At 43.1% G+C, this 64,360-nt stretch overlaps 2 pseudogenes; both read left to right on the plus strand.

Moving 5' to 3' along the window:
• Positions 1 to 10,109: 10,109 nt before the first annotated feature.
• LOC123481240 lies at positions 10,110 to 19,496 on the plus strand (annotated as a pseudogene).
• Positions 19,497 to 24,979: 5,483 nt separating this feature from the next.
• On the plus strand, positions 24,980 to 34,543 carry LOC123489144 (annotated as a pseudogene).
• The last annotated feature ends 29,817 nt before the right edge of the window (positions 34,544 to 64,360 follow it).

The following is a 64,360-nucleotide window of genomic DNA, read 5'->3' on the forward strand; positions in this document are numbered from 1 at the left end:
TTACTGTCACGGTTCAGACAGACGACAAGAGGACCACAATTGCGTCACACCAGAAAGTTTATTTAAACTTAAGGGGAAAGGGATGTAGGGGAGTGAGTGAAGGCTCCAGGGGTTATCCCGTCCGATGTGGGGTCTGTGCCTCCCCCAGTGGCAGCGATGCGTCCGATGACCGGTGGTTGGTGGTCCAGAAGTCCTGGGGGGGGGGAGGAAACACAGACACAACGGGGCGGAATGAAACCAGGCAGCAGTACAGTTCAAGGGAAATCCAAAATACGTAGTAGCAAGGCAGAAGGCTGGTCAGAGTTACCGGGATTGAAGAGTAGTCAGGAGTCGTAATGGCAGAAGCAGGTCTGGATCTCCTGAGGCAGAAGAGTATCCCAAAAACAGGCAGGTCCGGGGTCACAAAACCAGGGTGAGCCAGAAGCGCGAGCAAACAGGTTCCCGGGTGTGAGCTTTGCAGACGATCTGACACCGGAGAGCTGAAAGACAGGGCCTTAAATACTGGGAGAGGTTAGTGGGTAATGCAGCGCAGCTGGCAGAGTAATTAGAGCCGAGCAGAGCAGGGACAGGTGGAGCTAGTTAGGCTGAGTAGAGAGAGGGAGGTGAGCAGAGTGGAAGATAGTGGAAACAAATTAAGGTGGTAACCCGGTGGAGTGAGAGGGCTCATGACAGAACCCCCCAAGGGACGGCCCCAGAAGTCCCAAGAGCAACACCACGCCGGGCGGGAGGAGGGGAGCCGGAGGAGGGCTAGGAACTCCTCCGAACGGTCCGAGTGAACGTCCTCATCCTCGGAGGAAGCCGGAGGGCTGTGGTCGGGAGATGGGACAGGTCCCGAGACAGGATCAGGCACAGGACAGGAAGCCGAGCGGGCGGGAGGTTAGGGACCCCTCTGGGGGCGGCCCCCTACGGATTGCAGGTTGATCAGGATGCCGTGTAGGAAAGCGGTGATGAGAGTCCTATCCACAATCCGACTAGCTGGCACCCAGGTCCTTTCCTCAGGTCCGTAGCCCTCCCAGTCAATGAGGTACTGGAGACCCCTACCCTCCGTCTGGACCCGAAGCAGGCGGCGGACGGTGTAAACCAGACCACCATCGACGAGCCGTGGAGGAGGAGGACCAGGCGCAGCAGGGACCAGCGGACTCCTGGGCACAGGCAGGGGCTGCAGCAATCCGGCTGGGGGCTGGCAGGACGACTTGTGTTGGTTGCAGATGGGGCAGGCTTGGACGAATTCCCGTACATCCTTCCTCGAGAGGGCCACCAGAACCCTGGGCGAGCAGGTTGTAAGTGCGGGTGGAGCCAGGGTGACAAGCTAGGCGGGAGTCATGTCCCCACTGAACGACCTGGGACCTCAGGTCTTCGGGGACAAAAAAGGCGGCCAGCTGGGCAAGTGCTGGGACCTGGCTGGTTACGGAGAGCCTCCCAGCACCTGTTCCTCAACAGCCCAGGTCAGGAGCTGCAACGATGCAGGGACTTGGCAGAATCGACACAGGGTCCTTGGAGGGGTCAGGAGCGGAGTTAGTAGGTACTGGCCGAGGGGGTAGATGCGGCAGCAAGCAGGCAGGTTCGGTGGCAGTCCTCTCCCCACTCCCTGATCACCCCCGGTCACCCAGTCGAGCTGAGGGTTGTGCGGGGGAGCCATGGGTAACCCAGGATGAGGGGTTGGCCTGGAGAGGGGGAGCAGGTGAAACTGGATAGTTTCTTGGTGGTTTCTCGGACAGACCCATCGAGACCGGGGCCGTGACATGAGTGACCGATCCGAGTAAGTGTCCGTCCAGTGCCCGGGCAGGAATAGGAGGTGTCAAACGGAGGTTCTCCAGTCCCAGTTGGCGTGCCAGCTTGATGTCCATTATGTTGGCTTCGAGCGCCAGAATCCACCAGAGCAGCCAGGGTGTGAGTTGAGTCAGAGAGGCGGAGGTGAACTTGCAGCAGGGGTTTGGCGGTCGGAGGACTGGATGGTCATTGAACTCAACCGGACTCCCCTATGCCCGGTGAGCTTCGCCCTTTAAAGGGCAGGTTACCAACGATGTCCATCACCTCCACAATAGAGGCAGAGGTTTGAGGTGAAGCGTCGCTGGCGCTCTGCAGGAGTGAGAGAGGCTCGCCCAATCTCCAAGGCTCAGACTGATCAAGCTGACCTGGGTGAGTGGCAGTAGATGACAGGAGCCCAGTCGGATCTCTCCGAATGCCGGTAGTAGGTGGACCTTGCGCGCCCTCTCACGACGACGGGTCTGTATCCCTCTGTCGATCCTGACAGTCAGTGCGATGGCTTCATCAAGAGTGGAAGGCAGTTCATGGGAGACCAACTCGTCCTTGATATAGTCAGCCAAACTATGGAAGAACGCGCCACCAACGATGGTGTGTTCCAAGAACTTCGCACTAGCCAGGGTTCGGAAGTCGATGGAATGGTCTGCGACTGGTACGTCTGCCTTGTCGAATACTGAACAGTTCACGAGAGCCTCTGCGGTTGGTGAATCCAGGTCAAACACCCTCAGCATCTCCTCAGCAAACAGGTCGAAGGTTGCACATGCGGGGTTTGACGTTCGAACTCTGCTGTTCCCCAGAGTCCGAGCTCGGCCCGTCAGGTGAGTGATGGCATACCCAACTCTAGCCCCTCCGTGGCGAAGGTCCTTGGCTGCAAGGAGAACTGAAGTCGGCAGCTAGTCAGGAATGGCTGGACCCTGGGTTGGAATCGCCGTTGAACCGTCGGGGTTTCCAATCTTGGGTTCGGAGAGCGGCTGCAATGACGGGCAGGTAACTCGGGGCAGGGCTGGTGGGCAGACTGGCTGGGGTCAGGTTGGTGAGGAGTTGAATGATCATGGCGGAGTTGTTGTTGCTGCTGCTGGGACTGCTGCTGGTGCTGCTGGAACTGCTGATGCTGTTGGTGGCCGACCTGAAGCAGAGAGGAGATGACGCCGCTCATGCGGCCTAGCTCTCTCTCAGTGTGTTCCAGGCGTAGCATGGCGGTGGGTTGCTCAGGCTCTCGGTTTCCATGTCGGGGAAGTGTGCGCTGAGTCCATGATGGTCAGATCGTACTGTCACGGTTCAGACAGACGACAAGAGGACCACAATTGCGTCACACCAGAAAGTTTATTTAAACTTAAGGGGAAAGGGATGTAGGGAGGAGTGAAGGCTCCAGGGGTTATCCCGTCCGATGTGCTGGGTCTGTGCCTCCCCCAGTGGCAGCGATCGTCCGATGACGCCGGTGGTTGGTGGTCCAGAAGTCCTGGGGGAGGAAACACAGACACAACGGGGGCGGAATGAAACCAGGCAGCAGTACAGTTCAAGGGAAATCCAAAATACGTAGTAGCAAGGCAGAAGGCTGGTCAGAGTTACGGGATTGAAGAGTAGTCAGGAGTCGAAATGGCAGAAGCAGGTCTGGATCTCTGAGGCAGAAGAGTATCCCAAAAACAGGCAGGTCCGGGGTCACAAAACCAGGGTGAGCCAGAAGCGCGAGCAAACAGGTTCCGGGTGTGAGCTTTGCAGACGATCTGACACCGGAGAGCTGAAAGACAGGGCCTTAAATACTGGGAGAGGTTAGTGGGTAATGCAGCGCAGCTGGCAGAGTAATTAGAGCCGAGCAGAGCAGGGACAGGTGGAGCTAGTTAGGCTGAGTAGAGAGAGGGAGGTGAGCAGAGTGGAAGATAGTGGAAACAAATTAAGGTGGTAACCCGGTGGAGTGAGAGGGCTCATGACATTTACATGGACCAACAACACCACCACTCTTGTCAAGAGGGCATCTCTACTTCCTAAGGCAGCTGAAGAAATTTGGCATGCCACCCCGGGTCCTCTCCAAATATTATTGCTGCACCATCGAGAGCGTCCTGACCGGTTGCATTACGGCTTGGTACTGTCAGGAATTTCTCCGTCCACGACTGCAAGGCCCTTCAGATGGTGATGAAGACAGTCCAGCACATCAATGGAACCATGCTCTCACCCTTCCAGGACATCTACTCACAATGGTGCCTGAGGAAGGCCTGCAGCATCATCAAGGACCCCACACACCCCAGCCATGAGCTCCTCACCTCATTACCATTGGCCAGACGGTATTGGAGCATGAGGTCTGATACCAACAGGCTCAGTCAGTTTCTATCTAAAAGCCATCAGACTTCTGAACACTTGAACTGGACTGACCACCTGCACTGACTCTCCTCACCTTAGCACACATGCACTCACTCACTCACACACGCACACACACACACACACACACACACACACACACACACACACACACACACACAGATATACACTCATCCACACACGCGCGCACACACACACACATAAATTCATACTACACACACATCACAATTGCTGCTGATAAATTGTGCCTTCCTGTATTATACTTATGCTAAACATTTTATTATATTCTACTGAGCCATTTACTTTATGTTCATATTCTTATCTTTTATTATTTCTCATTGTTGTTGCATTGTCTAGAAGGAACCTGCAAGTAAGCATTTTGTTGGACGTTGTATTGTGGTCCTCTGTAGCTCAATTGGTAGAGCATGGCGCTTGTAACGCCAGGGTAGTGGGTTCGATCCCCGGGACGTAAAAATGTATGCACGCAAGACTGTAAGTCGCTTTGGATAAAAGCGTCTGCTAAATGGCATATTATTATTATTCCATGTGTATCCTGTACATACGACTAATACAACTTGAAACATTAATTACAGGGGAAGCCCAGTAGCTGAAACAGAAGAGGAGGAGGTTCATCAGAGGAAAGTAGCTACAGCTTACCATTTAAATCACTAACCAGATTGGCTTGGTCTGATGAAATACATCATTTACCAGGCTCTCTAAAGGTTTATCTGGCCGAAACAATAGACAATCAGGAGGGTACTGTGACTGTCACTGGAGAGTAGACAGGTGCTACCGGTGTGTAGCAGGTCCTCACCAGCATCCAGGTGACAGCTTCTTTATGGCACAAGTAAAACATGGAATAATGTATTCCTGTCCTCACACTGCCACTTTCTGTGATTGAACCAAACAGGGAACATATCAAACATATTTAACAGCTGGCCTGTTTCTTTGAGGCTAGCGTGTCTGTGTCAGTGGTGGGTGCAAAAACAGATAGTTTTTCTGCTACTCTAGATATTCTAATTCTAGAAGAATTTGTGTATCTGTGATATTATAAATCCATCTATCAATGTCGAGCAGCACTTTGATAAGCAGACTAACCCCTTTGTCCTGTCTGTCTCTCCTCTGAAGAAGATGGCCCTGCTGTGCTGACAGCATTCAGGATGATCCTATTAACAGGTACGGGCAGATGAAAGGCTTAATGTGACGCCTGTCTGTCTGTCCATCCTTTCATCCTCTCCTCTCCAAACCTCCCCTCCTAGTCAGTGGCTGTGTCTGTGGCTGTGTCTGTGGCTGTGTGTACTGTTGTTGGTTACTCTGGGGCGTGTGCTGTTTGCTCTCTGCTCAGCCTCCCTCCCTTCATGCCAGCGGCTGTAGAGCCAGGCTCCTCATAGCGCCAAACCCAGCCCTATGCTACTCTGCATCCCCTGGTCATGTGTGAGTAAGTGCCAAGGCCCTGGGTTTACCAGTGGATCGAGGAAATGACCTTTCAAATCCAATACGCTACATTTATTGAATTTACCTATACCATATTTAACATTTAAAATATATTTTTTCATGTGATGTTGTTGGGATAATTTCATCTGTGCATCTCACTGTGGATTATTTGATATTTCAGAAAGGTAAACATGAGCAGAAAGCTGCCACATCTCTCCCTTTATAAAGATCTAGGGCCAAGGCTTAAGGCCAACACTCCTAGCAGATGCTGAAAGAACACCTGCACTGAGTGCATAAATCTTTGTGCTTTTATCCAGCATCTAAGAAATAAAATAAACTAGGTGGTTCGAGCCCTGAATGCTGATTGGCTGAAAGCCGTGGTATATCAGACCGTATACCACAGGTATGAGTGACAAAACATTTATTTTTACTGCTCTAATTACGTTGGTAACTAGTTTATAATAGCAATAAGACACCTCGGGGGTTTGTGGTATATGGTCAATGTACCACAGCTAAGGGTTGTATCCAGGCACTCTGCTTTGCGTCATGCATAAGAACAGCCCTTAGCTGTGGTATGTTGGCCATATACCACACCCCCTCGGGCCTTATTGCTTAAATGGATGTGCATGACAATGTGAGATATTCATCCCTCCAGACTGCCCACTGAAGGTACTGGTAGGTCAGCTACAGTAGGACGAGATGTTTTCTAGGACTTCACCAATGGGGTTATCGATGTCAGTTTAATTTAGACTGTGCTGGAGACTACAGATGTGTTTACAGTAAGTGGGTGTTCTGCAGACAGTAGGCCTAAGTGGGTGTTATTTAGATGTACAGCTTCACAAGTGGATCTCCTACTATCTGAATGTGTATCTAGTTCCAGGAGGTGGTACACTACATGACCAAAAGTATGTGGACACCTGCTCGTCGAACATCTCATTCCAAAATCATGAGCATTAATATGGAGTTGGTCCCCCCCTTTGGTGCTATAACAGCCTCCACTCTTCTGGGAAGGCTTTCCACTAGATGTTGGAACATTGCTGCAGGGACTTTCTTCCATTCAGCCACAAGAGCATTAGTGAGGTCGGGCACTGATGTTGGGCGATTAGGCCTGGCTCGCAGTTGGCGTTCCAATTCATCCCAAAGGTGTTCGATGGGGTTGAGGTCAGGGCTCTGCAGGCCAGTAAAGTTCTTCCACACCGATCTCGACAAACCATTTCTGTATGGACCTCGCTTTGTGCACAGGGGCATTGTCATGCTGAAACAGGAAAGGGCCTTTCCCAAACTGCTGCCAAAAAGTTGGAAGCACAGAATCGTCTAGAATGTCATTGTATGCTGTAGCGTTAAGATTTCCCTTCACTGGAACTAAGAGGCCTAGCCCGAACCATGAAAAACAGCCCCACACCATTATTCCTCCTCCACCAAACTTTACAGTTGGCACTATGCTATGAGGCAGGCTGCGTTCTCCTGGCATCCGCCAAACCCAGATTAGTCCGTCGGACTGCCAGATGGTGAAGCGTGATTCATCCCTCCAGAGAACTCGTTTCCACTGCTCCAGAGTCCAATGGCGGCGAGCTTTACACCACTCCAGTCGACGCTTGGCATTGCACATGGTGATCTTAGGCTTGTGTGCGGCTGCTCGGCCATTTCATTAAGCTCCCAACAAACAGTTACGTTGCTTCCAGAGGCAGTTTGGAACTCAGTAGTGAGTGTTGCAACTGAGGACAGACGATAATGCGCGCTTCAGCACTCGGCGGTCCCGTTCTGTGAGCTTGTGTGGCCTACCACTTCGCGGCTGAGCCGTTGTTGCTCCTAGACGTTTCCACTTCACAATAACAGCACTTACAGTTGACCAGGGTTGAGGTGGCGTCCTATGACGGTGCCACGTTGAAAGTCACTGAGCTCTTCAGTAAGGCCATTCTACTGCCAATGTTTGTCTATGGAGATTGTATGGCTGTGTGCTCCATTTTATACACTTTATACAACGGGTGTGGCTGAAATAGCCGAATCCACTAATTTGAAGGGGTGTCCACATACTTTTGTATGTATGAATATGTATATATATATATATATATATATATATATATATATATATATATATATATATATATATATATATATATATAGTGTATTTTTTGTGTTAAACCATACTGTGGTAGTTTTATTTGACAATATGTGTTTCCCATTGTATTCATTTTTGAAAACATAGAAAAATGTGTGTTGCTTGGGTGCTGAGGTGTATGTGAACGTATGTATACTATGCGTATACTATACTGTTAATGTGTGTGTGTTTGTGTGTGCATGCATACCTGCGTGTGTGTGTTTCTGCATATGTGTGTATGTGCTGCTATCTGTAAACGTCTCATAAAAGTGGCCTTGTCCGTCTTTGGTAACACACTCCCTCTCTCTCTGTGTTTGCTCAGCTCTGGACTGATAATGACTGTGCTTCACTAGACAAAAGACAGTTAGCAGTACAATCCTCACAGCTTGGCACAGCTTCTGTGGAAAACCACTCTGCTAGTTTGACCTTCATAGGGGTTAGGGATGCTTGTGCTCAGACTCATCTGGCTGGCTGTCAGTCTCAACATCATTCCTAGCTCATGAGTTGTCTCTATAATTTACCTCTCAGCTGTACAGGGCGGCTCCCTCAAGCCTCTCATTGGCTTGCAAAGCACTCAGTCAAACCTCTTGTTCGTAAAAAAATATCCCCCTCATCCAATGAAAGAAAGGCTCAGGGCAGAAGGAGTCCTTCCTTAGTAAGCTAGATTGTGGCATGTCTGAGGGAACCACATGGCCTCTGACTGAGCTGCAGCCCCTCCCCCATCCCTCCTTGCACGTGGAGGCCTAACCTCCCCCACGGGAAGTGCTTGTTTCCCAGCATTCAGAAATAACCAGGCAGCAGGTAGCACTGCAACATGAGCACATTCCCTCTAGCAGTGTCTACCGGGCTGGGGGAGTATTCTGCTCTGCTGCTGGAATGCTGTGTGTTTCTGTCTGTGTGTGTCTAGATGGAAAGTGTGCTTTTGTGCTAGTGTTCATGGGTCTTTATAGGTATATGTGTTGAGTTCTTTCCCCTGGTTTTATCTCTGAGAGCTCTTGAGAGAGTGAGTGTCTTCATGCATATATCACCATGCTGTTGCCCTGAGGGCAGTCCATGTCAACACAGTGTTGTGTGGGGGTGTTCTGACATCTGACCACAACACAGTTCCACTGACTGACTAATGCTGTTTTCTTCACATCAGCAATCCCTGTCCTCAATATAGAACTATTACGTAATAGGAGGGAGAATGACTCGATCATCTGCAAAATCATTGGCAAATCTGTAGAAAAGGAATGTGGGTGGAAACAGAGTGATCGGTCATGGGATTTCAGGGGCTTCAAGTAGTGTATCTGATGACATTACAAAGTAATTTTAGTTAAATAACATAGCTTTATTTTTCTAGGATTAATTTAGCCAATTGTAGTGAAGCTATCATATATGACCACAGTGAACAGGTTTGACATTTTCATATCAATTGTATGTTGTGTCTCATTAAGACCTATTATGCTAATTGATGTGATGAGGCTGGAATAATTATGCTTCTGGACTAGTGAGGTAAAATATTTCAAAGACAAATAACCCATTGCTTTCTCTCTCTCAATTAAATGAGTGGATACACATTTCTGTACACATATTACTATGTCATTTGTACATTGTAAATAGTTTGCTGTTAAAGGTGTCACGGTTAACTAAGCCAGAACCCAGAAGCAGACCAGGACAAGGTACGTAGATACAAAGGTGAGTGTTTATTACTAGATTCCGAGTGAGGCTGAATAATCCAGGGAACAGAGCGGGTGGCGTGGATGGGTTGTTGAGGGTGCAGTGGTTGGTCCGGTACTGGCTCGGCAGCCGCCGACCATCAGGCAGAGGTTGGGTGAAGGTTCCGGGTGAGAGACTGCAGACAGAACAAAACGGAGGTCAGTACACAGCAAGTCAAAAAGGTGCAAAACAACAAAACTAACACTACTGGCTCAGAGACTGATACGCTAACAAACATACTGTTCATGGCTAACGATCCGGCAGGAACTGGATGTTGGGCCAGAGCCTAAGAAGGGTGATGATCAGGACCAGGTGTGCAGATTGCTGATGGGATGCAGGTGCGGAAAACCAGAGCGCTCCCCGGAGCGTTCCCGAACCCTCGGGAAACTGGAGATTACGAGCAGGAACACTAGTCACCAGACAGGACCCGACTCAGACCGCCGGGATCGTCACAAAAGGGGCAATCCTTAGACCTATCCCTCTGGGCACAGACCTCAGTTCAATGTACATTTTTTATTTACATTTGGTTGAGTTGTCAACGAACGTGAATTCACCATGACATTGGATTTAGGTAAAAATTTGGGTGAAAAAAAGACGGAATTCCCTTACGTTGATGACTTTTTACAAATCCAATCAGTTTTCCACGATGATTCAATGTCATCACATTTTTATATTTTATTGAAATGATGTGGAAACAACATTGATTCAACCAGTTTTTGCCCAGTGGGATAGATGCAAGGACTGACCTTCCAAGATATCAAAATTATAGTTTTAAGCATGTTTTGAGGCTAAACAGTGTTTGTTTACATTTACAATGTTTACAAACATTGGATTAAAACGAGTTTATATTTTGGGTTCTGATGGGGTTTGACAGTTAAACTAACCTCATCATGCATTTATAAGTTATGTTCTTCAAGAATCAATGGGCTCATATATATCATTATACTGTACTGTATATCCTAAGTCCAAAAATGGATGTAGCAACTGCAGATTGCCCCTTTAAACGAATCTCTGCTCCTGTTTATTTTCTCCGCACAGAGGAATATAATGGCCACAGTCATAATAACTCTATAGAGGACGGAGGGACACAGCTACCTGGACACATAGAGGTGAGTCCCATGACCCCATGTTGACCTGCCTGGACCCTGTCCTTTCCCTCAACATGAACATATCCCTGCCCTAGTTGACTTCCCAAGCTCTCTGTGCTGTAATGCAGCAGTGTTCTGCAATGCAACGGGCAAATTCATTGAAAGCAACAACAACAACAACACATCAGATTATTTACATGATAAAGGTTAACGCAATTCTGAAGGTATACTGGATTAGTAGATTCATTTTTGCACTTATAAGTGCGTATATGTGGCTGTACGAAATGTATGATTATGTGCTTGTTTTTAGTCTTCCCTCCACATGCTTGATCAAACCTCATCCATGATCAATATTGTTGACCAATAGTGAGTGTGTATTGAAAAGAGGTTGTTTTGCATGCCTTTGTCTACCTTGCCTACATTGGAAACAACTGACCTCTTTATACTACTGTTCTCATTGTTCAGTCACAAGACCTCAGTGTCTCTCAGAGAGCTCCTCTCTTTATCAGATTAGTGCTCCCCAGGCAATAAGCACAAACTAAAATGCTACCTACAGAGAGAATATTAGTGTGTCTGTGTCGGTGTTCTCTATCCAGCAGGAATCTGTTGTTCAAGGACGAGGGAACTTGAACACTTTCTCCCTCACTCATATTCAAGCATGCTTTGACACATAAAGGTGGAAGGCCATACATTTCAAATTGTTCTAATATGCTTTCTCCAACTTAATTCTGTTGATGATCATGTGAATTGTATGCTGTATCCACACCCTGTTTCCTTCCTCCCTGTTTGTGGGTGTGGGGGCTGATAAACGAAAAGGGGAGGGGCTCTGTTTCTATTCCTGATCACAGTGTGTCCTCCAGAACCAGGATACTGCTTTATATAGGGGATCCACCTATGCTTTTCACACAAAGCTAATTGGACTGAAGTGCTTTTCCTCCTAGTCACACGGTGAAACAGACCCCACACAGGCAATCCTTCTTCACAAATTAAGTTCAAAAGATGATGTAAGACCTGGAATCGGTGAACATAATCTTAGCCGATTGGATCCAGGTCCAAGGCTGTGTCGATAAGGTTTTTCCCCCTGTGTCGTCCTGACTGCAGGGCATAGCACTGTACATACTTAGCTATACCCCTCAGGTGGAATAACACCAGGAGTAAACAAACCTAGTTGAGAAACAGCCTTTAACCCACTGTATATACAATCTCCTGAATTTCACAAGCATTTAACTTTTTGACAATGGTGCAGTTTCTCTATACTGAGACTTTCTCCTGCACATGCTTAATATGCTTATAAATCAACTGGAGAGTGGAGTGTTGAACTGAGGGTAGCTGCAACCCTGGCAAACTGGAGAGTGGAGCGTTGTGATTGAAGAGTATTGTCAGTGCCAGGTTTGGGGCTTGAATCAAGAAGTGGCTGTATACTGGTCTGGGATGATCTGAGAATATCAAGGATAGGTGGTAACGTTATTATAAAAACCAGAAAGTTCATTTCCAGGCCCTAGTGCAGTATGTACCTCTTTGCTTGCCATAGTTGAGGCTAAGTTTAGTATAATGATAGACATGACTTTTTGCAAGTCACTGGAAGATGTCCAGGATCCACTGCCTCTTAACTCCTATTCAAGTTACATAAGACAAACCACACAAAGAGAGAAGGTCCACACTCATTACAAAAATAAATCTGTTTATTTCATTTTGGGCGTGTCCTAAACTATATACTAAACTACTACCATGTACTTTTAACGTGCTTTTAACGTACATTGTCACATTCAGTAAACAGATGTTCTCTGTTCATAGGAGGAGGAGAGAAATAGTCTGTGTTTTCGACACTCTTCTCTGTCTGCCCTCCAGACTGACAGACTACAGCAGAACAAAGACACTGTGTTCTTCAGGGACGGGGTTCGCAGGATTGACTTCATACTGTCCTACCTAGATGACAAGGATGGAGAGAAGAAGCAGGTGGGCAGCATAGTGCACCATAATCAACACAGAGACAGAGAGCATTGTGTGGTTACAGAGAGACACATGACAGTTTATAAACACGGACATGACAGCACAGTGCATTAACCTTGGATTGGTCAGGCTTGCTTTGACCACATGACCAGCCTGAATCAGTGTATTAAGAGGAGAAGGTGGCTAATAGGAAGTGGTTGACAAGTTGCCAGTGGTTGAAACTTTGTTGTTGGGGAAATTGACAGAGAGGCAAAGATGTCATGCCACAGACAGACCATGGACAAACCAAGTTTCACTATTGCAAGGCTATGATGCCTGTGCCCTCTAGCTTCTGATTTTTGGACTTTGAGAATGCTGTGACTGGTGCCAGGCATTCTTTCAACAGAGCCTCTACAAGAACAGAATGGATCCTCCCCAGGATAAATGATGAGAGTGAATGGGGAAGTTAGAATACAAGGACGGATGGAAGGATAAAGTGATAGCAGCAATGATAGAAGGGGAGGGAGATACAAGGATAAATGCTTTTCAGCCCTGGTCCTTGCTATTGCGTAAAGTGCATGTGTGTCTGTCTCTGTGTATTTGTACAGGAGAGGAGGAGGGAGTTTGAGGCCAACCTTAAGAAGGCTGGATTGGAGCTTGAGAATGAGGACAAATCGGTGAGTTACCCATCCGTAGCACGCTGGTGTCCTCTAGTGGTCATCATGCAGCAGCACATCACATTACTGCAAAGTGGGGAATATCTCAGCAGAGCTTTCTTAAAGGGGAATTCCACTCCACAGTCTTCTTTCCTCAGTGGTAGAAGGGTGTCTAACATACACAAAACATTAGGAACACCTGCTCTTTCCATGACATAGACTAACCAGGTGAAATCCAGGTGAAAGCTACAATATAAGGAAGGTGTTCCTAATGTTTGGTATACTCAGTGTATGTTTCTATATGTTTTCTTTGCAACCTTTTAGGTGAAAATGAGTACTATATTCAAATGGAAAATTTAGAAAATTAGTACATTTACTCAATCTTTTAAACGATTCCTCTATTTTGTGCTTAAATATATGGTCAGTCAAATTGCCTCGCTCTGTCCTCTCTCTCAACTCATTCCTCTTAGGACTCAGATGATCTGAAAACGCCCTGAAGATCCACGCCCGTGGGAGGTGTTGGCCACCTACGCCGACGTGCTGAAGATCAAAGGGTTCCCTTTAAGGCCAGTGACATCCCCCACGGACAGGACGTTCCCACTGGAGTGGCTCTCCGACCGTTCCGCCTGCCAGAGAGCGTGATGCGCCCACAGCCTGACTACTTCACCTCTCCATTTGATAAGGACAAGATAGACTTCTTCCTCATCAACAACCGAGACACCTTCTTTCCCCCCTCCACACGCAACAGAATAGTGAGTACAGTATCTTAACACAGAATCCACAGAGACACACACACACACTGATCTGATGTCCCTTCCTGTCAGGTGTACTACATCCTGTCTCGCTGTCCGTACTATAAAGAGGACCGCAAGGAGAGAGACAAGAAAGGTATCAAGCGGTTGCTGAACAACGGGACCTACACCTCAGCCTTCCCACTTCATGATGTAAGAAACACGTGACGCCCTACCACATCTGCACGTTTACATAAGGACAGTAGATTTAATGTGATGATGTCAGATTTGTTCTAAAACTAGAACTGATTATGCTCCTGTCTCCTATGCTGTCAGTGTCGATACTGGGAGAGGGACACAAATGACCAGTGTGAGAGCGAAGCGCTACCACCTCTATAAGAATTGGGCTAGGTTCCTCTGTTTCTACAAGGAGCAGCCCTCAACCTCATCAGGTCAGACAACATCGGCTGGACATCGGTTACATTTCCCCCATGCATAGACGCAATGATCTACAGGGGGGGGGGCTTTAAACTTACTCTTGAAAGTTGTAATAGTAGAATGCACAAGGTGCAATTTCGAAATTGGATAGTGCATCATCAGTTCCTCTTGTCATGTTAGTCATTGCATACCTTAGAGAGCTATTTATAACTTGTCATAAATGTCCAGATCAACTAACCCATGTCAGCTAATGTTTTTTTATTTAGGTTTTTTAGCCCATAGATATTGTTGTAATAATTGTTGTTACTCAAATATCACATGAATACACATTACACATCGCAAAATGTATAGAATTGCAAGAAAATTAGCTTTAAAACTGCAAAATGTTCTTTGCACCCCATGACAAAATGTGTAGAATTGCAGGAAATAACCTGCAACATTCTCTCCACCAACAAGAGGGGTGTGAACAGTTTATGTCATGAACAGTGCTTGTGCCCATAGAAATAGACATGGCACATGTGCACACGCAGGGGGGACGCAGGATGTTCCCCAATGCTGGAAGGGGGGCCCCGAGTGAAACATGTTGGGAACCCCTGGTCTATAAGACCATGCAAATAATAAGTGTCCCTACTCCCTAATGTCAAATAAGTTGAATTAGCTCTGTATTATTAACAGGAAGTATTATGGGGAGAAGATTGGGATCTACTTTGCCTGGCTGGGCTTCTACACAGAGATGTTGTTCATTGCTGCGGTCATGGGCGTCATATGTTTTACCTACGGTGTGCTAAGCTACGATGACAATTTAACAAGGTTAGTACCACCAGGGGGCAGAAAGGTGCCTTATTTGAAAAATAGGAAAACACTTCATTTGCTGCGTTTAAACAGGCAGCCCAATTCTAATATTTTTCCCGATTATTGGCAGAAGATCTGATCTCATTGGTCAAAATACAAATTATTGGGCTGCCTGTTTAAACACAGCCTTTGAATCATGCCCAAGTGGGCTCTCATAGACAAATACATACACACACACACACACACACACCTGATGGTGTGTATTCAATATAATAATAATTATTATGTAAAAAAATATATACATCTTTGTTGTTGCACATCCAACAGTACACTAAATCACACAACTGTGTCAGTCTGTACAGGACATGTTTAATCACGTCATATCAAATGTATTAATGTTCTTTCTCACTTTCTATTCTTCCTCTTTATCTCTCCCACAGTAAGGAGATCTGTGACCCCAGCATTGGAGGGAGTATTGTGATGTGTCCGCTGTGTGATAAGAAGTGTAGTTACTGGAAGCTCAACTCCACGTGCCTCTCATCCTGGGTAAGGGAACATACACAGTTTATTCTGTCATAACGTCAATCTTTCTCAAATGGCTAATCATAACTCTTGATGATTAGCCATTACATCTAATTCTTGATGGCTCTCACACTTAAAAAATAATGTCTTGTGTAAATATTATGCATGACTAGCTTATTCTTATATTGTTTAAACCAGCCTGTAATCAAAGCCAGTGAGATCTCCCATGCTGAGGTGCAGTATGTCATCTTGCTGTGGCCAAAGCACAGCATGTCATTTTGTCTGGGTGGTTAGGAGCTCATCCTGTGCTGTGTTCCCTCTTCAGTAATCCCATCTGTTTGATAACGAGGGGACCGTTCTTTGCTATGTTTATGGGGATCTGGGGTAAGTGTCTGTCCACTCTGTTGTTGCTCTATTTAACCTGTTGGAGAATTACAGTACATCCCCTGTGAGGGAGACAGACTGTTACTGTTAGAGTTTAATGACCCGCCAATTCCCTGTCGGTTCTGCAGTGACTCTGTTCCTGGAGTTCTGGAAGCGGCGGCAGGCCCAGTTGGAATATGAGTGGGACCTGGTGGATTTCGAGGAGGAGCAGCAGCAGCTCCAGATCCGCCCGGAGTTTGAGACCAGGTGCACTGACCAGAGACTCAACTGGATCACCCAGGTACGGGCTGACAACTTGTTAATACACACTACTTGTAATACTGTGAAAATTCTAAAGTATTCAATGTAAACTACTGACTGGGCTTTCTGTTCTTTGTTACTGTGCAGGAAATGGAGCCATACCTACCCCTCCCCAAAAAGTGTGGTCGCTTTTGCCTCTCCGGGGTTACTGTTCTGTTCTGGGTAAGCCAACATACTACACTAATTCTGTGTGTCTGCAAGCATTTGTTCGCCATTGTGCAGTATACTGTATGTGCATGTGGATTTTGTATTCTCCACAGATACTTCTGATTGTGGCCTGTATCACTGGGGTGATAGTCTACAGGCTGGCTGTGTATGCAGCCTTCGCCAGCATCATGAAGGACAGCCCCACTAAAAAGATCCATCTGGTGGGCTCTCATCACTCCCGCAGCTTGCTACCTCTGTCACCGCCTCCTTTATCAACTTTGTCATCATTATGATCCTCAACTTCTTCTATGAGCGAGTGGCCATCTGGATCACTGATATGGGTGAGGAGGAGAAGATCGTTATCATGATGATTATCTCAGGAGGAGCAGGAAATGCAGGGAAATGGAACACAGTTGGCACATCAAGTTAAAGTGATGTTTACCCCAAGTCACATTTCCTACTCATTATTTTAAAAACATTTTCTCTCCTATAAATATTCACTGATACCTCAGAAATACGTTGCACCCATTAGTGTATGCCTCTGACCTCCTACTACTTGATCCAACAGAAATTCCCAAGACACATCTGGAGTATGAAAACAAGTTGACAATGAAGATGTTCCTCTTCCAGTTTGTCAACTACTATTCCTCATGTTTCTACGTGGCCTTCTTCAAGGGCAAATTTGTGGGTTACCCTGGCAACTACACTTACATGTTTGGCAAATACAGCAGGCTGAGGAACGAGGAGGTGAGCTTTTTCACACAGCATCTACAGCATATCAACACATCATTCTACTATATGAAACTCACTTTTGAAGAATGAACTACAGTATTTATGTTTTGATGTCAAACCTAACTGTTAAACACCCACTGCAACTTGTCCCAGTGTGACCCAGGAGGCTGTCTGATTGAGCTGACCACCCAGCTGGTGATCATCATGACAGGGAAGCAGCTGTGTGGGAACATCCAGGAGGCCTTACTGCCGTGAGTTACACTGACCTCTCACCAACTTCTGATAGACTGCGAAATGTACCTCGATCACCTTTCAGTTGCATATGTAATCCACCATGGGGTGTGAACCAGCTTGAACTTGTTAAAGATGTACGACATTCAGTATGTAAATTGTACACATGTGCCCTCCTCAGAGTTCAATTTTCTCTCGATCTATGTTGTATCCTGTCAGGCTGCTGAGGAACTGGTGGTGCAGCAGGAAGGCCCGGAAAAACCAGTACAGCCGCTGGGAGCAGGACCACGACCTGCAGAACTTCAGCCAGCTGGGCCTTTTCTATGAGTACCTGGAGATGGGTAAGAAGGTCCCTAACCCACTTCACTCTCTTCCCACATAGACAGGAGACTGTGTAGGGCTGTTCATCAACATGCTCTCTTTCTCTCTTTCCCTCCTACTCAATGCAGTAATCCAGTTTGGCTTCATCACTCTGTTTGTGGCCTCTTTCCCCCTGGCCCCCCTGCTGGCCCTCTGTAACAACATCCTGGAGGTCAGAGTGGACGCCTGGAAGTTCACCACCCAGTTCCGCCGGCCTGTGGCGGCCAAGGCCCACAACATCGGAGCCTGGCAGGAGATCCTCAATGTGGTGGCCATCTTGTCCGTTGTCACCAATGTGAGTAGGAGTAAAGCTGGTTGCATCATTGTTGTTATCAAGTGTTCAAATCTATGTCTTTATTGTTGAACAGGCCCATTTTATCATTCATATATACTGTATAATCAGAATACATAAATAAATAGTTAAATGTGTCTCTGATCCCATCTCATGCTCTCTCATCTCCCCAGGCATTCATCATGGCCTTTACTTCAGACATGATCCCCCGCCTGGTCTACCTGTATGCCTACCACCCTGGCTCTGAAGCCACTATGAGTGGCTACATCAACAGCAGCCTGTCAGTGTATGACATCTCCCAGATCCCTCTCCTCAGTACGCCCGAGGATGGGGCAATTCCTGCCTGGTTCAACAGCTCCTTCATCACCACCTGCAGGTGGGTAGAGACCGCAATGCCAGGCCACTCACATGCACATTTTATACACCCTTGAAGTCTTGACTATGGAGCTCTGATTGTATTCATCCAGATGTTTACCGAGGACTGCACAGGTCAATGCTTGGGGTTTAGCAGTATTGAATGTAGTTGCTGTGTCCTGACATTGGCCCTATATGTTGTCTCAGGTATCGTGACTACCGCTACCCTCCAGGCCACCAGAGGCAGTACTCCCAAACTATGCAGTTCTGGCACATCCTGGCAGCCAAACTGGCCTTCATCATTATCATGGAGGTAAGCCATCCAAAATATGTCTATCAAACACAGCACATCTCTCCCTTCTAAACCAGCAGGTGCTCTCTACATTACATCCAGTATGCACCAGAGCCCAGTCTTTGCTATCACTGTCTTTCAACATGTTATCATCTGTACTTCATAAGGTGATGTGTGATAATGGTATGCTCTGTAAAAACCCTCTTCCTTTCCCATCAGCACGTGGTGTTTGTGGTGAAGTTCTTTGTGGCCTGGCTGATCCCGGATGTGCCGTCCGAGGTGAAGGCTCGGATCAAACGGGAACGTTACCTCATCCAGGAATACCTGCACAGCTACGAGGTTGAGAAGCTCAAGATCCAGCTGAGTCAGAGTTTTATCATTGAACCCAAACCTGAGGTCTGCACTGCCACCGACAAACATGACGTGTTATCTGAGTGCCTGTAGGCCCCCAGTCAGTAACTCTCCTCCACTGATGGTAAACAGAAATACAGTAAAGGGCTTCTGTCAGTGGGGCAATCCTATCAACTGTTTCTCTTCGTTTTGTTTTGTTGTTTGTTAATTTTCTAATGAGCAGCTAGCAGATTTCAACCTTTTCGCCTATATTAGGACTTGCATTGGAGGCAGGGACGGAATAATTTGATCGATGACCACATCTCGTCACCTTTTCTCAGCCTCCAATGCTGTTGCAATGCAATCTCCTATTGTTCAGCTTGATTCATGTGCTCTGTGGAATGATGTTTCTTGTAAGTGAATCAATCATTCACTGCCAGTGTTGATTGTGATAGGATATTATGGAATCCTACAAAAGTATGTGCCAACTTGTTAAGTGTTCAGTTAAATGCTATTGAGTATTGTATTTATTTAGAAAACCCTCTTAGGCCTCACTCCCCCCTATCTGAGATACCTACTGCAGCCCTCATCCTCCACATACAACACCCGTTCTGCCAGTCACATTCTGTTAAAGGTCCCCAAAGCACACACATCCCTGGGTCGCTTCTTCTTTTCAGTTCGCTGCAGCTAGCGACTGGAACAAGCTGCAAAACACACTCAAAGTGGACAGTTTTATCTCCATCTCTTCATTCCAAGACTCCATCATGGACACTCTTACTGACAGTTGGTGGCTGCTTCGCGTGATGTATTGTTGTCTCTACCTGCTTACCCTTTGTGTTGTTGTCTGTGTCCAATAATGTTTGTACCATGTTTTGTGCTGTTACCATGTTTTGTTGCTGCCATGTTGTGTTGCTAGCATGTTGTTGTCATGTGTTGATGCCAGGTTGTTGTCTTAGGTCTCTCTTTATGTAGTGTTGTGGTGTCTCTCTTGTCGTGATGTGCGTTTTTGTATTTTATTTTTTATTTTTATCCCAGCCCCCATCTCCACAGGAGGCCTTTTGCCCTTTTGGTAGGCCGTCATTGTAAATAAGAATTTGTTCTTAACTGACTTGCCTAGTTAAATAAAGGTTAAATAAATATATATAAATAATAATAATTGTACCAGACAATATACAGCTTCTTGAAAAATTTTAATCTAATGTTCACCTTATCCACAATATCATAATATGTTACTAACATATGTCCAGCAAAGACTGCCAAAGATATCCCATGGCTTTTACCAGCAGCTATGTAATTAATTACCTTCAAAGAAATATGCATGTTTGATAGAAGGTAACATATAAAATCTAATTGATTTGCCTTCAAATGTTGGCATGTTATCTGCTTCAATTTGGCTGTAGCTGGGCTACATTAAATGTGATGTGTTTTCATTTAATTACTGTCATGTATTTGAGATATTTTCATTCGAGTCGATGTAAAAACTGTAAATGAAAGGCCCAATGCAGCCGTTTGTATATTAATATCAAATCATTTCTGGGTAACAATTAAGTACCTTACCGCAATTTATTTCCATAAAAATGTGCTAAAATTGCTTTTTTGCAAAACAATATTTTCTCAAGCAAGAATTTTTCTAGGACTGTCTAGGAGTGGTCTGAGTGGGGAGTGGGAAACGGAAAACTAGCTGTTATTGGCAGAGAGGTTTGGAACTCTCTTTATTATTGGTCTATCAACTAATTTACAACATGGTGATGTCACCATGGAAAAGCTGAAACTTCCGTCCATGCAAACCTGATGATTAAAAAGTCCTGTGTAGATTGTATGTTCAACCAGCAACTATTAGGAAATAACACTGATCACATTTTTTCACACTTTTCGAATGTTAGTTTCATCAGCTGTTGTACAATTGCGATATAAACACAGGACAAACAGCATTTTGACAGTCTTTAAAAACAGTTTCTCCCAGCTGGGTAATGATAGATAGAGATACTGTAATGGTAAGAGGGTAATGCACCCATACATCTACTGTATATATGTTGTGTCTGTTAGAGCTTTTTCCAATGGATATAATCTACACTCAGTTTGAAATGTTTTGAGTGGCATATTAAGTCATACCAGACAAAATATTAGCCCTGTTTTTGGGGTCGATTCCTCTTTCTTGTTTAGATTTATGGCGTAGATATGCAACTGTATGTGTGATTTCTTCTGGGGTGGGACCAAAATGTGTTTTTGCCTGTGTTACTCGTGACATGTATCTATCTGCTCTTTATGTTGACACTTATCAAACTCCTTGTAAGCAGGAAAATCAGATTCCTCAGCCCTGTTAGTCATTACTCACTTAGGTTAAGTTGCTCATTCCTATCAGCTTTTTCTGTCACACTCTGTGTCTGTATTCAGTAGCACAATGGGGAGGCCTTCTCTTTTAATTTTGTTTTAGCACAGAGCACTTATATGGGACTGATTTTTATTTAGCAAATGAGTCTTTCAGACAGAAAACTCCACTACATTATCAGTGTTTTATGTCAATCATTCCAACATGTCTGGATGGTATCATATTAAAAGGAAAGTTGACTTTAGATTACATGTTTCAAAGCAATTGTTATTCAACTTCAAAAGGGACTGCAGCTTATTGAATCGATTTCAAGTTACTGTAATGTGACTTGTGCAAACAGAGGTGTTAGCTATACAGTATATAGACTCAGAGTATGCATCAGAATCTTGTGTCCCATAGACATTCAAGGTAAGGAAACATGCATAATTTAAGAACTTGGGTGAACTGTCCCCTTTACAGCAATCAATTCTCACTATTTTATCACAGCCTGTATACACATGAAGAATGTTGGGATATGTACAGTAGTTTTCACATTAATTTCAGTAAAACAAACTTCACTTATTATTTAGATTGCTGTACAGATTACATTTGTAAAATATAGTTTACTCAATGTAAGATTAGGTCTTATAATGCAGTTAATTCTGTAATTTATTGATCAGATTTTATTTGTAGGCTTTTTTCTAGGTTAATCTGTTTTGAGCTAATCTGTTTTGTAAAATGTTAATAGCCTCTCATGCTGATGGTGGAAACTATACCCTTGGACAATTTTACTTGGTATACCTTCAACTTCAAAGTCATATGCTAGATCTCTATCTCAGGCTTGTCAATATTCCAGTGCTTGACTAACACCACTCTCAGCCATACAGACAAAATCCCTTGGGAGACTCCTTGACTCCTCATGTCCTTTTTTTGCATGCAGAGTGCAAGCCATTTAGTACATGACCAGTAGACCAATGCCTTAAATGTCTATGTTTACTTTTTGGGATGTTCTTCCAAAAACAATAACTTTCTATTGTTCTATTCCAAAATGATGTTTGCAACTCATATTCTTTAATATCATAGTCTGTGTTGTCTAAATATGTTGTGTCTTGCTTGTTTTGCATGAAAGGCCATTGACCTTTTAAACAACATTTTGATAATGTAATAAAATAAAATATTTTAGGATTTTAAATGTGTGCACTCTACAATTACTGTATAACTAAGCAATCTCAAATTCACATTTATTTACAGTTCTTCAAAAACATTTGTCAAACAAACATGTATAGAATAGAATAATTCAGGCAAGACAAAAGCAGCCTATTCATATGAGAAATACTCAAATCTTTGACAAAGAACAGTCAATACATGTTTTTTTTTTAATAAAGTTTATCATCACCAGTGGTGTAAAGTACTTAAGTAAAAATACTTAAAAGTACTAATAAGTAGTTTTTTGGGGTATCTGTACTTTACTTTACTATATATATTTTTTGACTACTTTTACTTTTATCGCTACATTCCTAAAGAAAATATTATACTTTTACTCCATACATTTTCCCTGAACACCCAAAAGTACTCGTTACATTTTGAATGCGTAGCAGGACAGGAAAATGGTCAATTCATGGACCTATCAAGAGAACACGTGTTCATCCCTGCTGCCTCTGGATTCTGGCGGACTCATCAAACACAAATGCATCTTTTGTAAATGATGTCTGAGTGTTGGAGTGTACCTGGTTATCCGTAAATTTTTTCAACAAGAAAATGTTGCTGTCTGCTTTGCTTAATATAAGGGATTTGAAATGTTTCATACTTTTACTTTTACTTTTACTTTGATACTTAAGTATATTTAGAACCGAATACTTTTAGACTTCTACTCAAGTAGTATTTTACTGGGTGACTTTCACCTTTACTTTCTATTAAGGTATCTATACTTTTACTCAAGTATGACTTTTGGGTACTTTTTTCCACCACTGTTCGTTTGTAAATTATGTCTGAATGTTGGAGTGTACCCTTTAGCTATCCATAAATAAAAATAAAATTGTGCCGTCTGGTTTGCTTAATATAAGGAATTTTAAATTATCCATACTTTTAATTTTACTTTTGATACTTAAGTATATTTTAGCAATTACATTTATTTTTGATACTTAAGGATATTTAAAACCAAATACTTTTAGACTCTTTTACTCAAGTAGTATTTTACTGGGTGACTCACTTTTACTTGAATCATTTTATATTAAGGTATCTTTACTTTTACTCAAGTATGACAATTGGGTACTTTTTCCTCCACTGATCATCACGATCTCATCGCAGCCAGTACTGCATGTAAAATGGACCGTACTTCGAGGATGTCTCACTGGCCTAATGCAAAAACCTGACAGAATTACGCTAAATGCCCGCCAGATGGCGTCAGTGCCTCAATCCATTTTATACTGTATTAGCATAAAGTAGTTGCCATCTTTTTCAGAATCTCCATGTGTCTCTCAAAGGTGTCTGGCTCTCACATTTTATTATTTCTCAATGACCCAACTTCAGAATGAATTGTGGTGGAACAGCAAGTCTCAAGAAATAGTCAGAAAACGTGGATTAATAGTTTTTTGACTTATTTGCAACATTGCTCCAATGAATACGCATGGAGTAGCTCCATATTATACCCTTCTACCCTGCGATGCTATAGTTACAGTAATGTGTGTGTGTGTGTGTGTGTTGTGTGTGTGTGTGTGTGTGTGTGTGTGTGTGTATATGTGTGTATATGTGTGTGTATATGTGTGTGTGTGTGTGTGTGTGTGTGTGTGTGTGTGTGTGTGTGTGTGTGTGTGTGTGTGTGTGTGTGTGTGTGTGTGTGTGTGTGTGTGTGTAAGCAAGCAGAGGAGTGGGTGAAAGTGTATGTGGGGGGATGCCTAAATTATTGATGGATTACTGTTTTCACGAGAGCTCATTCGATGGGAATCCACCCTCATCTGGTTTCCATAGCACCGCCCTCCGGAGGCTAAGACAGTCTTTTATGTAGGCAACATGTAGGCTTCATGCCTGATATAAAAACAAATATTGGGAAAAGTTGTAAAACTGAAACTGACTTGCGTGTGTATGTCACCATGCATAGCCCCCACACTTTGTAGGGTTATGATTTCCAAATGCAATCAAACCATCTAACCGTCCTTTCTTATTCCAGCCTGAACCACTCCCTAAAACAGTCGACTACAGTGTAACAACAATAGCTTTCAGGACAGTAGGCTATATTGAACATTGCTCTGGTGATCTGACATGGAGATGCTGCGTGCACCACGCGCAGATAGTGTGCAAGAGGCTGTCGCTGACCTTGATGCTGAACAGCCAGAGGTTCTCGCGACGTCAGAAAAGCTGGCGCTCCACATGAGACGCGTGCCCAGCTCTGTGGTTTACAGAAGCAACTCCACACACCGCTAGTTCCCGCTTCTACTGGTTGTTTTTTGTTTTAAATGATATGGTTATCACCGTAGACGCTTCTAACGTTTTTCTCTTTCGTTCGCTTTAGGAATGATCTGCTGATTTTCATCGCGATGGCATTGCATGCACTTGTACCCGAGGCGAACGATGAGTTTATAATGCTGAATGGGGAATCAGAGCTCATCTGATTTCTCTCTCATATGTAGGCGTTTTTACAGCGATCGACCTGTGATAGGCTACAGATCTTGTCTGCTTTCTTTTCAAATAATCAGATACATCGCTGCTCAATGGGTTTGTTCGGTCACATTGCACCGTAACATGAAGCTTAAACAGTATACATATTTGAGAAAAACATCACATTTGGATATGGAGTCCGTCAAGATGAGAGCCAAAGAGGGAATGAAGGAATTTGGGGGCGAAGACCCTGGGGCAGATGTACAAGTAGGTGTTAAAATGTAGTTTTATATGCAGGTTAATTCATGTTTAAACATGGGGCTGGTTATTATTTCTGTATTTTCAAGTGATAGGCCTACAATATGGTGGTGTAATATGGTGGTGTAATGGTAGTAGACTATTACTGTACTGTACGTTCCTATCCCATGCCGAGAAGTGTGTTACTTTTATCTCAAACAGCCTTTGGCAGTCATGGTCACGCCTCTAATAGACGTAGTGAGAAAATTCTGCAATTCTGCATAACCTCGTGAAAGCGCAGGAAGGACCTTGATGCATGTGGAAAAAGTCAATAATACATTTATGCATTAAACAGATAGCTGTGAAATGCATTTGCTACGTGAACTAGCCTAGGATGTATGCTATTAGATAAAATCCACGGAGTGTTATCTTCGTTTGGAATTGGCTTGTGACCGGGTCCCTGTAATATCCCAAATATTTTACTGAAAAACCTCCTGTAGTTGTGTGAGGGTATCTCTTTCGTTATTTACGGGATGGGTATCGATTTATTACTAGTAGCCTAAACGTCTAACTGATTTTTCTTGCTAAGCTGGCAAGGGCTTCATTCAGACATCTATTCTGATGCTTGTAGTTGTAGCCTACTGTCAATCAATGTATTGTTGAAGCTCTAAATTAATATATTTCGTTTTGGTTTGGATATTATTTTTCCGATTCATTGTTGCTTCCTTCGATAGGGGCGGATGAAATAACAGTTACATGTTATTGCGTAAAAAATATGTATTTTTCGTTGGGCATAACGAAATGATCACCTTAATGTAATTCATATAATGACACATTATGGGCAGTAGTTTTGATATTCCAAATGTATATTCTAAACAGGAGTGCTTAATTAGCTATCTTCACTGTTATAGTGCAGTTGTGAATAAGATAGAGAGTTCCTTGTCATTTTGTCCTTGTGCCAATTTCATAAAACATTTTAGGTAAAGGCCTAATACTGGAACTGGAGCCTAAGCTTTATTTGGGCTTATTTTTGATAAACGAATTAATTGTACATATGGCCATAAATACATTTGAAACCGCTGCATGAATGTTTGCCTGGAGAGATGAGCAACTGCCCAATCCGTGAATGCAAATGAGGGTGAAGGTGAGCGGTTGCTGCAATGCGGTGGACACATCTTCAGTTGCTTCGTGCTCCAGTGTACGATGCTTTGTTTTGGCATTTGATTAAATTGAACCTGGTTCCGTAACATACAGCGCTATTTTCTATTAATAGATGTTCAATTACCTTGCTAAAGTAGACTTTTCGTGTAATGAAAAAATCTAAAATATTTTCTAGATCATGTTAGTTGTCATGTTCTGAATCGTGTTGGTTATGATTAATCAAATAGCGCCCCCAGTCGTTGGGGCGAATACACTATTCTCATAAAACAGCGGATTGAATAGGCAAAGATATTTAATGTAGACCTAGATAACCTAATAAAATGATATTTTAGTACGCTATCCGAAGAAGATTTAGTCTCCTTCCTTATTTACTAAAACGTCTACATTTTAAATACTATTATTGGACATGATGCAGGCCATATTTTGAAGGCTACAGGCTATGATATGTAGGCCTGTAGGTCTATCATTTAACATAATTACAGGCCTGAATTTCTGCTAAACTAAAATGCCTTTATTATACATAACAATCAAATATCAAACGTAGGCTAATCTATTAATTTGAGGCTGATCAACCGAGGAAATTGGATGACATTTTATTTTATTTTTTATCTGGCTGTTTGCAGGGTGATGGAGAAGCGACAGGGAACTGGTGAAGTTATCGAACTAACAGAGGATGGCAGGCCCTCTGAGGCCCAGGAGAAGAAAGCACCCCTGTGCGACTGCACGTGTTTTGGGCTGCCCCGCCGATACATCATCGCCATCAGAGCGGTCTAGGCTTCTGTATCTCCTTCGGCATCCGATGCAATTTGGGCGTGGCCATCGTGGGCATGGTCAACAACAGTACGATACACAAAGATGGGAAGATCATCATCACAGAGGTGTGTGTGGTGCACACTTTACTGACGTCAACATCGTGTCACCGCCCTCCTGCTCCATAATTTGTCGGCCCTAAAATAGTCCAGATGTTGGAGATCTCGCAATATTCTCACATTTGACCTGACCTTATATTGCAAAGAAAGAATAAGCAAAGGAACATTACCCTTAATGTATGGGTTTGATAGCGAGATTAATTTTGCTCCATGCTTTTTCAGTGCAGCCATAATAGGTATGCCACAACCAAACTAAACTACTGTATCCCATAATAACACAGCATTTAGCCTGTGTATCCTAAGCACATCGAAATGGTGTACCGGTATATGATAGTAATGATTAAAGCTCACATTTCTGCTACTCACTATATCCCTATTTCCTGTTATGATATGAGAGCCGTAGACTTTGGTTATTAAGGTTATTATAGGTATTATACGTTTGTGAATTATTATATTGAATTACAATGGAATTATGAATGTGAAGAGGATTTATTTTGATGTTTCATCGATTTTTAATGGTTTATTTTATTGTCTTTGTTCAAATTTCACTGGAAAGAAAGCAAAGTTCAACTGGGACCCAGAGACAGTCGGTATGATCCATGGTTCGTTTTTTCTGGGGCTATATAGTGACGCAGATCCCGGGAGGGTACATATGCTCGAGACTGGCAGCTAACAGGTAGGCAGGCTACATTCATATATATGTATATATTTTTTACAAAAGTTCGCTTTCCTTCTCACAGTCTCCAATGGGATTTATTCGTTATTATTCAATTGATTACTAAAATGTATCACCATGAAATGAACGACCCTCAAGAAAAAAAATGAAAATAGGTCTGATTTATTTTAGTCATAAAGAGATGTAACCAATATGTTTGTTCCGATGAAACTGTGGTGATGATGATGTGGATGCAGGCTACTGGAAGCCTGGATATATTCTCGGTTTTCATCTTGTTATTATCACACCTCTTCCCGTCAGAATAAATTATGTGATAAACGAATTTTCAAACAAAATCTATATTTTAATGGTATGAAAATGTTGCAGACACAATGGCATCCCACAAGGATAGGCTACATTTGGCCGTTTACTTGGACGTTTCAAATCTTTACAACAATTCGGACTTCATTGTGAATGAATGGGAGGATTTACAGGCCTATATTGCTGAGCCAAGGTTTAACAGACAGTAGGTAGGCCTAGTAACCAGTGTGACACTGTGACTGCAATGGAGAAGGCCATTAATGGGGGAATTAATTTGGGAGGGAGCCGCTCAGTCGCCGACGTTGGCAGGGCCATTGAGATTTGACCGTGTAGCTCCGGTCACAGGGCTTTCTGCCCTGTTAATGAGGTCCTCGGGGGAGCCGTGTCTAATTTGCTGCATTCTGGGGGCATGGCGACCAGCCCGGTCCTCGTCGCCAAAGGCTTACTCACGCTCATATGCAAGGTGCACACTAAACACGGCTTATAAATAAGGTTTAGGCCTAGCCTACATGAGACCTGAGCAGCATTTAAATATAGGATATTATAATAGGAAATCTAGGTTTAATGACTATATATTTTAGTGGATATTTGGTCCACTGTTCATAATAGTAGTATCCATAATCATTTGGTGATCGCAATTCATACCCTTAATAGACATGAAGAAAAAAACAATCAATTTAGCAACATAAAATGTTTTGTTGAGTATATACAATATTATTATTTGTTGAGCAGGCTATTTAAATATGTAAGATATATTCCATTTGTATAATGTATAACATGTCTATATGCTTTCTTGATTGACATTGAGATGTAATCGAATCAACCTGTCTCGTGCCAGAGAGTTGCCTCAATCGGATTAGGAAGTTGCCCCCGCGTGCCTGTGGGAGGGGCGGGGCTCGGGGTGTGTACAAAACGTAGACAAAAATTTAAAAACCATGGTTCGCGTTATTCATTAGGATTGCCTACTGGCTCAGCTGCGCTCAAACCAATGCAGTCTGCTGTCGGCATCTCCGCTGTCATCACGCTTTAATTTCTTTCTCCAATTTAATTATTGTTACCTCTAACCTAAATAGAAAAGTTAACGGTGCACTAGCTAATGCTTGACATGAAAATCCTATTTTAAATATTGTAATTATGCAAGAAAATTATATATATTTTTGGACGTAAGATTGGCAATTTGATTAGAAGAATAAAACCAACCGGCCGAATATAGGCCTTATATAACCGTTAGAAAAAGGATAGAGAAATTATATTGAATAGCCTATTCGAATAGGACTAAGTCAATTTTTGATAGTAAGCCAGTAACCGAGTGTGGACTGTGATATGTTCGATGGATCCCTGCTGAATATAACTGGAATGGCCATAAAAAAATCAGCGATTAATAAATTAAACATGAAGTCAATGAGAGGCCTAGGCCTATGCTATTTCTGTTTCCCGCTTTGAATAATAAATTGGGCAAAACATGAATAAACCTTAAATAATCGCTAGGCCACTGGATACATTGTTTATGAAAATTATCTATAGGCCTACGACATACTATATATGCATGTTTTTATATTTCTATTTCTTTTAGGGTTTTCGGTCTAGCCATTTTCCTTACCTCGACGCTCAATATGTTAATCCCCTCGGCGCAGGACGCATTATGGACTGGTCATCTTTGTGAGGATATTGCAAGGGCTGGTGGAGGTAAGGGCTCTTAATTAAAAAGTCACATTTCTGGAGAGCTCTTTTGATATGCAAATTGTAATAGAAACTGCGTAGGCCTATCCTGTCAATATGCACCGTTTTCGAAAACTAGCCAGTTTTCCTTTGTGGCATTTCCGATTATGATTAGGCTACAGTATATCAGAGGCAATGGAATAGAGTCAGTGCAACAGCCAGAATGCACCCTGGGGAAATGTGAGACTGTTGTATTGATCTGCAGCTGGTTATTTGTTGTGGGAGAGTCCTCTCCTCTATGTCTGTTATAAAAGATGTTCTGCTTTTTGACACAAAATTAACTGTCCTAGTTGCTCCCATCTTGATTACTGTCCAGTAATATGGTCAAGTGCAGCAAAGAAAGACCTAGCAAAGCTGCAGCTGGCTCAAAACAGAGCAGCACACCTTGCCCTTAACTGCACATACACAACTAACATCAACAACATGCATGCCAGTCTTTCCTAGTTGACAGTTGACAAGAGATTAACTGCTTGTCTTCTAGTTTTTATGAGAAATATTACGGCGATGAAAATTCCAGATTGTCTGCATAATCAAATAACATACAGCTCAGACACCCATACATACCCCACAAGACATGCCACCAGGGGTCTCTTCACAGTCCCCAAGTCATAAACGAATTGAAGGCAATGCACAGTATTATCCAGAGCCATAATCCCTTCCACCTCCAATTACTCAAGCAAACACCAAAAATTACCTTTTAAATAAATGGATAAAACAACATCTCATGGCACAGTAGGGACTGTGAAATGACACACACAAACACACACACACACACACACACACACACACACACACACACACACACACACACACACACACACACACACACACACACACACACACACACACACACACACACACACTCTAACAAGGTTCATATTTAGTTGTATTGTTTGTATATCGTTGTATTTTACATTTGTGTGCCTGTTCTTGTCTATCAGTGTATCAGTGTTTTCCCACTGGGCAACAGACGTCAATTCAACATCTATTCCACATTGGTTCAACGTGATTTAATTGAAATGACGTGGAAACAACGTTGATTCAACCAGTGTGTGCCCGGTGGGTTGTTACTTGTCATGTTTTATGTTTTTGTGTGGACCCCAGGAAGAATAGCTGCTGCTTCGGCAAAAGCTAATAGGGATCAGAATAAATCAATACAATTGTTGAAACATATCTGCTCTGTCTCTCTGGTAGTAACACCACAGTTAAGAAAATGCTGGTCTAGCCAGAATCAGATTCCCAAAGACAATGTACTGATACATCAGCAGCTCATAAATCCACTGTCCAGTAGGCATAGTGAAACATGAGATGTTGGCAGCTGCTGCCTTGTATAGTAAAACATGATGCCGTGTTGATACTGAAGGGCAGGCTACAATACATCCAGCTAAACCGACACACCATCCTGGCAGCAGAGCCAACCATTGAGAACCATTTTGAACACCATAGATGGAATTTTAGAATAATACTTTATTGTCCATTATCTTGCAGAGAATGGAAATGTGTATTTATGCTCACAGCTCCTGACTCATTACTAACTACTTTCAATGCAATAATTATCTTAAAATAATTGGCTATAGGCTGCGTTGGCTGTGAGTGATAGACATAGGGTTCAGATGAATGTCTTGTGATAATGAATGGTGTAATTCAATAACAACAGCACATCTACGTGTTTGGCATTGATGGCTGAGGTGAAACTGGGCCAGTAGCTCCCAACTGGGTACACATTGGTTGAATCAACGGTTTCCACGTCATTTCAATGAAATTACGTTGAACCAACGTGGAATAGACGTTGAATTCACGTCTGTGCCCAGTGCCCACATCTGTCTCTTGATTTGAATGAGCCATCAGGTGACAAAGGCTAATCTGGTTATGTCTTGTTTTTGTCTCTGTAAGGAAAGGCTTCAGTGTTTTGGATATATTCAGTAAATTGTGCACAATGAATTAAGTTGGGAGTGGTATACATTCCATGTGCATACAGGAGGACCTAAAAGTGATCCATACACTGTATAGTGATCTCAGATCAGTTCAGTGGATAGCTAGGAGAAATCTCTCCTAGCATGTCCATGCAGATTGCATTTTCCAATAGCACACTCTGTTCCAATTAGTAGCTAATTAACATTTAATGGCAGCAGCATTGTCAGTGTTATGAGAGGCTCATCAGTTAGCTCACGCACTGCGTCTCTTATTAATGTTAATCAAAAAAGGCAATGAAGAGAGAATGTTGGTTTTTGTTTGTGATCATATTTGATTTACAACCATGCCAGCTCTTATCTAGTAGGATCTCCTCAAGTGATTGTCAGCTCAGTGTAGGCCAATCTATTATTAGTATGTCTTATGTTTACAATTTGTCCCATTATTCTCGTGACAATCTATGTTTGAAACCATCTATTTGTATCACACAGTTTCCTACATTTAGTCTTTAAAATGGTTCTGTGCAACCTCGTGTTTTTATTTAAATGTTTTACTATGATTAATCAGTTGAGCCAAAATGGGGAAGTATTTGAAGGGACATGAAGAAAGATTAGAAGACAAGGTTAAGATGACAAATGAATGTTGCATTTACTTAATGAAACCCATAGTGGGTACAGTAAACATTACACTGTATCTCAGCTAACTCGTTAAGGGCGATAGACTGTAATAAGGCTCAAGATTTAAAAAGGCCTGCCCACTGGCACACTGGTTGAATCAACATTGTTTCCATGTAATTTGAACCAACGTGGACTAGATGTTGAATTGATGTTTGTGCCCAGTGCATGGTTATTTCATGTTCATAAATGTTGTATTTTACCTAATGAAACCCATAGCGGTGGTAACTGTAACAAAAGGCTTACTAGTTTAAGAGATGACATGTTATCCCAGGAAAGGTAGCCCTAACGATTACAGTGTTGTGGCAATAGTAACCGATAGGTCGCTGGTTCGAATATCTCGCGCTTGACAAGGTGTCGATGTGCGCCTTGTGCAAGGCACTTAACCCTAATTTGCTCCAGGGGCGCCGTACTACTATGACCCTGTAAAACAACACATTTCACTGCAGTTACATGTGACAAATAAAACATATATTCTTATTTTTTAATTAGATGTTTTAACCATTGTGTGTTGTAACTGTAAAATGTCTATCTCAGCTTTACCCCAGGATATCCATTATTAAGGGTGGTAACTATAGAAACAAGGTAGCTTTATTCACGTCAAGGGAATTTAGCAGAACAAGGTTGCTATATTCACATCAGGGGAATTTAACGAAAAGTGTCAGCCTATTTGCAATGCACCTCCTTGTTATTGCATTTCCATTTCCGTGTTTTTGCACTTGCATTCAATAGTGTCTATGAATCACATGATTATGAAGGCATAAATGTAAGAAAGCGTGTATACTTAAAATGTATGTAGTTCTGTCCTTGTGATGTACTTGTGTACATGTATTATGTCATGTTTTATGGTTTGTGTTTAAGGAAGAGTAAGCTGCTGCTTTAGCAGTAGCTAATGGGGATCCTAATAAAATGCTTAAAAACTAAGTGTTAAGCAGTGTCGCTAGAATCCATTGCTATTGCCATAAGGAGCACGGATCATCAGAATTTTCTGGCCATCTTCATTAATTATAACTTCATAATAATAGCAGCAGTATTATTTAGTTTAAACCAGTTACCTACTCTTAGTTGCTCATGGTTCTGTGGTGTGTGACCTACCCAGGGAGTGACCTACCCAGCCTGCCATGGGATCTGGGTAAGTGGGCTCCCCCTCTGGAGAGGAGTCGCCTGGCTACCACCTCCTTCTGTGGTAAATACTATTTTCAATAGTATCTTATCTTACCTGTCACACTATGGTAGTGAAGCAAGAGGTACAGTAGTTGCACTGCTGACTACTTAGATGTCCTTTTCCTTCTTCTCTTACCCCTCTCTACCATTTCCTCTTTGCAGGTTCCTATGCTGGTGCTGTCATAGCCATGCCTCTGAGCAGGGATCCTGGTGCAGTACTCAGGCTGGTCCTCTGTATTCTATCTCTATGGTATGATAGAGTTCCATGCTGATGTTATAGCTTCCAAATGTAAAAAGCATGAGCTGATACACACCCATCCCTGAAGAAGGCACTGCGTACAAAACGTTGGTTAGGTTTACCCGATTCAATTGTTGGGAGCATATATAGAGTTTTTCAACTTCTTTCTTTCTTTTATATAGCTTCCAATCTTTTTTTTTTTTTTTTTTTTTTTAATCTTCATTACATTTTAACCAACAAACCTATTTGAAAATATGTTGAGTATAGTACATCATCTTCAGGAGATTTTAAAGCTAGTTGCTGATGCTTTCAGACCTCCAGACCATTGATTTGTCCCCAATGTTTTGGTGTGTCTGTTCTCAATAATTTTCCATCTCTCCCTGGACTAGATGAATTTGGCCTTTCTGTCTGGGGGTTTAGTCTTTGGGGGATTTCTGAAAGATCAGGCTGCCTGTTAAGAATTTCATGTTTTCATAGGCCAATCTAAGCTTTTCCATGTCCACATACAACAATGACACGATTAATACACATTTATAATAGGGTTTCTGTGGCTGGTGCTTGGACCCCTAATGACTGGAATAGTTACATAATCCACAACCCATATTTTATTTATCCTGTGTAACAATCTCAATATCACTGTGCAGGGTGCTTTTGGGATCTTCTGGTATATGTTCTGGATCCTGGTGTCGTATGAAAGTCCTGCTGTGCACCTACCATCTACCCAGGAGGAACGTGTCTACATAGAGGGAGAGCATCGGGGAGAGTGCCAAGCTCATGGGCCCTGCTGAGGTGAGGGACAGGGCTTGAGGTTGGTTGAATAAAAGTTGTTTGAAGGGTTTCAAACAACTTTCACTTAACTAACCTCATGCCCTGCTACTTTCTGTTTCAGTGAAATAATCAAAGTCAGTGTGAAAATTTGACAAAGTTTTATAGTAGGCCAATATGTTTTCTGAGGATATTAGAACAGAGTTCTCAAAGTCTTCAAAGTCCACTTCTCCTGAAATCGATTCCTATGATATTAAATTGGGAGATGGTGCTATACCACTTTCTACCCAGGTGTGTTTTGATCTCTGCTCGCCTGAGGCCTCAGTATGAACCGCTAGTAAGTACAAAATATACCCCTAAATGCGCATGCGCCAGTTTCACACCCAAAAAGTTGACATTAATACAAATCTAACTTGTGAGAATGTGCTCACCTCCCTGCAAACTTTAGACCAGTGTGTATGCACATCTCTGCTAGTGGAGTGAAAATCTATGTGTTTTATTTGTTTAATCTAACATATAGACATAGGAATCAGTTTCCTATTTATTTTATTTTCATACTCCATTGCAGAATAAATTCCTCACCTTGTCTGGCCGTGATGGGTTCATATTTCTGAAGTAGCCATACAACAAATTACCATGCGCATCTCTCATTTAATTGGACTTAGTAGCCTAGCTGCAAAAAGATAGGCTATACAGTGCATTCGAATGTATTCAGACCTTGACTTTTCCACATTTTTTACGTTACAGCCTTAATCTAAAATGGATGAAATTCGATTTTTTCCTCATCAATCTACACACAATACCCTATAATGACAAAGCAAAACAGATTTCTATATTTCTTTTGCACATTTATTACAAATTAAAAATTGAAATATCACATTTACATAAGTATTCAGACCCTTTACTCAGTACTTTGTTGAACCACTTTTGGCAGCGATTACAGCCTTGAGTCTTCTTGAGTATGATCTACAAGCTTGGTAAACCTGTATTTGGGGGAGTTTCTCCCATTCTTCTCTGCAGATCCTCTCAAGCGCTGTCAGGTTGGATGGGGAGCGTAGCTGCACAGCATTTTCACTGGTCTCTCTCCAGAGATGTTCGATCGGGTTCAAGTCCGAGCTCTGGCCGGGCCACTCAAGGACATTCAGAGACTTGTCCCAAGCCACTCCTGCTTTGTCTTGGCTGTGTGCTTAGGGTTGTTGTCCTGTTGAGAAGGTGAACCCGCTCCAGTCTGAGGTCCTGAGCGCTCTGGAGTAGGTTTTCAATAAGGACTCTCTGTACTTTGCTCTGTTCATCTTTCCCTCTATCCTGACTAGTCTCCCAGTCCCTGATGCTGAAAAAAACACCCCCACAGCATGATGCTACCACCACCATGCTTCACCGTGGGGGATGGTGCCTTTACTGAGGAGTGACTTCCGTCTGCTACTCTACCATAAAGGCCTGAATGGTGGAGTGCTGCAGAGATGGTTGTCCTTCTGGAAGGTTCTCCCATCTCCACAGAGGAACTCTGGAGCTCTGTCAGAGTGACCATTGGGTTTTTGGTCACCTACCTGACCAAGGCCCTTCTCCCCTGATTTTCAGTTTGGCCGGGCGGCCAGCTCTTAGGAAGAGTCTTGGTGGTTCCAAACATCTTCCATTTAAGAATGATGGAGGCCACTGTGTTCTTTGGAACCTTCAATGCTGCAGACATTTTTGGTACCCTTCCTCAGATCTGTGTGCCTCAACACAATCCTGTCTCGGAGCTCTCCGGACAATTCCTTCGACCTCATGGCTTGGTTTTTGCTCTGACATGCACTGTCAACTGTGTGGGACCTTATATAGACAGGTGACGCGCCTTTCCAATCATGGAAACAGGATGCACCTGAGCTCAATTCAAGTCTCATAGCAAAGGGTCTGAATACTTATGTAAATAAGGTATTTCTGTTTTTTATTTTGTATACATTTGCAAAAAATTATGGGCTATTCTGTGTAGATTGATGAGGGAAAAATAATTTAATCAATTTTAGAATAAGGCTGTAACGTAACAAAATGTGGAAAAAGGAAGGGGTCTGAATACTTTTCGAAACTGCACTGTATATATTTCAAGTTTTGTAATCCCATAGGCATCACGGTTTATAATATATAGTGAAAGTTGATATTTTACATTGAAGTCCACAACATGGTCTCAGGGCAATCTCTGACACTGACACTGTTTACAATGGTATGTTACGTTACATTAGCCTCCTATTTTTCTTTTTTACATAACATAACAAGTGTTTGGGGTGAAAAAAAATATACAGTGGGGAGAATAAGTATTTGACACACTGCCGATTTTGGCAGGTTTTCCTACTTACAAAGCATGTAGAGGTCTGTAATTTTTATCATAGGTACACTTCAACTGTGAGAGGCGAATCTAAAACAAAAATCCAGAAAATCACATTGTAGCAATTTTTAAGTAATTAATTTGCATTTTATTGCATGACATAAGTATTTGATACATCAGAAAAGCAGAACTTAATATTGGTACTTTGTTTGAATTACAGAGATCCATTCACGTTTCTTGTAGGTCTTGATCAGGTTTGACACACACTGCTGCATGGATTTTGGCCCACCTCCATACAGACCTTCTCCAGATCCTTCAGGTTCCGAGGCTGTCGCTGGGCAACACGGACTTTCAGCTCCCCTCCAAAGATTTTCTATTGGGTTCAGGTCTGAGACTGGCTAGGCCACTCCAGAACCTTGGAGATGTTCTTACGGAGCCACCGCCTGGTGTGTTTGGGTGGGTCATGCTGGAAGACCCAGCCACGACTCCATCTTCAATGTGCTTTACTGGAGGGAAGGAGGTTGTTGGCCAAGATCTCGCGATACATGGCCTCATCCATCCTCCTCAATACGGTGCAGTCAGCCCTGTCCCCTTTGCAGAAAAAGATCCCCAAAGAATTGATTTTCCACCTCCATGCTTCACGGATGGGATGGTGTTCTTGTATATCCTTCTTCTTCCTCCAAACACGGCGAGTGGAGTAGACAAAATATTTTTTATCAGACCACAGACCCTCTCCCATTCCTCCCTCTGGATCATCTAGATGGTCATTGGAAAACTTCAGACAGGCCTGGACATGCGCTGGCTTGAGCAGGGGGACTTGGTGGCGCTGCAGGTCATGATGGGTAGTGTGTTATAATGTTTTTTTGAGACTGTGGTCAGCTCTTTCAGGTATTGACCAGGTGCGGTAGTTTGGGCTGATCCCTCACCTTCCTAGATCATTGATGCCCCACGAGGTGAGATCTTGCATGGAGCCCTGAGACCGAGGGTGATTGGACCGTACATCTTGAACTTCTTCCATTTTTCTAATAATTGCGCCAACAGTTGTGCTTCTCACCAAGCTGCTTGCCTTTTGTCCTGTAGCCCATCCCAGCCCTGTGCAGGTCTACAATTTTATCCCTGATGTCCTTACACAGCTCTCAGGTCTTGGCTATTGTGGAGAGGTTGGAGTTGTTTGATTGATGTGTGTGGACAGGTGTTTTTATACAGGTAACAAGTTAAACAGGTGCAGTTAGTACAGGTAATGAGTGGAGAACAGGAGGGCTTCTTAAAGAAAAACTAACAGGTTGTGAGAGGGTAATTTATGGTTGGTAGGTGATCAAATATTATGTATGCAATAAAATGAAATAATATTAAAAATATAAAGTGATTGATTTTGTAGATTGTTCTAAGTTGAAGTGTACTATGATAAAAATTACAGACCTCTACATGCTTTGTAAGTAGGAAAACAAAATCGGCGTGTATAAATATTTTTCCCCACTGTATATATATATTTTTAAATGGTTATTTATATTTTATTGTAAGTGTGAAATTGTTCTGTAGTGGTCATTAGGATGTAAATATGAAAAAAATGGGGTAAAATATAGTTGATCGGGTGTCACTAATTTCTTGATAAGCTTTATTTATAAAAAAAATATTAAACTCACTTAACTATTCCTGAGAAATTCACTTACTAGAAACAATTTGAATATCAAACTCACAAAAAAAGATAATTAATAATTAAACACTTAAAAATAAAAGTGATAATTTTGAAGCAGCCATTTTCTAGATATATTTTTAAATTGGTAGTTAGTTTGTTCACTGCAACCAATAGAGGGAGAGCAACTGGCTTGACACACTGCTCGCTTAATCTGGAACGAGCCACACCAATGTGCGGAGAAACATGACAACTGGTGGACCGCAGCAAGGCATGCACCTTGCCCCGCCACAGGAGTAAGAGCGCGATGGGACAAGGACATCCCGGCTGAGCCAAACCCTCCCCCAACCTCGGAGACGCTGGGCCACATTGTGCATCACCTCATGGGTTCTCCCGGTCTGCGGCGGGGTGTGACACAGCCCGGATCGAACCCGGATCTGTAGTGACGCTCAAGCACTGCAGTGTTAGACCGCGCCACTCGGGAGGCCTTAAAAATATTTGATAGTATGGGTAGGTAAGTATTGTGTGTGATAGGAGTGTAACATCATAGCCTATTTAATCTGGGAAAGCATTCAGACGCCTTGACTTCTTTTCAAATTTCGTTAGTTAAAGCCTTATTTTCTAAAATTGATTACAAAAACAAATCCTTATTAATCTACACATAATAATCTATAATGACAAAATGAAAACAGGAAATTTGTGACATGTATTATAAATAAAAAAACGAAAACCTTTTTATTAATAAATAGACCTTGCATGAGACTCGAAATTGAGTCAGGTGCATCCTGTTTCATTGATCATCCTTGAGATGTTTATACAACTTGATAGGAGTGTACCTGTGGTTTGATTCAATGATTGGACATGATTTGGAATGGCACACACCCGTCTATATAAGTCCACAGCTGACAGTGCTGTCAGAGCAAAAACAAAGCCATGAGGTGAAGGAATTTGTCAGAGAGTTTGAGACAGGATTGTGTGAGAGGCAACCGATCTGGGGAAGGGTACAAAAACATGTCTGCAGCATTGAAAGTCCTCAAGAACAGAGTGGGCTCATCATTCTTAAATGGAAGAAGTTTGGAACCACCAAGACCTCCCCCCTAGAGCTCGGCCGCCCAGCCAAACTGAGCAATCGGGGAGAAAGGCCTTGGTCAGGGGAGGTGACCATGAACCCAATGATCACCTGACAGAGCTCCAGAGCTTCTCTTTTGTAGAGATGTGGAGAACTCTTCCAGAAGGACAATCATCTCTGCAGCACTCCACCAATCAAGCCTTTATGGTAGAATGCAGACTGAAGCCACTCCTCAGTGAAAGGCACATGACAGCCCGCTTGGAGTTGAAGACTGAAGACTCTCAGACCATGAGAAACAAGATTATCTGGGCCTGATGAAACCAAGATTGAACCTTTGGCCTGAATGCCAAGCGTGACGCCTGGAGGAAAAATGAGACATCTCTAGGTGAAATGGTGGTGGTAGATCATGTGGGGGATGGTGTTTGAGCCGGCAGGGACTGGGAGACTAGTCAGGATGAGGGAAAGATGAACGGAGCAAAGTAAGAGAGATCCTGATGAAAACCTGCACCAGAACGCTCAGGACCTCAGACTGGAGCGAAGGTTACCTTCCAACAGGACAACGAACTAAGCACACAGCCAAGACAACACAGGAGTGGTTCGGAGAATGTATGGAGCCAGAGCCCAGACTTGAACCAGATCAAATCTTTGGAGAGACCTGGAAATAGTGTGCAGTGACGCCCTCCAATCCAACCTGACAGAGCTTGAGAGGATCTGCAGAGAAGAATGGGAGAAACTCCCCAAATGCATGTGTGCTAAGCATGTGGAAGGTCATACCCAAGAAGACTTTGAGGCTGTAATCGCTGCCAAAGATGCTTCTCAACAAAGTACTGAGGAAGGGTTGAATACAACGAAATGTAATATTTGTTTTATTTGTAATATATTTGCGAAAATGTAAAACGTTTTTGCTTTGTCATTAAAAAAACTTTAATCATTTTAGAATAAGATGTAAGTAACAAAATGTGGAAAAAGTAAGGAGTGTGAATATTAAAAACCCAATAATCTATTGATAAACTAAATATTGAACAACACTATTTTGCATAGAAGTGTGGGTGTAGAATTTTAGCTATTTTTAAATGTTAAATATAAATCAATCTTGCAGAATATGGGACAGGCACTCTCTATAGACCTGCATGCATGTTGTGTTTTCTCACACTGACTTTCTTCACCGGTATCAGATTTTCTCACTTTTGCTCCATCGTAGAAATTATGAATTTACCTCCATGCCGTCTATGTAATCATCAGTAACAACTTCTGCAGAAGCTGGACCTTCTGGACCTAGCTTATCAGTAGTGGTTTATGAGGAGGTGTTTGGGTTTGAGATAAGCAAGGTGAGATCAGTGGAGGTTCCCAGGATAGGGCACCAGCCCAAACAAACAGGGTTGCTGGGGGTATGGTATTCAAGGCTCTAGGTGAGGGATGTGTGAAAATGTGTGCTAGGCTCTAATTGACTTAAATACCTTTTAATAACTCTATGTTGATGTTGATTGCAACTGTTCTGAAACTTCCTCAGGTTGGATGGTGTTGCCCTGCCCCACTTGGTGATGACAATCATTGTGCCCATGGAGGGCAGTTGGCTGATCACCTAGCAGCAGGAAACATTCGTTACCACTACAGTAGGGGAAGATCATGAACTGTGGAGGTGAGAGAGACCCTTCAGCACATCATGCATAATTACAGTTGGGAGGTTATACACCTTAGCCAAATACATTTAAACTCAGCTTTTGGCCAATTCCTGACATTTAATCCTAGTAAAATGCCCTGTCTAGGTAGTTAGGATTACACTTTATTTTAAAGAATGTGAAATGTAGAATAATAGTAGAGAGAATGATTCATTTGGGTTTTTATTTCTTTCATCACATTCCCAGTGGGATGGAAGTTTGCATAACTACTAGTATTTGGCAATGGGTTAGTAAATTATCCACAATAAGTTGGGACTGCCATTCCTCCTGACAGAGCTCTGTTTAGAAGCCACCCGCCTCCATCTTGGCACTCCCCACCGTTATGAAGAACATATTTTTGGAAGCTATAAAGTATTTTCATTTTTATGTCTCATTTGTTTTTGCCATGTTTATTCTATTACAGAAATCTTAAGTATACTTTTAGAATTATATTATGTGAGCTAAACATAAAAAATAATAATATATATATATATCTAAAACATTTTCCTTAAAAATATAATTTTAGAAAGTTCTAACGTTACAATTCAGCTACATCAACAAAGAATACTTAAATAAATGTAATTTTGGCCTCAAAACATTTAATTGAAATACTGTAAAATTCCATTCCTACATTCCTATGGAGGACTGCTCCTACTGAGTGCCAATATGTGACCGGTGGCTTCAAAAGCCTCTCATTGGCCAATACAAAGCGCAACTATCCAGGGGTTATATACATCATTGGTTTCAGTAGCGTGTCTGAGGACCCTAAACCTGCTTTTCTCTCTGTCTGTGGAGACCCTAAAGTCAGCACTTGCAATGTATTTATGGAAATGTATTTATGCATGGAACAGGCGTAGTCTGAATGTTCTTACATTTTTATTTATTTCACAAAATGTATTTTATCTCTCAAACTGTTACTAATGTGTCAATTTCTTTGCATTAACCAAAGGTAACGTGTCGAGCTGGGTTTGAACAGGGCTATATATTAAAGGGAATTGCTGGACATTGCAGTGAAGGCACTCTGTGGGCCTCAGGTGGTTATGCCATACTCAGTGTACAAAGCAATAATCCATGGTAACAGTTGTTGTCAACCATTGAAAAATGTAAAACACTAGCATATGTAACTAGAGTGTTTCTTTTACGTTTCAAGTCGTGTTTTTTGTGATATCAAATATAGAAAAGAACAAAATACAAGTACTTGTAAAATATAAAATCTATGGTTAGAGTCCTCCACACACAGCTCTTTGACATGCTGATAATGCAAGGAGTTTGTGGGGGGACTGCTCACCAGAAGAGAATGATACCCTGGGCCATTCCTGAGACATGGATGATGTCCTTCTCCATATCTCTATGGTTCCTCCTGTTGGTGTCTGCGCATCCGTTGTTGTTCTGTACAGTTTCCAGTGGTCGTTTTGGAGGGTGTGCTATTGTTCCAGGTTTTCTCTCTCTCTAAACCCTGTTGGTTTGATTGATGTGTGTTCTGTTAGTGGCTGGACCCCTAAGTGCCCCCTTCAACCATCTGTCTCCTAACTACTAACCCCTTCCATTATTGCAATATTCAATGGCACGTGAAGATTGTCTGTAAAAGATGATCTAACATTTTACAAAAATGGCAGATGCTCTTTTACATAAAACGGCAATTTTATTCTTCCTGTTTTTGTACCTCTGAGTGAAGTTACAGTGTGATTCTATGGCTTATTTTGCTGTGTCAATGGAGAGATTTGTTGATGTCAAAATGAAATGCTCTATATATACCATTTTATAAAAAAACCCAATGAACAAAAACATATACTTGTATGTATATGTTTTGTGTGAACACATCCACAATCGTACAGCTCAATCAGTAATATCTGTTAGGCAGATGAAGAAGCCGGCTTTAAGTCCAACTGCTATATTTAGGATTCCAAAGGGGAAAGTGCTTAATGTAGTCCGACTACTAACATCTACAATGGTCCTTCAGAGTTGTGCTTGCTCCCAGAAGGAAGCCCTCTCTCTCCAAGATAATTTGCTTTATGGTATACGTTGCATGGTGTCTGCATATGACCAGAGTCTGTGTTAGCACAAACTTCCAGGACATAGGTGACCCCTCTCCACTATAGGACCCTTCCTTCCTCCCTCTCTATTCTCCTTCTTTGACTTGCAGTGAAATCAATGGACCAGTCCCTCGTACCTACTAGCCTGTTCTAACACTCTTAATGGAGATGGGAGGGAGGAGCAGCACTTATAGGGCTATTTGGAAGAACTGTGCTCGATTCTGGGTGACCCTTGGGACTGAAGCCCCCTACGCCGGTGGGAGACCCATCCACACTCTTTATGAAACAGGTGCAGGACATATTTCCTCATTCCTTAACATTCATCACTAAACTGGTACATTAAGTTTTTATATATTTTTTTTACAGATTGTTAAATTGATAGATCGAGTGATTGTTAAAAGGTTGCTTCGAAGACAAGCTGGCTGGTTGCTAAGCATGAGTTGCTTAGAAGGCACAGATGAATTGATGAGGGCTTTTCCTCTTGCATTCACTGCTAATTGATTCCAGCAGTCAGTAAAAGATGACCCAGCTTCCAGTTCAAATCAATATTGGCAGAAACTGAAAGGTTGCTGTCTCTATTAGACTTCCTTTGTCTCAGCATGTGCCTGTGCATTAACAGAATCCTGTCACCCTGTCATGCCAATTGAATTAGCTACCTTCTACTCACCAGCTCATTTTACAACTGAAGAGATGACTAACTCCCAATTCACACTTTATTAACTGTGGTTAATTCATTATTCCTTGCCCCTTCCCCCTAAACTCAACAAAGAGTAAAACTATGTGTTAACATTCCGCTGTTGTCCTGGCTTTGTTTCCATTTAGTAGATAAACTAATTCCAAATAGAATAGGTATCCTACAGTTCGGCAGCTGTCAATTCGTAGGTTTGTCACATTGTCAACCTGTTGACTGGTGCTGTGGAGCAAACCAAACTGCATTACCTTTAAATCAAATATATCTTCAGCTGCTGCTCAGGTAGCATTTAACACCCGAGTGAAAGTAGCAGTACCAGGAACAGGACTAGAGTTTTTTCACACACCCTAGGGGTGTCTGTTTTTAGGCGGCTCTGTGGGGCATATTTCCTGGTTTCTCTGCTAAACAGCAGGATGTTTGCAGAGGCCATTGAGGCGGAGCTCCTTCCACGGTGATTGATGGCACCTTCTGGATCAGCAAGGATAAACAATCAAGGGGAGGGAGCTGGTGTAGACACAGAATACCCACAATTACACCATAAGCCATGTGCTAGCTCAGCCCATTGCTTTCGTTAATTTGACAGGCTCGATAAATGTGTCACAAGCCCCCTTAAATTATATTTTCTCTCCAGCCAACCAGCCAGAGCAGTCCGGTTCTCATCTCACCAACAAACAACTGACCCATAACCCTCCCAGTGATGAGCCATCAGTCCATCTATTATACCTACACTGTCTATCCCTATTCTGTCCTATATATATGATTATTAAAGCAAAGAGAGAGCAAAATGGAAGTGTCTGTGTGGGTTTGTTTGTGTGTGTGTGTGCGTGGTGTGTAAATGTACGTGTATGCATTATGCAAGTGTGTGTGTGTGTGTGTGTGTGTGTGTGGTGTTAGTGCATATCAGAGGTGTAGCTACATGAAGAGAGTGTACGTCCATATGCTCAGTGGTTTAAAGATGACTGCTCATCTGTGGGTTGGGGGCAGGTGATACAGGGGCCCCAGGGGAACCGTGAGGGGAGAGGCTATGTGAAGCCAAGAAATCGCTCTTTTGATGACATAGGGCAGCACTGGAGCCTATAGAGACCCTCTGGGCTTCACTAAATAACACCCTGTTCTCCACCATACAGCCTCCATGATACAGGGAGGGAGCTACTGTAAATCATTGTCCCAGGACACAACACACTCCAGAGAGGATAAAAGAGAAGCACAGTTATCATGCATTCCAGCACCTCTGTGCATAAAACACTGAATGAATGAATGAATGGTGAATGAATGAATGAATAGAATGAATGAACTGTCAGTAGTAAAGCGCCATGAACAGTCCAGCCCACACAGACACCCTCTCCAATAGACCCACTGCTACAGACTCATCTATCATTTGGAGTTCCCATTACATTGGTGCAATAATACACGAAGCTAGCAAATGATTTTTAATTGAATAAGAACTCTGTCGTTTAGATTCCAGACTGGAGCAATAGAATGTAAGAAGTCTTATTAGTGTAATGTTCCGGTTTCCTCTAGCATGCTCGCATATCCTCTCCCCAGCCATCTTCAGTCATGAAGGGCCACGTGACTTTCGCAGTGTTGCATGAATGAGTCTTAGTAAGGCAGGATGCATATTTGGCAGGGGAGAGGCCTGGATTAGCTGGGTGAGAACCCATGCCTCTCTGAGCTCTGGCAACGTGATAGAGAGTGGAAGGGTTGGCACGTGTTGCTGGCATCACTCCCCAGCTGGTGATCCAGGTGGCCCACCTCATCTGTGTGAGATATAAGAGTGTGCGTCATAGGTACGAAGCTTCGGTCTCTGGGGCGTGGCAGAGTAATGGATTAAGGGCTGAAGGCGTACGCTCTCAGCCGCACCCCCCCAGATCACACTATACCAAGACCTGCCTAATATCACACACAAACACACACATATAAACAATACCTGTCTGCCCCTTTACAAGCATCAAAACAAACAAAACATGCCCACGCACACCACACACACACACTCCACGCACGCTCACAGATGGACAGGTGCTTTCCTCTCCCCTGCTCAAAGAGCAGACCTCTGTACGTGGTTTTTTTCCAATTAGCAATATTGTTGCACACAATACTGTCTCTCGTACTGTTTTCAGAATGTCAGTGAATACAGTCTTCCAAAAAGGATATGCCAGTGTTTAGTAGGTGCAGCCTGCACCTAGAGTAGCATCAAATGAGAATTTTACAAGGATAGAAAGAGAACATAGAAAGGAAGAGAAGGGACATGTTTTCAAGAGGAAAGGTAAAAGTGACAATTAATATTTCGCTCTATGTCCTCATAAAGGATTCAAGGACACTGGTTCCAGTGTAGAAGCTATTCATTTTCCAGAATGAGGCCACAGCAGGTTTGGGAATATGGGTTTGGGGATGTTTTTCAGTGTGAGAGATGATCCTGACCTATAAATAAAATCACATCAAAATGTACCACTAAATAAAAAAAGGATGCATCACCTTGGTTAGAAACAGAAAAGGGTTTTCTTGAGGATAACATCTGAAAAGCATTGAAAATCTATAGAAGGGAACTGCTTCATTCAGCCTTGCATTATTCATGCCAAAGGGAATGACCATGTGGTAGCATGTTACAGAAGAGAGGATGGGGAAGACAACAACCTGCATGTACAACCAATGCATGTCAGAAAAGCACCAAAGTTTCTGGGTGATGGAGATGGCATAATGATCTGTTTCAGCACTGGACAGCCAACTGAGGAATGAAAGGAAAAAACAGCTATGTGTAGGGGATGGAGAATGACAGGAGAAGTAGACAGAGTAGAAAGGAAGGGGTTCAGTTGTGGAGCTTGGGCACGTGTGTATGGGGGGTCTACTGCCAAGGGCTTCTCATTCGGCCCTGCACATTGCCTCTCAGGCTCTCGGTAGCTCTCTTCACCAGATGGGAGGTAGGGAGAGGGTGGAGGAGTGCGGCACTTGAGGGTAGGGGGCCTCTCCCTGAACCCCTAGCATTGGGCCTCCCTTTGTCCTCTTGGCTGTCACCGATGGCAGCGCAGTTGGGTAACACAGGCAGGCACACTTGCAAATCTCATTAAAAGTGAGAGGAGTAGCTGAAGGGAAGGCTTTAGGAGGCTTTCCTAATAACTCTCACATGGGGGAAAGGAGGTTGCATATTGGATCAATCACAACCATCTGCCCTCACCATAACTCACTCTATCCACTAAAGGTCTTCAGAAACCTCAGCTAGTTTAAGGATATTTTGATATGAAATAGAGAAAAGCATCCTGACAATGTTTCAGACATTTTACAAACTGCCATATTTTACCATGACAAACACAAAACAAGACTGTCTGTGACTTGTGTTACACATCCCTCCAGCATTATAAGTCAACTAGTTTTACAGGGCCACATAGAATGACCTTCTCTTCCTTTGAAACAAATGTTTTCCACTCACTTGTCAACCAACCACACCCAACCACCCACACTCCCCCCAAACACACTGCCCTCCTCCACTTGTCCCTGTCCCTGGTCCCTCCCCCGCCTACCCTAGTCCCTTCCATACTTTCTCCCTCTATGCTTTATTGATTCAATGTTGTCATCACACCTCTCGCAGATTTGTTAGTCACGAGTGAGGTGACACATCAAAGAATGGAGGGATCTCAGAGAAGGAAGAGGGTAGTGACATCTGTGATCTCCCATGTGTTCCAGTGTTAGGATGGAGCACAATGTAGGTACTTAGGGACTGAATGGGCTCTTCTGGTATATGGAGTTTCTATTATACGGTTTGATATTGTATCCACAAACTTGGCTGAGTGATGATTTCCAATGCTTTGTGTATGTCTATGCTGTAAGTGCAGGTGGTCCTCTTTGCAGACACTGCTCATTCTTTACGTCACTGACCCTGTAATTTGCCTTAAACACAGTGAATGGGGGCTTCACCAACCCTGTAAATTTCACACTCATTGTAAAGTTTTTACACACACACCAATTGGCCTACCATCTATCAATGTTACAGCCACTCAGATAACCAGATGGATAGCTATTTCCACTCCTATACAGAATACACTATCGTGCTGCGAAAGGTTTTAGTATTGTGTTCTGTCTTTTCCAGCTTCATGATTCCATCTTTCTTGCATTTTTAATATGAGAGCGTTTTGGTGCGTTCCAATTTTCACTGGGCTATTCGTGAGCTTTCTGATCAATGTTTCATTAATTTCTTCTGGATTTATATTCCATTTTGGTTTGTTCTCTTCCTCTGTCCTCAGTTTTCAACTCACTTTAATCTTTAGCTCGCTTTCCTTTTCTCTGTCCTGCTTCAATGAGCATGAGTGTTTACCGCTGGGGGCGTGCTGTCCCTTTTCGGAAGGTGTGAGGCAGAACACCTTGTTTATGAGTGAGAGGAACAAACCATAGAAAATGAATCACATACAAGGGGGAGGCACACAAGGGACAGTGCCTTTGACATTTTACTGAAGGCCGAAAAAGAGTACGGTCTGATTCTCTCATAGACAAAGACAATACTCAGCGTCTTGCACCAAGACAGGACTATAAAAAATCAGCACAGAGCTTGCTAGATAAAGGTGTCAGAGCACAATGTGTAGAGTGGGTGACAAAATCAAGAAAAGGGTCACGATGAGAATCCAAAATAGTCAGATGGTATAATATGATAACAGTATGACCACTGCCGCTGTATTTCTCTCATTATGTCCATTCCCTGTTCATCTGCCCCCCCCCTCCCCCCCTCTATCTGTTTGTCACTGCATGGTGACTCAGACACTACAGAAGCTGCTACCAGGTGCTTCACATCTAGTATGAAATTAGTCACACTGCAACCGGACATTACTAGCTCTCTTTCTCACACACGCTCACCACACACACACGCTCATACACACACAACACCCCACACACACACACACACACACACACACACACACACACACACACACACAACGACCCCCCTACAGGCATGCCCGGACACACACACACACATATACACACACACACGCACACACACACACACACACACCGCCTACCCCAGGCATGCACACCAATAGACATGCACACACACACACACACCAAGCATTTAGCGCTCACCCTCAGTAGTCCTTCCAACCCTTCCCTGCACAGCTCGACGCCGCAACCAGCCTGGCACCGAGACAGTGAACTGGCGTACTTATCAAACTCCTCCATTACCAGACTGTGCTCTTCCAATGTACCCAGACACCTGAATAAATACATAAACTGATTTTTAATGATGCTCTCTTTTCACTGCCTTGACCCACATCACACAGGATGAATGCCCACACTGGCTGAGGCTGTCAAATCCTGCAACTGCCCCCTCAGAGACATCTGCTCTCTCTCTGTCTCTTTCTCCATTTTCTCTCTCTCAAATTGAAAGTGTGCACATGGTTGGTGTGTCAGCTGTGAAAAGAGTCTTTTAAAAGTATTTTCTTTGGTTCGAAAGGCTTCAGCAAGTCAGTCAAGCACAGGCCTTCAATTGCAAATAAAAGTGCCCACTGCCCACAGACAGAATGCTTGACCAAGAAAACTGTTCTGCACATAGACCATGACAAGAATGCTTGACAGTCTTTCGTCATTTGTTCAGGTGACGGCTATGAGCATTCTGGGACAGTTGATGTTGCTTTAACAGCTTGTGCACAAGCTCTTCAAAAGAACCTCTCGAATTGATTTACATAATGCCACTCCCCCTCCTTCAAATAAACAGGCACGCTGTTCTCACAGAACTCAATGCTTAACTGTCTTGTTACTGTTGCAGAGAAAATGATGTCCCTGAATTGTATTGGCAGACATGTTTGTGCTGTTTAGAGAAGAAAATGATGATGGAAGGGGGAGATTTAGAAAGTAAGGAGGAGTGTGGAGGAAGGAAAGAAACAGGGGAAGGAGGGAGGAGTGGGGAGCAAGGAGGGGGAAGAAAGATGGATGGGGGAGAGGGAGAGGGAGTAAGAGCAGGAAGTAAGGAGGCAGGAGAGGAAAGTGTGGTTAGGAAGAGGCATCTCTGTTTAGTCCGTCTGACTGCTCCCTGAGCATTGATGCAGCTCCCTCTGGCAAAGTGGGTTGTGTTGTGTGTGGCTGGCTGTGTGCGGCGCCACGTCACATGACCCTGAAGTCTAGCCAACCCAATAGGCCGTCTGGGAGCCAAGGAACACAGGGGGACCACAGACAGCAGACGGAGAAATGGCAGGAGGAGAGGGAAGAGGGGGGGGAGGGGAGTGAGTGAGTGGTGGTGGTGGTGAGTGAGTGGTGGTGAGTGAGTGAGTGAGTGAGAGAGTGAGTGAGTGAGTGAGTGACTGAGTGGAGTGAGGTGAGGTGAGAGAAAGGAGAGAAAAAGTGATTGGATTGGGTGATTGAGAGAGAGAGAGAGAGATTGTTTGTGAGAGAGAGAGAGAGAGAGAGAGAAAAAAAAAAAAAAAAAAAGAGAAAAAAAAAAAGAGAGAGACAGACAGACAGACAAACAGAGAAACATAGTAAATGATATGACACATATTGGGAATAATGGAAATTAGTAGTGAGAAATGTAGTGGAACAGATGGCTGTGGCCAGCATGCATGTGGTATATGAGAGACAGCCGGGAGAGAGGCGTGCACTCCCGTTGGCCACATATGCTGAAGCTGTGATGTCACCACAGACCTAGGTACCTCTGTGGGGAAGTTGGTGCCCAGTACAGTCGGCCTGCAGTACTATCAGCCCCCTCCCCCATTGACTAAGGACAGCAAATGAAGCACATAATAAGGGTGGACAAAAGGGGACTGGGGAAGATTACAGAGCAGTCAGTGTAGTTTGTTGTAAAACCAAGTGAATATGTGCTGGTGTCTGTAAAAGCACCCTGGGCTTCACACGTCTACTCTGTAGCCGGGAGTCTAGGTTTAACCTGAACCCCTGACTCCAGTGAGACTCAGTGAGAAGAGTCTTGTCCCTATGTGTTGGGATGCTCATCAGAACTCCAGACTGCAGTATACCTGTGCTGTATTAGCTATGGCAGTACACATCAGTACATGACTAAGTGTGTATGTGTGCATGTATAATATTTGTGTGTCCTTGTCTAGTTCTCTCTTTCTATACACCTTTTGTCCATCTTTCCAAAGCAGAGCTAGGTTGTCACTGGAGACCACACACTTGTGGAAAAGAAACAGGCAGAAGGAGAAATCCGAGTTGTCATGAGATACTCACTGAGATTGTGGGGTCGAGAGAAAAAGAGAATGAGAGTGAGAGAGAGAGTGAGAGAGTGAGAACAGGAAGACTGCAACAGCGACAGAGAGTGTTGAAACCACAGGCACAGCTGAAATGCTTTCCTTTCTCTGCTCAGGCCAAGTGGCGTGAATGCAGATAAGAGGATCAGAGATTTGCAACCATATGCATGCACACAGAACACCTGTCCTGAGGAAGCTTAAGCTGGGGACCTTCCCTGGAGCCTGTGTTTGTTTGCTCATCATGTCCAGGTATCCTCCAGCATGTTTAAACAGGCTTTTACCATCGGTCATAACACAAGGACCAGGTGTCTAATCCCTCACCTGATGACAGGGTTAAGAGACTGAGGAGTGATAATATAGCCATCACAAGCACTCCATCACATGATAAGTACATTTCCATTGGCACTCCATTGCTTCCCGCGCTCAGGATAATCTTGTTAAAGCCGAGTGGGTCGGCATCCCAGTGACAGAGAGAACCAGAGCTCATGGAGAATACAATGGCTCATGGAGCAGCCAATGTCTGAATGAATGAGCAGGATGCACAGTGTGCAGGAGTAAAGCTTTTTGTTGAGTAACCTTGGTGCTGGAGACCAAGTTGGTTCAATAATCTTGTTTTTCTTATGTATCATTTGTGAAAGATTGGTTTCTCTGATGAAGAATATACTGAAAAGAGGGAATAGCTGAAATCTCACTTGAATTTAGATGTGTTGGTTGTATTATAATGTCATACAATTTATTAGTCCATTATAATGAAGTCATTATAATGCTATGTAGGGGTGAGAGCTGGAACTTTAAGCCACAATGGATAAATGTAGTTGAAAGAACTGAGAAAGAAGTAATTCAGTACTAACTTACTTCAAATGATACACCACATATATTTCAAGCCATCCACTTTTGGCAGGAATGGACAATCCTTACAGAACTGTTGCTGTATTCTGCACAGGATATCATTTGCTTGTCCCCCTAGACATTTTCTCCTCCCTTTTTTCTTGGCTAGTAGTTGAGTAGTCTACTAGAAGTAAGTAGCTATATATCTCCCCCTGAGCTGGCTGGTTCAAACACTGCACAGGATCATGAACATATACTGTATACTGTATCTAAAATGTATTACAGATGCTATAGAGAAGAATATTGTTATATTTCTGCAGAACACAATGAAACTCAATCACGCAAAATAATGCCATTGGATAGTTTAGTTTGTCAGAATTCGATCCCTATTGAAATATTTGTAATTTCCAGTCCCAAGGCTGCCCACAGCGACAGTAAACTGTGACAAAACCCAGACAGCCGGTGTAATTACTTTACAAGCTGTACCCTGCAGCTACTGACCTGCTGCCCTGGCATGACCCAGTAATATCAGGGTTTCATTTGTCTGGCAGTTAACTGGTTATCCATTCAGATTTATTTTATAGGACACGTCTCACACCCGCTCCTTTGCTGTCTCGAGGTTGATTGCATTTTCCAAGCTCTGGTTAATTAAGAAGAGGACAGCAAGCTGAGATAAAAACGAATAGGATTCCTTTGACAGCCATAGTGAAAAATAATAAAGTACCCATATTTTCAACAGACATTGGAAAATACTTTCTGACTGGCAATTTTAATATGGCAATGTTTTTCCACTGATTGTGTTCAGTGTTTAGTGTGTGAAACATTACAACAAGTTCAAGGTCCAGGACATGCTCTCTCAGTCATCCTACATGGGGTGATCTGGAATAGATGCTCAAACAACAATGCATGATTATTAAAACATTGCACATTTAACTTCTACCGCAAAAAATGTAGTGCCTTGAGCGCAGCATATCCCCTGAAAGAATCTGTCCATTCCTAATTTCCTGAAGTGATGAAGAGCATTGGTCTATACTTAATACGTGTGAACCCATCTGATGGAGCCACGGGTTCTCTCTCCTGACCCAAGGGACCAATTTTACAAAGTGATGCACACACAGGGTTTTCTAGTTTTCCATCTCCCCCTACACCATATTTGGGGAGAATTCAATGGTTCTGGTTGTCTTGGCAGCATGTGATGCCATCTGTCAGGGTCCTGCCCTGATCCATGTCCTGTATCTGAAGTATTGTTTTTTAAGCAATCTCTGTTCACCCTCAGCCATTGTAAAAACAAACCATGCGTAATGTTTTTAACAGGGTGGTTTCTATTAATAAAATTATCCTCCTATACAGTTCATCTAGGAAGCAGAAATACTGTAGTGAATTTCTACTACAAAGTCGATATTACTTTGAAGGTTTGAGTTCTTACAGGACATTCGCAAAACACATTGTTGGAATCCACAATGAAAAACACGCTGTTTATATAAAAAGGTGTATTATAGTACATATTATCTGACCAGCCTTAATACCTGTACATAGCAGTAACTGAAAGAACAACAGCATGCTTCCTGTTGAAATCTAGGCACAGTTCAAGACGCTCTACGTTAATGAACTCTGTTGGTGGCTTCAGAGTCATTGTTAAATGGGTTTAACATGCCTTTACAACACTGGCAGCATAGCCAATACACACATACACAGATTGATTCCTCAGGTCACATGAGACAGAGTCCCAACTTCCAAATCTGTCCATCTTGAAGATCAGCTACTTTGCAAATCCTCTCTCAAAGCAATCTTTCAGACAAACATTTGTTTATGTAAATATATTCTCTCTCTCTCTCTCTCTCTCTCTCTCTCTCTCTCTCTCTCTCTCTCTCTCTCTCTCTCTCTCTCTCTCTCTCTCTCTCTCTCTCTCTCATTAACAAGCACACACATGTATACAGGAGTCTGATGGGCTGAATGTTAACCAGTGCAAATTAGGGCATGGGCTGGGGCAACTGGAAAGGGAGTGTGTCTGAGTGGGCTTTATGGGCAGCTGTCCCCTAGGAAGGAGTGGTGGATCAACCCCACCTGGGACCGCCGCCTGCCTCCTCCTCCAGGGGTTAACATGTCCATGTCCGGCGCACACCTGATGGATAGCTGCCCCTTAAGCTGCTTATCCCCCCACCCTCCTCCTAAATATGCAAACCACCCCCTCCCTCCTACTTCTTTCAGCCATAAACTAAGATATTGTAATGAGCCTATAATTGTGGCGGAGAGAGGATGTAATATAGCTGGTTCACCAGCTGATGTCGTCCGGGAAACAGGGAGTGTGAATACTGGGGAATGGTTTGTAATGGGCCAATGCATACAGGGGGTGCACTCCATAATTGTCATAGGCTAGAGACAGATCCTCAAAATAAATCAATAACTACTGTCAACAGCCTATGCTCTGCTTAACTGGTTGAGAATTATATGGACATATGATAGATCTCATACTAGTTGATGGTTATCAATGATAAACAGTGCCCTCTACTGCTAAAACTGTTGAGAAAGTAGAGCTATATTATTTTAGGATTTTGGCTTGTAGTTGCCTACCTACACTGACATATGGTTTTAAGAAAATAGCTTACTAATTGTGTCTCCATCACCCCACCACCTTTTCAAGCGTTCTGTATGTTATATCTCAAACTAATGTCAAAAGCTACGCCCTTTCCGCATACCTTTTAAACTTTTTCGGGTGGCTGGTGTAGGGGAACACTGCCTTGTTCTTCTTCTTCTTTAAATTTGTATTGCGGATGCAGCTAGTTTGATAAGATTGCCGCTTACCCGTCACCCACTGTACTGGAGTTTTGGGCCGGTCCAATTTCCAACACATGCACCGCCACTCGAAGTTATCACTCCTTTCACAGCACCTCTCGGAAAACAAACCAAGTCACAGAGTCTTGTCACGAGGCGCGTGGTGCGTAGCGTCTCCATCTGGATGGAAGACACAAGAAAATCATCACAAGTCCACTTCCAGATACAGCTTCCCAAGCAATTCAACAGTCCACCCCCTCTTCTCCACATCCTGACACCACCATATGGATCCAGCCAGAAAGCAAGGGAATCCATTCTCTCCAAAAATCTCACTCCTATTGGGAGAGTCATCTTTGTCATCATCGGGATGAGGCCACAAACTCCTCAGCTTCCCTCTACACTTACCTTCCATCTGCCACTCAGCTTCCCCTCTACTCATGGCTTCCCTCTACCTCACTTCCCTCTAACTCAGCTTCCCCCACCTCTACACTCAGCTTCCCCTCTACACTCAGCTTCCCTCTACCCCCACACTCAGCTTCCCCTCCTCAGCTCCTTCCCTTCTTCTTCCCTGTCCCATTTCCATCTCCATGCACTTTTTCTGCTCCTTCATCCACTGTAATAGTAAACTGTTTCAAATGGTTTTGTATCTTGAATTTGCCACCATGTCAAGTTGACTTAAAAAGCTCTACCCACTCCGCCCTCGCTCTCCAGCCAAGCAAAGTGAAGTGAAGAAAGAAATTCAGCAGCTCTTGGAGGACAGTGGAAGATGACAAAAATGCTTCTTTATTTTCTCTTTAAGTAAAACCAGCTTGTTTTGCCATCAGGGTTCTTTTTACAGATTGAGGCTTACGAATTTCATATATTTAAAAAACGTGTATTTGTTTATTCCTATTGTGATTGGTCCTGAACACCGAACGCTGGAAAGATATTTTGGGGGGGGGGGTGTTGACATTTCTCTTTGACAGGAGTGTTTTTAAATTGCTTGATTTATCAAAGTGTAACCTTCTGCCTCAGCAACCCTACAACCAAGCTATGTCCCGAATCCCTACAAGGCCATTTACTAATATTTAAAAGGCACCATTAATCTGTAAAACCCATAGTAAAACTGGAAAAGGACAGAAACACGTTGGTTTATTTTTTGATAAATATATATATTTTAAAATCAATTTCCACTTTCCAAAAGTTGTTGAATTTCCTCTTCTCTTCACTTGGGTGGCTGAGCTGCCACCCATATAATGACATATAAACCTTAGAGAAAAGGCAGACTTGAATTAGTCACAGCGCAAATTCCTATTATGTTGTACCTGGAATCCACTATAAATGCTTTACAAGTGCTTTTAGTCATCCCGCTGATGATTTCCCCTGTCTCATGGTGGGTATATAGTGAACATTCGTTAGCCTGAGAACTCCAGCACCACTGTTTTATCGGTCCTCCACTCACCAAGTTTCCCTGGTAGAACTTTAATAATCTCCATCTGCTATTAAAACGTTCAGTGGTTGCTTGTGTGGGTGGTCTTTATGACACTTACTATGTGCAGGCAGTATCTTGAAATTCAGACGTGTCACCTCAGTGTCTTTAGATTTTTGGCGCGACATCCATTCCATGTAGGCTAGCAATAAAGGTGGAGTCATCAAACAAAACAGTCGTGAAAAGGATTGAAATTGGACCTCGACAAATGAATAACTACTTATCCTTGTCACAACGTCGTTGAGCTCAGCGGTATTTCGAACACCTGCAACTTGTAAGATGACACCAGCAGCTTTCACCAAGACGCATAGGGGTGTTTCATTGAGTAGTGGGGTACTACACTCTTATTGTACATTTTCCATATAGCGGACCTGAGAGATAACCTGTAAGTGATGTTTGGTGCTGCCACCTTACCCAGCTCTTTGTTGGTCATTACTGGAGGAACTTGGACAGTTTTATCCTACTCTGATTGACTCTGTAAGTATTTTCTTTCTAATGTTTTATTTCTTATCAAAAAGTTGATTAAGATATTATTAATATTTAATAATGAAAGGTCATTGAATGAGGATGGTGGTGGCAAGTAATAGGAATGCTGCTTTGCTAAACGTTAAAATATTTTAAATTAAAATATAGCGAAATAAGTATGTATGTGCTTAAAAGTATACTCTTACAGAAAAACGTCTCACTTTTACTAGAATTGATCTAAGCGCCACATATCACATAAAGGTATCCCCCTCAAAGGAACTTTGTTAGCCTAACCATCGACCAACTGCCAGCAGGGGCACTGAAAATAGTATATCTAATTGAGGACATCTGGTAACCAGAGGGCAATATTTGGGCCAATATTCACTCAATGAACAGCTCGAGCTGTGGTCACTGTTTATGTTATAAATGCAAAAAAGCATTTTTGGTTAGTTTGATTTTAGTGGGGAAGTTTTTTTTTCCTTTTTTTTTTTTTCAGGTAATTCTAGAGAAAAGCCCCATTGTTCAGGTGCACCTCAACACGATGAGCAAGTTGTATTACAATCCTATCTACCGGTCTTGGGTTTCTTCGGTCTGGAACCAGCTAAGCCTTTTGACGGGGCTGGAGCCGCAGCAAGATGTAAGCCGCCTGCCCTCCAACCAACCCTTTGAATATCAAGTGTTCCGTCAGGAGTTTTCGTTACGGATTAAGCTGTTTCGATCTGAGGCTCAGTACTTGCGGACACCAGATCTCTGTTCTAAATGCTGCCTTTAGAATGGGTGTGAAAGCATCCAGCAATGCTGTTGGACATCAACTTGAGATTGCCCATCTTGTTGATCTCTGAATTAGGTTGGTGAAACTGATATTTAGATCGGGGGAAGTCTCTGGAAGTCTCGTCTATAGATATGGAGTTCTGAGTTGCCACAAAAAGCCATTCTGGCTGTTTGGTGGTCAATTAGTTCCACTTGACGGTCATTGCTGTTTAGCTCTCTGTACAAAAATGAAATACCGTTGGCAATTGACTTTAGTGTCCAGGATAAGCATGATTTGTCAGTTTGAGGTCTTTTCTGCTCAAACTCTTAGAAGCTTGAAAGGAGGTACTATAATATCCAGATGAAAGCATTTCTCAGCCTGTTGAAAGGACACTTGTTTGTGATTGCCCAGATGTGAGACACATCAGAGCCATCAGACCCATCCCCAGGAGAGGAAGCCCCAGGTTGAGAGGCCAGCTAGGGCAAATGGAGACAGACCATCAATCAGATCTTGTCAATTTCAATGTATGCTCACATATTTGAATGGCCAGCTTTTGCATTACAGGGCGTTACACACGTGCTTAGGTTGATATTACCAGTAGAATTCTTAGCGTTTTCCCCCTATTGCAGGTAGGTTTTGTTGCCCTGTGGGGTTGTTCCCTCTCAGTAAGACACAGTCAATGAATAAAACAGAACAGTAACAGGCTCCAAAATGTATAAGTGAAGAGAGAAGTCTTGTGCTAGCTAAAGAGATTTTGGGTAAGGGCTAGATAAATGAAGTGGTGGAGACATACATAATATCAATGCAGGTATGTAGGCTTGTGTGGCAATACTGTGTATACTTGTACTTGCAGTATGGATTTGCATGTGTGGGTGTCTGTATGCACGTGTACATGTGTGTGTGAGGTGTACATACCAGTATGTGTGCTATGTATTTTTTCGGACTTGAGTATAAAGACCCCTTGTGTGTCAAAAAGGTAAGCTGGCGACCTTTGCCCTCTCACCACAGCCCTGGATTGTCCTGCTGGTAGAGGGTGTGAATGTGGCACCTGTGTGTTCTGTTAGAGCGTGAGGCTCCCAGGCCCAGGGTGGTCAGCCTGAAAAAGCAACCGCATCCATGGCAGACCAGGCCTCCGCCTGCTCACCTACGCCTGTATGGGTGCTTTACAAAGCCACCCTACTAAAGGTCACTAGGAGCGGACATAGAGGGACCGTGGAGTCTACAAGATCATCAATCTGGTCTGTCCTTGGTTGGGGGTTTTGTTGGTACATTGACCTACTACTGTTGCTGTAGGTTAGTGTGCTTGCTACGCCATCTACCTGCTTTCACTAGCAAATGGACTATATAGCTAGTAGCAGATATTCCTCCTCCGAGTCACACACTACCTGTCTGGATTCCACACATCTCCCAGGAGTGTCTCCCTTAACCTGGGGCTTGTGTTAACTCAAACCATGTAGGTCTTTCTGCCAACATGAAAAAAATACCTATAGCATACTATGGTATAAATACTATAGTATTCACTGTAAGTGTTTTTGCGAACTTTAAGAATGAATTCACTGTAGTGTTTACTATAGTATACTGTAGTATTTACAGTTAACTATAGTGACGCGTGCATTCGGAAAGTATTCAGACCCCTTGACTTTTTCCACATTTTGTTACGTTACAGCTTTATTCTAAAATTTGATTAAATTGTTTTTTTCCCTCATCAATCCTACACACAATACCCCATAATGACAAAGTGGTAACAACAGGTTTTTAGAAATGTTATGGCAAATTTATAAAAAATACACAAAAAAAAATATCACATTTACATAAGTATTCAGACCCTTTACTCTTGTGCTTTGTTGAAGCACAACTTTGGCAGCGATTACAGCCGTGAGTCTTATTGGGTGTGAGCTACAAGCTTGGATAGTTTCAGGCGCTTCTGCTCTTTTCTATAACCAGTATATGGTCTATAGTTGTCATGTAGGTTTCTCACTTATGGATGGCACACAAATTGTGATATGGGAAAGGGAATGAGCAGGGTTTATGCAAATTAAATACTGAGTATTTACTATAGTTTTAAAAAAGTGTAGTGTTTTGCGGACTGTAGTGGTTTTGCAGACATTACACCCATTTTTACTACAGTGTTTTATTGCGGATAATACTGTAAGTATTTACTATAGTATTCATATAGTATACTACAACATTCTATAGTAAGTACTACACATGTGATCGATCGAGGGATACAGTGTGAAGTATGGTATACAGTATACTTCAGTTTTGCTGTGAGAATTCTATAGTAAGTACTGTAGTATTTATTTCTTCATGTGGGTGCCTATGTGACAGCATGACGGACTCCTTGGTCAATATTTGAAGACACAATAGGACATTACCTTGAGAATTATACTGTGTGAACATGTGCATCTTATCAACAAAGGCTATTTTCAAGTACAATTACTAGAGTGATGGGGTCTGTGGGGGTTACGTCCTGTCAGCAGTCAGTTTGTTTTACCTTCCAATAGTCTGTGACTTTCAACAGAACTCACATTTTCTTGGCAATTCAGAATGAGCGGCAGCATCTGATGTTAAAGTTTTACGTGCCTGAAGCCAGTCATCTTATGGTAATACTCCACTCTAGTGTTTGTTGAAGTTGAACAGTATATTTTCTTCGGGTCTTCCTTCCCTGCACCGGTGCGTGTTGTTTTCTTACCCTACAGATTAACTGCATGGGGATTACGGGAAGGCTTCAAGCATGTCTCTGCATAGAGTTGCGCCTTTGTGATGAATACTTGTCTGGAAAAGAGGAGAAATGAGGCATAGAATAGTGCCAGGGATTACGCTCTTGGCTTTAGATGTTGGTCATATTAAATATCCTTCCCTGGCATCAGTTACACTAACAGTTATGACAAATGTTTGTGTGTTGGATGTTTTAAGGACAATTAGTGCATGTGTGTTTCATGTTTTGTGAGGAAGATTTGTGTGTATGTGGGCTCTCTGTGTGATCTCTTGTGTCCAGTACATGTATTTTGTATGTTTGTGAATACATGGTCCATAGTGTTGTATGTGGGTTAGTAGGTTGTCTGTATGTGGAACATCAATGCCCTTCGGCTTCCACACTAGAAGAGCCATTGCGAGTTTACCGTGCCAAAGCCTTCTCCTGTCCGGTCCTCCCCAGCTCCCAAACCTTTCCGCTCATGTGGGAGTCTGGTGGACAGTCCTCCTTCTGTGTGATCTGTTGATGACTCTCATGAAGGCCCCCCGTCCTAGCCCTCTTGGCTCCTGTCTCAGCTTGCCCCTGTCTGGCTGGGGGAAGGTGTGGAGTGCTCCTAGGCCTGGTTAGTGTCCAATGAAGGAGTTCACACCATTAGATTTACTGTCAACTGAACCATAGAGGCCAGAGCTTGATTGAGTTGCGTTGAACTCTTGCTGTAGTAGGCTATTAAAACTTTAAACAGAATGGCTGTCTGGCGTATACAACTAGAAATGTACAGAAAATATTGAAACGCAGGAAAGCCTAGTGTAGAGGCTGACAGACAGGTAAGAAGCCACTCTGACAAAAGAACAGATTTACAGATAGAGAAATGCCTCACCCCAAATAAAGCGCTCCAACTCCCTCCATTAATGTGACATATTCAAATGTTGCAAATCTAGAAAAGTGACAATACAAAATGTTTTAAAATATGAATGAACTACAACATTAACAGCTTCTTTTCCTCCTGTCCTGCTTTGGCAAAATAGGGAGGGAACCATCCAAACAGTCTGGTGGAAAGAGAGAACCAATACGGTACAATACACCTCACTGGGCTCGGAATAAGTTGACCTCCTCAGTCCCAAACACCGCCACGATGGGCCTGTGGCCTGGAGAGCCCACAGCAGTACACCAAGTGGCTCCCCAGCCGCCACGGGAGGCCAGCCTGCCCCGAGAGGACCACTGGCTCTCTGGCTCCAGCACGTTTCTGGGTAGGAGTGACCTTCCCCATGGATATTATTATGTTGTAACAAAACACCTGCAACTAACTTATGCCCAGCCATCTTGGGGTTTCGGGAGCTTTTAAAACACTTTTAAATATTAATATGCCATAGTTATTGTGTGGGGAATCTGTTGTACGGGGTAGCAAGGAAGGTGTCTAGACATATGACTAAGATAATCTGATACATTGGGGTTTAGCTAGATTATTGTGCAACAGGCTTATTTTTGTAGTTTCTGAACATCAATAAAGGGGTGTCATTTTTCAAATATCCGAGGACATACTAGTTGTGCGATGATATTAAATTGGATCATACTTTTTATCATTGGATGTGGGGACCTAGCTATTGGTTGGTGTTCCTGAACTGGAAAAGCACCCATTAACTTAAATCCTTGAAATACCCCTGTGTCTGGTCACTAAAAGGAACCCTGTTATTAAGATTCAGGGAACAATATTGTTGGAAGGAAGTCAGGAAGAGGAGCCGGAGCATGTCACAGCCTGTGTGTGTCTGGATCGGGGAGATGACTAGATATTATCCGTCACTCACACATAAACTCAATTTTGCAACAATGCAAGCCACACAAGTATTTTCCTAGGTCTACTGAGGAAGTTTGCATGAGAATGATATCGTTAATAAGATCCAATTAACAAGAGCAAAATGCTTCCGTTTAAAATGGCATAATAAAAATGCAAATCCCATTACTCCCGAGCAACACCCTGTCATTAGTCATGAATAATGCCAGGACAATATAGTACATCTGTGTCATCGCAGTGAGTAGTAACCTCAGAACAAGAACACCTGTGTAATGACATATAACGCCCTACATGATAAGTTATGTTAGCTACTATATAGTCACTTGTCATGTACAGCGGAATTTTTAGTAATAGGGTATCAGTAAAATAAAACATTTATTAGATGTAAAGCACACCATGATACAGGTACCACTAGTTGATTATCTGGGCTCTCTTTCTGTGGCCTGCTTAGCATGGTGTTGGTGACTGACATTTCTCGCCACAGACTCTGGGGTCACAGCTGACAGCCTATGGCCAGGCTGGATAGTGGAGTTCTGCTGTGCCCAGCTGGCCCAGGAGCTAGGGAGAGGATGATCCAAGCCAACCCAGCGGCAAGCTAGCATCTGCATACATGACCATAGACACCATACATTTACATGATCACAATTAAGAATATCTGTCTTTCATTAGCTTTCCATCGGCTACAGTGGATGTATATACAGTGGCTCAAGTCACAAAGATGATCTGCAATTTTTAAATTAATGTTGAAACCTAACCATCACTTGAAAGTAGACAATTTTCACTGAGTCTCTGGTTTTGAAGTCACCATCTGTGGTTCTCCTCACCCCTTCTCAGAGTGCTGCTGATACTGACTGGGACCACCCATAAGTAAAACTATCATAGTGTTCAACAGCTGATGAAACTAACACTGTAAACAAAAGTAAAAACACGTGAGTCAGTGTTATTTCCTGATAGTTGCTGGTTGAAAATACAATCTACACAGGACCTTCCAACCAGCAGGTTTTGCATGGGTGGAGTTTTGGCTTGCCTGGTGACATCACCAGGCAGTTAATTGAGATTAAAGGCCCAGTGCAGTCAAAAATGTTTTTCTTGTGTTTTTACTCTGTATGTCCACACTATGAGGTTGGAATAATACTGTGAAATTATGAGAAATGATGATAATGCCCTTTTTAGTGTAAGAGCTGTTTGAAAAGACCGCCTGAAATTACAGCCTGTTTTGGTGGGATCGAGTTTTTGGCCTGCCTGGTATCCATCACCAGGCGGTACATTAGTTAATAAGAGCAATATCAAAGAGAGTTCCAGAAACCTCTCTGGCAATAACAGCTGAGTCTTCCAGTTTTTCCCCTCCCCATTCAAACCACCCCCAGACAGTCCTAGCAAAATTCTTGCTTGGAAATCGTTTTTTGCTAAAAGCAATTTATGTTCCTTTTGGAGTTTTTTAAATGGAAAACTATTTCACAGTAAGGTGCTTAATTGTTGCCCAGAAATGAAGTGTTCTTGATATTTTCCCCAGCCCTTCATCCAGCAGGGAGTGATTCATTAGCGAACTGATGCTATACAGCTCTTTCTTTTACCCGGGACAACACTGCCAACTTCCTCTACTGGTGTCGGAATGGGTGTGGATGAGACCTACCTGTTTTGAGTCCTGAAGGTTTGGGTGAGTGCCTACTTGTTTGTCCTCCGTCTGTCACTGACAGGACACAAATCTGTCCTTAAACAACCAATGTGTCCATCAAGTTGTCTGTCTGTTTGAGAGAGAAATCTGTCCAATTGTTGATCTGTAAATCTCTGGAGTCCAACGAGAGGGAACTCATAAACACTGAAATGGGTGTGGCTAATTCGTGTGCAAGACCTACAGTTAGTTCATTAACACCAATTCTACCAATTCTAATCTGTTATAAGTCCCAGCTTGCGCTCTGGGTGTGCGACGTCCAGAGACTTACACAGAGATGTCTGCTTTAAAAACTTTCCCATCTCTACTCTCATCCATACCTACTCTATCATACCCTCTCCAGCAGGACCCTTGGGGAGAAGCCTCCTGGCAGTAGTCTCTGGAATAGTTTTATTTCTTGTGCCTGTTCTGGATTAGTAGCCTGTGCCCTGAGAAAGACTTCGTTGTTGCCCGTTCGGTCCTCTTCTCTGTCCTCTAGAAGCATGGCCCCACTGGGAAAACTTACTCCAGTGTCACCTGTCTTTGTCCACTGACATCCTGGCTTTGATCCTGTGACTGTCACTATAGGGAGGGCATGTCATGCTTCCTCACTAGCTGTAGAGGGTTTAGCGAGTGTGTGAGATGGTTTAAAGGAATGAAAGAGAGAAGAGATGTAAATCAAAGGTGGATCAGTGAAGATGGAGAAGCAGGTCAGCTCAAAGTGCTAGCTGACTCTGTACACCTTGAATAGAGGGGATGATACGCTGCTGCTACTCTCTGCTCAATTATCTATCCATAGTCACTTCCTCAACCTCATGTACATATTAGCAATTACCTCTCATCGGGCCCCTTACATTGACTCTCTATGCAGTACCCCCTGTA

This window comes from Coregonus clupeaformis, unplaced genomic scaffold (assembly GCF_020615455.1).
Source record: "Coregonus clupeaformis isolate EN_2021a unplaced genomic scaffold, ASM2061545v1 scaf2795, whole genome shotgun sequence".
Taxonomy (NCBI): domain Eukaryota; kingdom Metazoa; phylum Chordata; class Actinopteri; order Salmoniformes; family Salmonidae; genus Coregonus; species Coregonus clupeaformis.